This window comes from Mya arenaria, chromosome 12, assembly GCF_026914265.1.
Source record: "Mya arenaria isolate MELC-2E11 chromosome 12, ASM2691426v1".
In the NCBI taxonomy this organism is placed as follows: domain Eukaryota; kingdom Metazoa; phylum Mollusca; class Bivalvia; order Myida; family Myidae; genus Mya; species Mya arenaria.
Window position 1 is genome coordinate 470,355 of NC_069133.1, and position 72,089 is coordinate 542,443.

Consider the following 72,089-nt stretch of genomic DNA (forward strand, 5'->3'; position numbering starts at 1 on the left):
TAGTTATGCACCCCATTTCTTCGGTCACCCATAAATTGAAACAGTCGTCTGTGGACTTATCTGAAAAATGTATTAGTTAATTCCTACAATTTACTAAAAGTGATATAGCCTTATGTGTTTATATATATAAGCCCTAACATTTAGGAGTGAACCCCTCCCCCCATAACCTATATGCCCCATTGGTATATTCATCATATACGGGGAAACTAAACATTCCCGAACACTAAGCGTGTACGGGAAACACAACTTGTTCGTGTTTCCATTTTGTACGGGTAGTGTTACTTGTATATTTCCAAACATCCATAATATACGGGATTTGTACACGCCACTATATTCATCATGTACGTGAAACTAAACATTCCCGGGCCCTAGCCGTGAATTTATCCGACCGGCATTGTCAAATTCAATTATTTTGTATCATATAGATGTCACTGTAATCTCTTTAACGGCTGTTTAAACACAGAAAAGCGTTAATATTTCTACAAAACGCGACTCCTGTTACTTTGCGAAACACAGAAAAACGTTATATGTAATTAATGTTGATCGTATCATATATGCTGTCAAATGAACACCATTAGCATTGTCAAATCGTATTCTTCTGTATCATGAAGATGTCGCTTTAATTTTATCAAAGGCTTTTAAAACCCAAAAAGCATTTATAATTTCTACAAAACGTGACTCTTACTTACATATTCCTGTTTCTCTGCAAGTCAATGGTATAAATATTGTTTGTATCATATATGCTGTCAAATGAAAGAACAATTAACCTTACTTGATTACAAAATTCAAAACTATTTAAAATCATAGGTGTACGGGAAAGAGTAAATTTCCGTATATCCATAGTGTACGGGAATTTTTACTTTTCCTTACACTCTGACAGCGAGTAAGGGAACTTGTATATTTCCGTACATCCATAATAAACGGGAAATGTATAAGCCCGTATATTCATCGTGTACGGGAATGGTATAATCCCGTACTCTCAAAGTGTACGGAAGAGCATAAATTCCCGTACACTCAATATTTTTCGGAGACCATACATGTCCGTCCGCTCAAGATTTACGGAGATGTACAGTGCCGTACATTCATCAAAATATTTTTAGTACTAGCCGTTAATCAACCCTACCAGCATTGCCGAATCATATTTTTTTATCATAAACATTTAATCATGTCGCTTGAATTTCACCAAAAGCTATTAAAACCCGAAAAGCCTTACATTTCCTACACAACGTGACCCTTACTAACACATTGCTGTTTCTCTACTTAACACCACGGATAAATGTAAACAAGTCAATGGTTTAAATGTTGTTCATATCATATATGCTGTCAAAAAAACCACCAAATTACCGTACTTGATTACAAAATTCAAAACTATTAAATAGCATGGGTGTACGGGAAAGAGTAAATTTCCGTATTTTCATAGTGTAAGGGAATTGTTACTTTTCCGTACACTCAGCGTGTACGGAAACTGATATATTTCCGTACATCCATAATATACGGGAATTTGACACGCCCGTATATTCATCGTTTACGGGAATGGTATAATCTCGTACACGATGAATATACGGAAGAACATAATTTCCCGTATTTTCAACATGTACGGAGACCGTACATGCCCGTACACTCAATATGTACATCCATCGAAATAGTTTAAGTGCTAGTCGTTAGTTAATCAACTCAGTATTGTCCATTTTAATTATTTGTTATCATTCAGACCTTTTTTAATTTCATCAAAAGCTGTCGAAACCAATTAAAGCAATCAATTTTCTACAAAGGTGATTTTTACTGACACCATCCTGTTTTTCTACGTAACCGTGATTTTTAAATCCATGGTATAAATGTCGTTCATATCATGTATGCTATCAAATAAAACACCCAAAGACCTAAATTGATTAGAGAATTCATTTTTTTTATTAAAACACGGATGTACGGGTTAGTACACGCCCGTACATTGAATCCCGTATACTCAAGATGTGCGAGTTTTATGAATATACGGGTCCGAACACACCCGTATATTCAACATCCCGTACACGTTGAATGTACGGGTCTCGGTACATTCCCGTATATTCAACCATTTTCCGCAATGTCTGGTTTTGAGCTTGCCTTTCATTTTTCTACCTTTTTACGTCTTTTAAGTTCCTTTTAAGAGTCCTTATTGTTATCCGACATGTATGTGCATTATAAATAATCACTCTAATAATATGCTGGTGCTTTAGAATAAAATGACAATAAAAATCATTGCCCTTGCTTAAAAAATATCATATAAGACATAGAACATTGATAAAATCGTGGACATGATAGGTAAACGCTAAATAAAGCATCAACATATTTTTGTTGGATACAAAGAAATTTTCATCATGAATATTTTACAAATAAACTTTCAAAACATTTACTGAAAAAGTGTTTTATTTGATTGTGTTAGCGCCACCTTTCTTATGTTTACAAATGGCAAAGACCGTCTGCTTCAAATCAACAATGTTTAAAACGGCGAGTCTCGTCTGTACAATACAATACAAGACAGAACGTCTGTTGTTAGTTTAACAATTATTTTAAAAGATTTAATTGTGCTTGAAAACATTTCCTATCGCACTTTCATCATTGAATGAACGAGTTCTCAATGTATATTCTGATTGGCTGACACTCAATAGCTCCGCCTCCTGCCGATGTTCCCTATTTGGCTCTTCCTAATTATTGGATTAGAAGATGGCCGATAATGAATACGCAGGTCGCCTGCTCACAACCCAAAAACACAATGAGCTGTCATATTATTTGGACAAGGCACATGGGAAGATGAATGATCAGTACGGCATATTTTAAGCAATCAATTGGGGCATGGTGACACCTAGCGGGAACATATTATCAAAAGTATTACGTAATTTGTCTCAATTGTGACAGCGGATTAAGGGCAGCCGATATTTCATAATAATAATGCTAATCAATTAATCGCTATAGGTAACAAAATCCTTGATATTAAATATGAGCCTTCATAGAAATAAATAAAGGTCAAGTTATTGACATGTTAGTATCCACAACAAAGTATCATAACATCGACAATACTCCAAATTTTAGATGCGTTGTTTATCTCTAGGTTCGCCGATCCCGATTTGTGTTACTATAACCATAACCATCGATGAATCTTATCAAGCAATCCGACACTGCAATTTTCGTATTGTTGCTGTCATTTTTGCTTTTGAAGCGGATCGCTATTCCTGGAGGTATTAATAGAAACGTTCTGTCCAAAAGTCCCCATGTGCATATTTTTTATGTCAACGTCGCTCAAAAATATATATAAAATATCCACTGATAGACTTTATTGGTTATCCGAGTATAGATTTTTTGTCTTTTGATGAGCCGTTTTGTATTTTTTCATGTATACGATTTCAAAATACTTTTTTAAAACACAAATATATATATAAAGAGTGGTTTCCATCAATGGATATATATTGCCTGTATGAAGCTCATATAATCTCAAGTTGCATCCTACTCGAAAGGTCGGTGTTAATTTAGCTATGCTAGTACACACTCACGTGGCTTTGCTATTTTTTTAAAGAAAGATATAGATGCGAACGTAAACATTATTTTCTGGATGGTTGTTGCATTTATAATATCAGCTTAGGCAGTACCTCTTTTGTTATCTTTATAATTGTTTTGTCATCTATTTCATACCTTGAAAGTAATGCGGGATTTCCTAGTAGGGACGTTAAAAGGTTGATTTGCTGTTTTACATTCAGTTTTCCTGCTTTATTGCTTGCAAGTACTGTTAATTGGTTCCTAAATTGTTCACCATACTTAATAAACGTACACTTTTATCATTTAAATTGATCTTTTCATTAATATTTAAATTTTCCCTTTCTAAAGCTAACACATTGGCAGCATTTGCTGATGATGATATATTGTCTTTAAGTAGAATCAGTTCATCTATAGCGTTCTCTTGGAGATTTTTTTTGTTCGTCTTCATAACTAATTAAATATCTCATGTCTTCTATTTTAGAATCATTATCATTTACATTTATGTTTGTAGCTCATCTGTATCAATTAGTTCGTCCGTCTTTTGCTGAAAATATTCTCTTAAATTTTCCATCCCAGTGTGTGTTTTTTTCTGTAATTCTTTAAGTAACTTTTCAGAAGCTTTGTCAGATTTTTCAACATTCGTGTGTATTTGAGTTAGACCATCTATTTTTTAGTTTATACTCTCCTGTGTTTTCTGCATAATCAAAATGTTAGGCTGTATGTTTGTTTCAAGTTACTTTATTCTTGTTTAAATCTTGTCCACTTAATTCATTTATTATTTGCTGATATTTTGACTGCTCCAAATTCTTTGCATAAAATTAAATCTTATCAAAATAAATCAATTGTGTTTATAGCATATGAAGAAGCGTATTAGATTTCCCAGAACCACTATATTAAGTTCGTCATTAAAAAATGGGATTAAACACTTAATAATGCTTTTTATTTGAAAAATATAAAAGCAGTCAACCTGCTTTAAGTGTGGCCCAAATAGGCAAATGTAAAAGGGTTAGCTCCGTCAATAAGCAACTGTTAAAGGGTTTGAATAGTAAATAAACCGTAGTAATATGTAATATGTTCGTCGTTTGGGGAGTTGACTAATTTGGAATCAACTTGTGTTCAGCGGTTGCGAAATAGTAGATTTACAAAGTAGTATATATTTAAGTACCAAAATAATTGATCTAGTCAATGCATAGTACATTCATTCAAAACCTACTATCTCGCAACGCTAAATTCTAGTAAGGTCTTCTATTTTGTCATTTGAATTTCTTAAATTTGCATAACTTATTTCTTCCTGTTTTCTTTTCTTCTAGTATCATCAAGTCTTTATGTTTATATATCATTGATGACTCTCATCTTACCAGTGTCCGCAATCTTCAGGCCTTTAACAGTTGTACTTGGTTATTGATCATCGTGTTTCGAGATTCGTCTGAGAGGGGTTTTCCTTTTCATTCCCTATATCTGTTCTGTGATCAGTTCTTTGCTCTATACGTAGGTCAAGTGCATAGTCTCCATCTATATGTTCCTCTGGGATTGTAAGCGTCCCCCAATCGGTATGTCATGTCTACATACATATATCCCACCTAACTTTTACTATCACTTTCTTCATTAACGACTACGCTTTCATTCTTATATATATCTTTTACTTTACCCTTAGCATCGTCTACTTCAGTTCTACTGTCTGTATAGGTCTGTTTTCCATGTAATTCTACTACTTTTTATCTTGATTATCTTGTTCCACTTCATTATCGCAGTCATTCTCGCAATTGACCGTGTGTAAATTATTTCTGTGTGATTTCCCTGACCTTCTAATCTTGACCTTGAACACTGGTATTTCACTTCTCGCTTGATTAACTACTTCATACACATCCTCTTCAAATTTATCATCTATTATGTGTTTTCCGTCAAACGCCAGTTTCTTAACCAAGATTCTGTATCCTACTTCAATCTTTACAGCCTTGACCTCCTTGTCATATCCCGCTTTCTGCTTTGCTTTTGACTTCCTTGTCTGTTCTCCTTCTATCCATAATGTCGTCTCCATCTTTTCCTGTAATCTCAAGTGGCTGGATTCTTGATATTTTCTCTTGGCTGAATATAAAACACTCTATTGGAAGATTTTGTTTCCGTCTAAACATGAGCTAATAAAGTGGTTTCTTCTTCGTTTCATGAGAAGTTAAGTTATTACCAAACACCAATGGTGCTACGTATCGTTTCCAATACAGTGTCAAACTTATATATTGCCGTGTATCTGATCTCCCGCCTAAATGCGCTTTATAATACATGTATAGGTCTGTATCATAGGCTTTAAACATTCTAACTCCTCCACTGCCTTTGTTAATAAAAACTCAACCCTTCTTGAATAATTGTGATATTATTTTGCTCTTGATTCAATGAATGAAACTGCCTCAAACATCTTCTCTTGACTCAACACAGCCAAAAGAACATTTAAGAGTGTTCCAAATCTGTTGTTGCTTCCGGTCTGTCTTTTTGGAATATTGTTATATTTCCCCGTTTCTATTTGTAGTGTGTAAGAACAAGTTCTAAATTTTGTTAATGCTATTCTGCAGTTTTAAATTGAGCTGTTTATTCTTGAGTACCATGACTGTATACAGATATCTGTTATTCTTTCAATAACCATTTAAGTGTCAATTTGAGGTCTTGCTTGGTTCACCCATATGTCATCAATTCCGCATTTTTGTAGAACTCTTTTTATATGAAATGCCCAGTTGGCTTTATTTATCGTCAACTGTAATTTTAGCATTCTATATGATTTGAATAATAAAGAGTTTTGGTTATTTTTAAGTAATCTAGACCAGTATTTAATCAGAATTATTTTCCTTTGTATATCCATTGGAAGAATCCCAAGTTCTCCATTTAATGCGTCTATATTTGCTGATTTTTTACACTTAAAAGTTTCTGCAGTATTTGTTATGAATTAGTTTGATGTCTTTGCATTCGTGATATTCAATTATTTCAGCGCCATAGTTTAGTATTTAGTATTTCTGTAGTTTTTCACATAAGAATTGCTGCAACAAATGTGTTGAACATTATTTTTTGCTGAAATTGGTAAATCCGTTTGATAAAAAGATTGTGCAAAGAGTGCGATTGGTGTTGTGCTATTCGTTTCTGTGTTATGAACAAATTTTTATTTTTGAAAATGTGAAGTAAAAGGACTGTTTGACTGCTATGGGTTGGTTGTTTATGCCAAAATCATGTGTTGTCCTTTTTCGAAAATCATTACTTTAGTTTTACTTGTATTCAGTTTAAATCCCCACAAATCACAGTAATCATAAATAATTGTGTAACTATGTTCAATAACGATTGATGAGAGTAGGCGAATACCATTGCATCGTCTGCGAAAAGTAACATAAATAATTTTGTTTGATCTAATGTAATTATGTTTTCATTTTCCACATTTGTGCTATCTATTTTATTATTGAGAAAAAATAATCACAAAATGCTATTTGCAGGAAACTTGCCTTATCATACCCCTATATTTCAAATTATATACCTTGTATGTTTGTTTTAGTTTATTTTGATGCTCGATTTGATGGATGAATACATTGATTTTAGTGCCTTTATTAGTTTAGAACTAACGTTTTCCTTTTGTAATTTTTGCCAATATACATGTGGGTTCTATAAATGTTGTCGAAGATTTTCTCCCAGTCTAAAAAAGCCTCATATAATTTCTTTTTTTTCCAAGCGTTTGAGTAATTAATATGTGTAGAATAAAGATATTGTCGATTGTTGACTTGCCTTTTTGAAATCAAAATTGATTGTCGATGAACATGCCTATCCCCCAAGTTTCAGAATATTCTCATTCGCTCAATAGTTTATTATATAAATCTAACAGAACTGATGATAGTATATCAAACGTATCTTTAAACATTTCTGCAGTAATTTGGTCTCGCCCTTGACATTTTGAATTATTTTGTGAAAATGTTGCGTTTACATGTTATGTGATTGAAAATGGACTATCGAGTGTATCATTTTGTATATTTCTTCCTGTTGTATTTTCATTTCGTTGGTTGTTTCTATTTGGTTCGTCTCCGTAAAAGGAATTGAAATAGTCGAACAATTCATTTGTTGGCGGTGGCTTTTCTGTTGCTTTTTTATCATATACTGTTTTTGATGTATTTCCAAAATTGTTTTGGGTCTTGTTATGAACGGTTAATCATTTTATTTCTACCCTCGTATTTTTCAATATATGGCCATTTTTTTTATTTATTATGACCGTTTTTGTACCGTGTATAAGCTATTTTCTTGTGATTTGATTCAAATAAAGTATATAGTAGACAAATATTCAAAATTTACGCCCACGTATACGTTTTGATTCTCGAAGGTAAGTTTCATTGGTTTTTAAATAAGAAACTCCATGGTCCTGTGACGTGTCAGGTGATTATTTGGTAGTAGAGTAGAGTTCTTTGTTAAGATAAACCCAGGTCAATGCAAAATAGAGGTAAAGGTATTTACCATGAACAGGTTATCATTTACATGTACTTTGAGTAGTAATTTGAATAACAAAACATGTACTTGTACAAGAAAGATGGGAAAACATGTTTAAAGCTACTTTTATGATTTCTTGACTTTTTTCAGTTTATTCATTCCATTTATTAGTATTTGTTGAACACACAATTAATTTAATGCATGCATTGAATTGATTATACTTCGATTTTTTTTTTAAATGAGCTGAAAATTGTAATATTTCAACATTCTGTGATCTAAGTTGAAAAATGGGATTATTCATTATCTGATTTGTTCACATGCTAAACGAATGCTCAATTATTCAATACAACAATTTCTGCAGCTAACTGTCATTAGTTATTCTCTGAATGAAGTTGATGCAATTGATAATTGTTAATATGAGAAATAATCATACAGCTGAGTATTGATTTTTAATTTTATGAAATAATGGTGACTAATGTTCAGCATGGCATGATCTAGCGTTGTACAAAGTCTATATACACTCGAGGTTGTTATTGATTGGTTACCGCCCTTGGAATAACAGGTAAAAATTATGGACGAAAATAACTTTTCGATTATAACTGAAAATGTCACTGTAACTGAGAATAGCTAAATAGTGATAGATGCCTCCTAATACTTATTTGCAAATAGAAAGGGGAAACACGATAGAAAAGCGAACTCTCCACTGGAATGCCTTGTCGACAATACTAACCAAACTGAAAAAGTGGGTGGGGTGAGTAGGACAAAATTGAAACAATAGATGTATTGACAATATTGCAAAAACATTAACTGTGAGTACGAACGTTGATATGAATAGCAGTACTACAAATAAAAATATGAGATATGTTGCCCAGCCGGCCGCCCAGCTCGTGTACGGCATGCAGACCCCTCAGAACCACAAGCATTATTCAGCGGGCTACCTATCTTCGCCCAAGTCACAATACAGTATACCGTAGAACACCTCGCCACAAACCAGTATACCACCATGGGCCTCCGATTTATTTTGAAAAAAAATCAAATTACTAAAGTCTGCCCTTTCAAGTATAAATAAAATAGAACAGACACTTTCTTTAATGAATGCAAAAATGTCAGATTTACAAGGAAACGTTTAAAAACAATACACATTGGAGTCACAGAAGTTGAAAATTCTTGCAAATTTATTAGTCAAAGCTTTGATAAACACTCAAGGGAACTGAAAACGGCCAGTGAAACGGTAAAGAAAGTTGACAAACATTGTATTTCCATTGATTCCACAGTGAAAAACTTTGAGGAAGAAAATGAGACACTAAAAAGCAAAGTGCTTGACTTCGAAAACCGTTAAATGAGAAAAAAATGATATTTTGGGTCATCCCTGAGCAACCAAACCATGGAAGCCAGGAGAACTGTGACAATTTAGTAAAAAAATATATCCGATGAGCTTGAAGACCATGCAACAGCAATGACATTTGAACGGGCCCATATAATCCCGACGACAATAGGTCCAAACACCAAAACCTTCAGGCCAATGGTTGTATACTTCCACTATTTTTCAGGAAAGTGAAAAGGTCATGGTAGAGTTTTTCGGCAAAGCGTCCACAACCTGATTTCTTATGTTACATTAAAAGCTATGATATTATAATTTGAGTGAAACCAGGTTATCTTAAAACACCACTTTTAGGTTATGATTGAAAACATTTAGATAGAAACAAATCAAGAAATACACGTAAAGAACGTACGATTGGTGGAGTGACAATTTATTATAAACAAGAACTCAAAACAAAAATATTGATTGAAGAACTGAGTCAAAGTGGTATTATTTCGTTTCAAAATTAGCAAATCTTTGCTTGAAATTGAAAAAGATGTATTAAGTTGTTCTTAATGTATTTCGCCGAAAAATGTCTCGAATTATTAATCAAAATGAGATTGATTTGTTCGATTTGTATACTTGTTCGACTGGTTTAGAAAAAAAAACATAATTAAGGTATATTCCTTTTAACAGAAGAAGAACATCAAACTGTAAAGATTTCAACGCATTTCATAGATACGTAGATGTTGATAATATTATTTCTTGGAAACAACAGAAATCCCAAAAGTAATATAGACATAATTTTTTATGAATTTGGAAAAATGTTAATAGCATTATGTAAGTCAACAAACTTATAGATTGGAAACGGTAACGCCCTGATAACGACGCAAACGTCGGCAATTATACTGTTGATGGTTTAAACAATAATTGTTTGCTTAAAAGGAACAATTTTGAGTTCATACATGACTTTCAGATTCAAATAAATTTTCAGATAATTTTCAGATAATTTTCACATTAAAAAGCAACAAAAAATATTAACATTGATCCCGTACCAGAAACATACATAAAGTACGATGTTAATCACACAGAACATTTTAAAAACGAAATCAACTAAAACATTAACGCAATTACACAACTAAGATTAAACTATGATATATATATATATATATATATATATATATATATATATATATATATATATATATATATATATAAATATATTCAGGACCATTATTTAATGACTGTATGTGAAATGGCCAAAGGTAGGGTGGTTGCGAAGTATACTTCGAATTTGAAGTTGAATTTGAATACAGCCATTAAATATGGTCCTGGACAACTTCCCCTTCTGTATCAACGACAGGAAGGTGCTAAATTAATGATAGCCTTAGATTTTGCAATTCATTGACGTTGTCATATGTAGACGACTCAGGGTGAAAACGAATGTCATAACATTTTAAATACATATGATATATGATATCCTAAGCTGACTCAAATAACACAACACTAGAGCAGAAACTGTTAACGATAATGTCGTTGTGTCGGAAATATATAAACTTTATAGCCTTGCTATCTACCATAGGTTTGTAAGTTTAAAGTATCTGTTTAAACTTTAGACTACTGGACTTGTTTCTGTACATTGTATTCATTTGATGATTTTTGTTGCTTTTCTATGTTTTTGGCGTTGGCCCTGTGTAATTGAATGGGGTTTTGGCAAAAGCTTCTGGCTATTGGACTTGTTTCTGCTGTAGTTCATGTAGATATTAACTTGGCTTATTTTCTAATTTACTGGATCAATTTACTCAACATTGAAATATTTGCCGTGAATAGAACTTATGTATTTAGATAGGATTAATTTAACACGTTGTACCGAAACATTGTATTCAATGGAGGTACTACTATTGTTTATCAGTGTTTCGTACTAATGTATAAGGTCGGTCCCGATAAAATAGCTCGCTAAATTATTTTTATAATTACTACGAAAGGAGCATAAACACTTTAACGGGTAGGTTCTTGCACGAAAACTGATTTTAGCCTCCAGTAATTTTACTGATCGTTCCAAGGCGGTACCTATTTTTTATATAATATAATATTATAAAATTATGCACTGTGCTGTCGAGTATTGTGCTATTGTTCCATGTTTTTTTTGCTTTTGTGTTCTATGTTTTTTGAGGTTACCCTAAGCCATTAAACGTGGTTTATGTTTAAACTTTTGGCTACTTGTTTAGTAGGACAAGACTTATTAACAACTTTGTCGAAGAGCAGTAGGATAATAACGAGTGTAATCATTCATAACCGAAGAAAACCGATACTTGCAGATTGATTTGACAGCTGCACACATATGTCCGTATATATCAATTGCTTTTAAAGTAAAATAACAAAATAAACGTATTCAACGTGTTACAACATTTTTGGTGCTTTTCAATACAAATGACACGAATGACAAAATTACTAGGCAGTTTGTTATTAAATTTTAAAATATTTCTAAATATGTGTTTTTCTTTTATTTTATAGGACTACTTTACATCTTGTACAAAGCCTATGCACGATTAGATGCCGCAAATTCAATTCGCTCGTTTCCAAATGCAGCTAATGGATATACACGTTCAGGTAAACATTTTGTTCGGATAGTATTGGTATTTGGTTGACTAATAATATTAATATATCACTACGAGTGATTTGGTCCCTTGTTTAATTAACTTATCATTGAAAACAAGCCCAACACAAAACCATTAAATCAGTGTGTAAACGAGCAAAATCGGGCTTGTGTTATTCAGTAAATCCATGTGCAATTAACGACTCCACATTATCTTATTATTATTATTATGTTCGCATGTCTGGGCGATATCTTTGGAAATACTGAAGCGGTTCCTTCACATCCTTGTCTGGAGAACAATATAAAGCTACTAATAACATTTCGGGCTGTAAACGGGCCTCTACATAAGCAAACGACTAAATTGTGTATTTACCCCATATTTCATTGTGAAATTGAGAGTTTAAACCAGTTTAAACCGCCATGATTGCACACTATATTCACAAATTGACCGAAGATATTAGTCAAACTTGTAATAATACTATTTTGATAATTTTGTTATGAGTTTGATATCGTGTGAAGTTATATGCATTACGTTTAGTATGTTTGACATTGACACTAGTATCCTAAAACGGGATATTAGATTCATTGTGTCCTACATGTCTTGTTCCGGTTCAATAGTATTGATTTTGGTTGTGCATAAGCTGCATTAGACTACTGAAAATGAAATTGAATTTTTATTGACAATTTCTATAAACCAAAGAGTCGCAAACATTTACAATGCTAAATGATGCCAATGTAAACAGCTGAAATGAGCAAGATAAAAGTTAGGTTCACCTTCGATAAGCTAATGAATACATGAAGGTATACTCATAGAAAATATTAATTAAAGTCAATTTGACTGTTTACGCCAGAGAGGAAGACAACAAAATCAAAAGGGGAAACCTAAGCGCTTACACAAAGAAGCAAAAGTGCCTAATACAATAATATTTCCACGCATAAGCATTGTAACAAGAACAATAAAATGTAAATTATAATACAATGAAAACAAGAGAAATAAGCCAAGTAGTTGAAAACTTAAAAAAAATAAACTTTAAGAGGCACAAGGCAATGGCTCAAACGACAATGCACTAAAGAAAAAAACATATAAACATCACATACACAAAAACAAACAGACCACACACCCCACACCCATTAAAATAGATTCACCGATAATTGATGGGATTACCGCCTTCATCCGAAGGTATTTATGTATAATTGAGGTGTTACTTTTCCGACACTTCATACATCAATGAAACGCAGAAAAATAATTTGTAATACTTTAAAAAAATAAAAGATCTTTTTTTGTGCTATTATCCAAGAACTGCCATTTATCACTCGATAATTCTAAGCAGCATATAGCCTTCCCACGCGTATGAATACATCGTCGACTTGCAGACACTTCGAGCTAAATTTAGTAACAATGAGACCAGTAATGACGGCCGACTCCTAATATTTTTACCATTTCGAAAAGGATTAACAGCACTTTTCAGGTAAGATATTTACATAAAGTCGACTTGTTTAGACTCTAAAACGTATATTCCATTATTCCTTGCCTAGGACAATAAATTTACCATTAAACCTACTGCCCTGCTGTGTATATTCATGAATGGTTGGCATGTCATTACTTTCATAAAGCTGTTGACCTAGATCTAAACTTTCAGCTTTACGTTCATTTTTATTTGCAACTTAAGGCAAATCATCAAAAGAAATGTTCATCAGTTCTTCAACCTCTGGAGGAATCTCAGCAGCATCCTTAGCATCAGCACCAGTTTCCTCACTCAATTCTGGCTCAAACAACTCAAAACTACCCAAAAACATTTTTAAACAAGTCGAATTCTATGATCACCCGCCATGTTAACTCTGTGCTGCAGACGGACTTTCAGCTTCCAGTTCTCCGCAATCAAATTATTTTCATTAATGATAAAACATAAACCAGAAAAATATTTTTTAAAACGTTTGTTGTTTAATTGTTGCTTTATTTAAACCCCAAAATATTTTGAAGAAGGAACATACATATATAAAATGGGCTTACTATTGTCAATAATTTTATACTATGACGTGACGTCATAGGTTATAAAAGAAAGTAAATGTAGTCTGGTTATGAATATTAATAAGCTGATAAGCATTTACTCGCACTTGCTCAAATTTGTAATTATATGATAATGAAATTTTAATGTGATGTCTTTGTTATGGTTTTGGAAATGAACGAAATGCTCATGATGACTGACATATGCATCCAAACCTTTAGAACAGGCTACATCAGTATGCAACTGGATGTAGTTTAAAATTATCCTGTCAGAAGTGTACAACCATTGTTTGAAATAAAGTGTGCCAAAAGCGTACATCTTCGCTTGAGACTTGTTTTGACTAAATGATGTGCAAGAGGTTGTGATTAATTCAGACAAATTTTGATTTTCCTTCTTGTTTTGAACCATAAAGGATAATACTGCATAACATATGTCGTCTAGCAAAAGTTCTTTGAACAAATCATATATGTGAAGTATATGTATAGTTCATGATTAAATAGATGGTACAGTGTACTAACCTGACTTTGTTTACAGGTAATTATATATAGGCACATACATCAAATAAAAATATTGATTGGTATTCAAACCAGGACAAATACTTTTGCACACACTCCCAAAACTATTTAATGCTTTACCAATCAAAACAAACCCGGATTGCAGTTCAGTACTCTGAATGTCATTGCAGAAGTTCAAAGTGTTGGAAATGTTTGTTAACTCATTTTTCTTAATATGGTGATATGTTGGAAAAGACTCATGTGTCACATTCTGTCATATTCCAATTCAGACGGATTTGCTCGTTCTCAGATTTTGGATTCTGAAACTTCCTTCACCATTTACTCATTCCTTTTCTAGCTGCATTTGCATCTTTTTCTGCCAACATTATTTGCCTTATTTTCTTTGTGGTTTCTCTCCTAACATTTGTTTTCCTTTATGTTTTTCTTCTTTTACTTCATTTGCATCTTATTCTCACATATTCTGTTTTTCTAAATGTATTTGCATATTTCTCTCTTGCAATTTTCTCTCTTTTAACTTAAGTTTATACCGAAGTTCAAGTACTGATTTGATACAAAAACGTGAGATAGTAAACTCTAGTCAAAAACCCGGAGTACAGTTCAGTGCTCTGAATGTCATTGCAGAAGTTCAAAGTGTAGGAAATAATTGTTAACTCATTTTTCTTAATATGGTGATATGTTGGAAAAGCCTCATGTGTCACATTCTGTCATATTCCAGTTCAGACGGATTTGCTCGTTCTCCGATTTTGGATTCGGAAACTTCCTTCACCATTTACTCATTCCTTTTCTAGCTGCATTTGCATCTTTTTCTGCCAACATTCTTTTCCTTATTCTCTTTGCGTTTTCTCTCCTAACATTTGTTTTTCTTTATGTTTTTCTTCTTTTACTTCATTTGCATCTTATTTTCACACATTCTTTTTTCTAAATGCATTTGCATATTTCTCTCTTGCAATTATCTCTCTTTTAACTTAAGTTTATACCGAAGTTCAAGTACTGATTTGATACAAAAACATGAGAGAGTAAACTCTATTAAAAAATATCCTCGTCCCTGACAAAACGGACCAAAGCGTTCTTAATTTCTAGTTGACACATTTTTGGTCCACCAAATGCAATAAAGAAAGGGAAGCCAGCAACAAACGCATAGCAACTTAATTTATTTACTAACAGTTTTACAAAAAGAACTAAATAAGTATTACAACAATTTATATATCCAATTAATTGCATCTACACTTTCTCTAAATATGTATGTTTTGATAAAACAACAGAGATAGGAGTTATAAGACTTCGATTTTATTCAATGTATCCAACTGTTACATTATACATTATAGAACAAATGCAGTAGCACAAAAATGCAGAAACACGATTAACTAAATTGTATTGAAATTACCCTCGAAAACCTCCTAAACCTATTTCTGACAAAATAGGAATCAAATTAAATTCCTATGGACCTACTATGCAAAAAAATACTCAACATCAAGTATAAACACACACACATATATCTATTTCTGTTATATTTACAACTGAACACAAGCACGCTACATTTTAAAGGCATAGATTGACGTCATATAACTTTGATTGACGGCCCGACCAATTAAAGGCAATTAAATACTTATGCGAAAAACTATTAATAGATATCAATATTCTCAGGAAAAGAATAATTTCCAAATCCGAATCAAAGTCACATGAAATAAAGAGCACAATATGAGCACTATTTATTCAAAAAACACTCCCACAATAATACCCCCAAAAATGTTGAAATGTTATCTCATAGAATAATTGAATAAAATCCAAGATTTAAGAATTGTTCTTGCACTTTTTCCAATCTTAATCGACCGTACATTTTTCTGACAATCATACCGAAACACAGGGAGGATTTCTTATTTATCACATGCTTACTCTTGTTTTCCGTGTAATATACCCATTACGAATATTTTTATCTTACACATGTGTAAGATAACATATCAGACATTTCTATTGGCTAGACTAATCACACGCGACCTAGATATCCCTCCGCATTGTTTGTAAACAAAATGGTTTAAACGCCAACAAATACTTACCTCAATAATGAAGCGGTAGGACTTCCGGGAGACAAATGCCTAACGAATCATAGTGCCAGAAAGCATCTTGTTCGAAAACTTTCTGATAACAATGTTCCACCAACCGGATAATGCAGATTACTAGTCACAAAAATATCCAGTCAGTCAACAAATACAGCCACATTAGTGACAAACAACACGAGAACAATTCAAACATCTCCATCTTAACAGGCAATATGCGACCAATGCCATAAAAATTGCTTGCCAGTTTAATCAGCTCTCGGTTACCAAAACACAAATACGAATTCCGCAGCACAGGCTTCTCATCACACGTACGTCCCAAGACGGTTAGAACAGCTTGTTCTCTGGAAACATTCTTGATGGAACTTTTTCAACATCAACATCAACATCCATGCAGTGCAGAGTAAGGCTTCGTCGTAATCATTTGCATTTTGTGAAAATCCATGTACACTAAGAAAACGCTTCAAAGTCATCGTAGAAAGCGACAGCGAATAACTTTTAAATCCGTGCACACAGTAAAACATGACAGACCGATGTAGGTCAAATAAACCGCGTAAACCATGTACTCTCAGTGTGGCGTCATCAAATTGTGTACTTATTGCGTTTTAATGGTTAAAATTGTTCGTTATTCATGTTGTTGAATATTTTACTACACATTTTTATACTTGTGACTTGTTCAGCGCTTTATCAGAATTAAAACTTGATAACTGCTAGCTGTTTTTGCCATTTTCATTTGGAACTATTTATATGGCGCATCGTTGACATTCCATTCAGTGTACTTTGGCTGTCAAACAATGGGTTCAGAAAGTGGAACGTGGAACTAAATTGGTAATAAAAACACCGTTAAGCATGTGATAAAAAAGATCTGACACTCGTTCTCATTTAATACAAGATTTTTATTAAACTTGTCCATGAAAGTTGTTAGTAAGCTCGCCATATGCTCGCTTACTAACAAATATCATGAACTCGTTTAATAAAATATTGTATTAAATGAAAAATCGTGTCAGATCCTATATATTTAACATGAATCCGTTTATTATTCAAATTATATCTTGTCCTTGGGCTTCATGTGCCCTTGAACTTGAATGCATGGTTAAATACAAGCATTAGTTGGGGAATGGTTTACATCAACGGAGCAGTCAGTTAAGGTTTGATCTCTTCTTAGATTTATTCGATACTGCATACGAAATGAGGTAACATGTCTTTGCTTTCTTGATTTCTCTACTAAAATACAAAAACAAAAGAGTAAATAGAGAATCAAATCCAGATACTATGCAAAAAAGTCATGTTTGACATTTTGCGTTATTATAAACAAGAAAGAATATTTTTATATTTATGAAAACGTGTTTATTTTGTTCATATTGACCTGTTTCAACATAAAGCAATGAATTGTATGTTGCTGCATAATATTTGTTTAGATCCTATATACATATGCTGAATGATGAACAACCAGCATTTTAAATAGCATGTTTTTAGTTATCAAATATCACTTTTGGAGTAAACCAGTTTAACACCGTTCAACATTACACTTGCCCAACATTTATCTATACGTGTAAAATAAAACAAATAACCATCATGTGGTCGAACTCAAACTTTAAAGCAAATTAATCAAGTCCTCTTTTTGATTCAAAAACTCAATTTTAACTATTCAACGACAAGATTCAACCACCATCAGCCAATTAATCAATCAAATCAAATCCCCATCCAAACATAAAAGATGTATTTATTGGTACTGAATAAATACCTTGTATAAAGCAGGAAATAAAATGAAACGAAATAAAGTAAGTAGTACTTCGATAAACCTTGACCTCGTTCGCTATATATCAGAACCATTGAACAAATATAATCACGTAAGTTACCGAAGCGCAGCTTGTAAACCATTGTTTTTAAATAAGCATAAGAAAGCTGAACTTTGCAAGAAGAATCGTATTGATAAAAAGATTTCCTTCTTTACACTTGTACCTTCTTATTTACGGTGAACGTCCATGTCACATTATGTATATTGTATCAGTTTACAGGTGCATGCAATAAATATCTATATTTTATTTTCAAATAAGTTATTCTTGGGCGAATTGAAGAAAATGAAATTATAAGTACTGGTTGCATTTTCAAACGATAAAGTGATATGTTTTTACAATAAGCTTATTGTACTAGGTTATGAACTTTTGTGTTCATATTTAATTTTGCATCGATTTTTTTTTTTTTGTTATTCAGGATATAAAGTCAGTGTCGTCGTAAACTATACTTTGCCTCGACGGCTATCAGCTATCACGAATGATACGCACTGTCCGGACGGATTTTGGAAAGATGATGAGCTAACCTGGGAAAATTCAACGGCCATTCCAACACAAATCGCAGAGTATGAACAGTTTGTCAAAGGTACAATGTATTACTGTATCTGTCTCTTTACTCTACATAATAATGTTAGAATATATGACATTGCACCTGTATTTAATTAATAAAGGTATATCCAAGTTAACATTTGTGACAAAGAAACAAGCTTAATATTGAGTTCATGTTAAGTTGATAAACAAGAAAACAAAACAATGCATTAAATCAATCAGGTTACATATTTCCTAAGTATTGTAAATAATAACTTGTAAGGATTAAGAAATGTTTTTATAAACAGTATATGTGATCTCGAAATTGAGGCACATTTCAGAATTTCTTAGAACGAAAACAACAGGTATTTAAACCACCTTTCAAGAACATTTCCTGTGAGTCGGCTGAAAATCAATTTATTTTTCGTTCTATTATTATCACTTTATTATAATTGTATTTCAACTGTTTAAAAATGCACTTTTACTCCCAAATAAGAATTACCACAATTAAAACTATTGTTTAAATATTCCGTTAGTGCATTATTTAGTTAGTAGTTTAAGGTTAATCAGTCAAAATTTAAGTTTGTTATACATGTGTATGTATTGACTTTGAATAAGATTGTCACTTTAATGTTGTGTTTTAAAAGGGTTTTGCTTTAAGGATATCTAAAGGTAAAATAAATTACAAAAAGTAATCATTGACAGAGTATTTGCAGTCTCGTGATAGAAACAGTGATGTAAAGTTTACAAAACTGAACTTGGGATTTTCAAGAAATGAGAAAAACAACGTTATTGAAAGTAAATAAAATGATTATCAGGGAAACAGCCCTTTGTTTGGGAAAGTTTAATTTCAATTAGAGAACGTACCTTGTATAATTGAGTTAAAAATGAGTTTTAAACGATGAAACAGTAGTCGTAGTCGTAGGATTAAACATAACTCCCGTTCAAGGGCACAAGTTAAACGCTAAAAACATAGCACAAAAAACAAACAATCACAAACCAGAAACATGAATCAACAGCACAAAACCTGTGCCCAACTAGCTGCTTGAAACATTTTAATTTTACGAATTTTCTTTACAAACTCACCATAAAAATCGGGATGAGCAATACTGTTAGCAATCTGCGATTTAAGACTGCTATTGTACTTTGATATGATGTCATAATGACCATTAACAAATTTTGAGAAAGATTACCTTTATCATGATATCTGAAAATATTTATGCGAAAAACTACAGAAACAAGCTCAGTAGCAAAAAGTTTAAACTTAAACCCGGTTTAATGGCACTGGGTAAACGCCAAAGATATAGAACATAAAAAAGCACAAACAAGAAACAGGGAAGAACAGCACAAGGCTCAGTTTCAGAAGTTTTCCCGTCATGAGTTTACTGCGAGAGCTGAAATTAGTGATTTATGGGAGTATTTTAGCGAGTCCTATCAACTGTGCATTAAAAACACCATATGATGGCGAACTAGGAACATCTTCATCTAAAGAAGGGTAATTAATTATTTTGAAATTAAATATTAAATTAAATCATCACGCTTATAATAAAGATTGATATTCAGTTTATCTTCGAGATGCAGATCTTAATAGGATGCTTTTTTGATTGTAATAGATTTATTAAGTTGCAATTGTGAAGGGTACATCGAGTTAATATCATCTGTGAATACCGAATTATCCAAACTTAGAATATCGTCAATATGTCTAAAAGTATTGAAACTTATGATAAAAATATAAAATAACAAGCATGCAAGTCGTTTGGATCAGGAGTATGTTTGCAAAACACAATGTTTTGCTATCGATCTTTTTATTATTTATAGTTAAGCATGCTTTACATGTTATTACTGAGTATAATGAAATTTTAAAGTGACGAAGTCATGTTAGTATTATTTAGTTATAGAGCCTGCATTAAGTATCAGAGGTTTTGAAATAATACAGAACATGGCCGGAACTAAAGTTTGTATAATCTGAATGGAGATTGGTTTAAACATATTTATTTCATGAAAATAAAGATTTTTAATGTAGTTACCGTTCGTACCATATTGTCAATACTCGATTGTAACCACAACTCAAAGGCAAAAGACGAAGGCCAAACAGACATATACAAATATCGTGTTTAAGATTATTTCCCTTGTGTTCGTCTAAACCTTAACTCAAGTATGGGAACAATCATAAGAAGGCGGATCTCAACCGCTCAAGCATTAAAATAAACTACAACGCTAGTCATTAGTTGTTAAATTCGTTATTGACATAATGGTGCAAAACAGTTACGTGACAGAATACTTAGCGCTAAGACGTCTAGTTGGTGCAATTACTATTGATTAAACGAGAAACACATAATATAAATGAAAACGCTTAAACGGTTGAAAGGCTGTAGGCGCCACAAGCTTTACTTTCTGATCACAGTCAAAAACATTGAATCCAAAATATAATTTGAGTGACCTTAAACTGTAACCGATAAACCTATATGTACTAGGATATTTGTACATTGCTTTCATCTCGCGAGTATTTTTGCTAGTGTAAAATTAATTTAATACTACCCGATATTGGCCGAGGACGTTTTGATTATTTGTTGCAGGTAACGTATTGCAGGGTCTTTTTGTCAACCGTTTCCTTTTTCTGCATAATACTCCATTCCCTTCGGTTTCTCACCAAGATAAATTTAAGATTCTTCGACACGCTTTCAAATTCTAACCCTAATCCATTAATTTTGCAATCTTATGAACGCATTTAAATAGAGTGATCCTTTGATTCGCCACCTTTTTTAAACGCCAAAAAAAACAACATACGTTTTATAACCCAAGCGCATTTATTCTTTTAACATGTAATTTCAAAAAGTATATCCGACAAAATCTGATTTTGATTTGCGGTTTTTTAGTATGTAGTGCTGCGCCCGACAGCCTAACACACTAGACTAGCATTCCACAAATGCATTTAGCTAACATTTTTTACGATGCAATAAGAAGTGTGTTAAATTTAAACAGCGTGGTTATTATCCGCAAGCTTCTCGTTGATTGTAAATAATGCTCTTTTATGTAATTAAACACTCATACAATTCATGATTTCATAACTGGGGTCTTTAATCGATTTATTCAATTACATATAAGACTTCAATGTTACTTTTTTAATTTGTTCATGGATGTACCGATATGTTATGGGCAATGCAAAATGTTTAATACTTCAATAGAAACGCCATCGGCCATTATACTGGGCCTCTCTTTGCTAGATAACGGTGATATCTGATGGTTAGCGTCGCGTGGAATAGGTCTCAATGTTGTAGATATTTGTTGATGTATGTTGATGGAGGATCAAGAGATCAAAATGGACCAGCCAAATAATGATTGTAAAATAAACTGATAAATTTTGTTTGATAAAAACACTTAACAAACAAACAATTGTATAAACTGAATAAAGAAAAAGGAAACATCAAGATACGAAACGTACGTTTAATGGGTATTAAATAACTCACCCCCAAAATCGTAATCAGTTTTTTAAGAAAAATTGTAAATGCGAAAAGTCAGGAACAATTCATTACATACAACAGTACCAATGATAAAATGTAGGAACTGTACGTAACCCAACAATTATTTAGGCTCACACGATAACTCGTCGTCAAATCAAATCGCAAAAAATTAAGTTAAAGGCCTAGTTTTATCCTTCTATAAGTGACCTCCCCCCCCCCCAAAAAAAAGACCGTGTATTGTACACAACCTCTGTGTAATGATCGAAACCTAATTGCCTAATTGTCTTATGAGATCTCCGTTCTGAGTATCCTGCTGTGCTGTTTTGGAGGTTTTATTATAGAAATGGACCCTAAATGGCCCTGAGCCAATAAACAAATAAACAGGGAATTGGCCCCTTATCTGTGACAACTAGCAGGAGATACACAGCAGGGTATTGTCATGCAAAACATTCCTTAAACTAGGCCTTTAAGATAATTCCGGTGGTGGTGCTAAAACCCGATACCTTGTATGGATACTGGGAAAAGCCGGTAACACAGTTTATGATACCGGATTATGTTGATACCGGGTTTTTCGTCACAGTCGCTACCGGGTAATATAATATTCTCTTAAGGAATCTCGGTATCGACAGGCCCGGTATCACTGTCCACAATAATCTACAATGACTTTAAATATGTTAAACAACATAATAAGCATGTATCAATAGGTAAAATTACACTTTTTTAACATACTGTAAATCTTGATAATAGTAGATTTCCATTCAATAATTATTGTTTTTTATGTGTTTCTTTTTTAATGTTTTAATTGTGGAATAGATTTGAAAAAAATATATAATTACACTCAATGTGTTAACTAAAACAATGCACATGTGTTTTGATCTTAAAAAACCCGATAAATTAATGTAGTCATGTAAATCTTGAGTATGGTAGCTTTAAATTCAATAATAAATATGATATTTGGGGAATAGATTAAAAAAAAAATATATTATAACACTCAATGTTTTAATTACTACAATGAACATGTGTTTTGATCTTTAAAAAGACGATAAATTAATGTAGTTATTTCGTACCCTAGCCATTTCTACCCTCCAGTTTTTGAAATTGTGATTATATGGCCCATGGCTATTTAAAAATGACAGTGATTGTATTATAATCTTATTGTAATACAACAACTGCAAAACAGAGATCTTTATCCGATAATCATTCCTTCAATAGGCAATAGATAGCGGGTCATTTGATACCGAGATATGTCATCTGATATCCCTGGAGTGATACCGGGTATTGGATTTTAGGGTTAGGGTTAGGGTTGGGGTTAGGGTTAGTCAACCTAACCCTAACCCTTACTCTAACCCGGATTTTAGCACAACCCTATTTTTGGTTTGAGTTTACCTTTCAGGTCAGTGTGCCAAAGGTCAAGGTCGTTGTGACCGTATTCTTTAAATAACTTAAGGATGCTAGTATCCAGGTACCTCAAACTTTGTATACTAGTAAATTGCATCTGCTTCCTTGTAGTCATGTTTCAACAACATTCGCGTTTAATAATAACCAATTCTGCTGCTGTTGGCAATTCATTTTTTATATACACAATCATCTTTAATAATATTGTATACATTACATATAATGCATTACTATAGATATTATATCGAAGTTTGGAGTTGTTTTGGAATTTAACTTAAATAAAGATACTATGCATTTGAGATCAGGTACAAAAAAGGCATTTGAAGAATATGTTACAAACAGAAAATAAATAAAAATGATCACATAACAATAATGTTGCACTGAAGTATATTACAATCAGAGGTAATTCTATTTTTACTAGAATTGAATGAGCAAAAATCCATAAAAATATGATGGTAAAACATGGCAAAACATTTATTCAATTACTAAAAAATAATGAAACAAAACTCAAGCCAAGCAACTCTGACAGCTCATCTGCAAAACATATCAGTGAGAAAACAGAATATATTCTTATTTGTTTGTTACAAAAATCAGTATCCCCCCAAAAATGCTGCGAAATGTTAAATATGAAAAATTGTGTTGTTAGGATAGTAAGGGCAAATACAAATGCTGCTTTCATTACAGAATTATCTAAACAATGCTTTCTATAAACTTTTAAAATAATTCGTGTTTGAAATAACAAATGAATTTGACAAACATCATGTTTAATGATCAACATTAACTTAATTTCAATAATTCATATTTTAACAGCTTTGCTAAAATCAGGTATATACTAAAAGAGATCTGTTTTAGACATTAGACAGTTAAATATACATGTACACATGTATTCTTTACAAATTTAGATCACCCACAGTGACCTTTTTGTCTTGCCTTTTGATAAAAAGGTGTGTTTTACGTCTGGTGGGAGATAAAATTGTATTAATAAATTCATGTTAAAATTTTCTAGACTATTAAAGGCCCAATATGTTTTAGTAATGTAAACTCATTATATTATAAAGTGTTTGTATATCTAAATGACCTTTCTAAACATTTTTGACATCAAGTATATTCTGAATTAAGCATGGAAAATGTCAAAACCAATTTTCAATATAATGGGACTATCTTAAAGACCCAGTATGTTAGAGAAATTTAAATTTATCAAGGCCTAATTACATACAAAAGACTTCTCTTAACCCTCACATAATGTTTCAACTCACAGGAAGATGAAATAAATGATAAATTGCAATTACAATCAACATTGAACAGAGCTTAAAGTTTATTCTCAATTTAGCGCCTATATAGCATATCAAGTCAGTGATATTGTTGGACATTTCCATACATTTCTTTTTTAAAAAAGCACTGAGTGGACATTTTGGTTTATCCAACATTATCTGAGACTGTTTTATACGCATTTTTTAAACCCTAAAACATTCACGGCCATTAAAGTATGAGCATGATTTCCTATCAAATACGAACCCAGTGAATATCACAACTGTCAGCTGAGCTTACTTAGTACTATTTCATACATAATTCTTGAGTGTACATGCAAATAGAGCAAGCCCCAATTTATATTCCAAAACCATTTATATATGAAAACAATTGAAACAATTAAAATGATTAGATTATATTATTTACACAGAATGTCATAATGAGGCTAATTATGCACATATGTTAATATGCACAAATTTAGGCTACGGTTATTTTTACTATTACTTTATATAGATTAATCTGAAAATATACTTGCAATACAGTGTCTAATTATGTTTATATTATTCAGTGTGCTAAAATGCGCAAGCAATGTTTTCTGTTGTGACAGCTGGATCATAAATATTTAACATATCAGTTGAACAATATACAAATATTTCCATTCACACTTCATTCCTTAACGATGGTTGTTGTGTATCAATTGCACTTTATTTCTGTATAAAGTGCAATGGCATTTCCCATGGATATCGCGTGCGTTTGTTTGATACTTCTGTCCTGTCATTGGGCGCAATAATACAAATGGGCGGAGCTTATTAACTACGGAACTATTTTTTTCAATGAAATCGTAGTAAAATTATTGGCAACCTGTCAAAATAATGCAGACGACGAAAACTTCAGTAAACAAGAGAAAACAAAATGAGCAACGATAATTTAATTGATTTTAATCTAGATTTTGATTTCATGATGGATGGAACATTTGAAGAACTATTAAATGACAATGATGATGACTTATTTCGGGATTTGGAATTAACATTTAGTGATTGTAAAGCATCTGACAATTCAACAAAACCTGCAATCAAGGAATTGAAACAAGAACAGAAGGAAGAAGGAGAACTGAAGGAAGAACAAGAAGATTGTAACAGGTTTAGAAGGGTAGGCGAGGAAGACATAAAGGTTTTTGAAGAGTCTCACCAGTCAAAGAGAACAAGAGAAAACACAAAATGGGCAGTAAAGGTATTTCAAGGTATGAAAGTGTTTTTTTCTTCATCTTTTGTGAAAAATGAGTGTAAATTATTTCATTTTGATTCTCCAATTGTTGAAAAGATAAATCAACTTAATTTAACAAATAAAAATGTACGAAAACAGTGTTTAAAGTTTTAATATTCACAATAAAAAGATATTTTAACAATATTATAAAAAATATTTTTAACAATATAGTGAAAATATATACAAAACTCATTTAACAGGAAAACATAATTATAAACAACAATTATAAAACATTTTTAACACTAATTCAATACTTAAATGCACAAATGCTTTTTCTAACTCCAGATTGGCATAGATCTAGGTATGCTGAGCCTCTAAACACGTCTACTGTCTCAGAAGAGTTACTTGGCCAGATTTTGCGCAAGTTCTACTGCGAAGTCGCCCCGCAGCCATCAGAAAGGCGCTCAAATGCTTTCGGAGCTGGGTCTAAGGTGTACCACAAGAATAGTATGAAGAACATACGATCTGGTCTGAACAGACATCTGACCGACCTTGGCCGCAACATGGACATTGTTAATGGCACATCATTTAAGGATGCAAATCGCACACTTGATGGCTTCATGAAGGAACAAACTTAGGCCTGACTTTCCCGACCCACACATCACAAGCCTATCATCGAGCAAAGCGACTTTGAAACCATTTCCAGGTTCTTCGCCAATGCTCCATGCTCTCCAATTATTCTTCGACAGTGTGTATGGTTCCAACTTGCTCTCCACTTCGTGTCACGCGGCCTTGAATTTCATCACCAGCTTCAAATCGACTCCTTTGAGTTTACTGAAGACCATGATGGAATTGAGTATGTCACCCTGAAGCACGAGACGCAGCAAAACAAAATTCCAGGGTGGGCTTACCAAGGATGAGGCTCCATCAGACCGCAGAATGTAAACGACAGGTGGCCCATGTTGTCCTGTAGCAAAGTTAAAGTTACTCATCAATAAAACCGACAAATCGGCGCCTATGCTGTTTAATGCCTGCATCAAGGATGCCATCGCAAGACCTGAGGCAAATGACATTTGGTTCACCAATGCGCCTCTGTCAAAGCGGTCATACAGCAGTTTCATGGGTGACATTTGCAAAGCAAGCAAAACAACAGGTTGGTACACCGCGCACAGTGTCAGGGCCACAACTATCCAAGCAATGAACGACAGTGGCTTTGAAGCTCGTCATATTATGTTCATGTCCGGGCACATGAATGAGGCATCATTAAAGTCGTATTGCAGGGCACCCAACAAGTCCAGAAGAAAGAGCTCAGTTCAACACTGAGTCTTCTCGCGTCCTCTGGCTCTACTTCCGCAAAAGCTCCCATTGATAAACACGTTACCCCACCCACCGCCACAGTCGTTTCATCCGATGTTAAAGTCCAAAGAAATGAAAATACACTTGCAGATTTGTCTAACATCATATTTCAACATGGTTCCTTCGCCAACTGCTCCTTTAACATAACGCTAAACAAGTAAATTTACTGGAATTTATCTTAAATTTGACAACTCGTGTTTAACAAACACTTTAAGTCGCGTTTATCGCGAGATATGATGAGAACTTTGCATGTGACGATATTTTTTGTTGTTTTATTGTTATTGTAAATGTTCCTAACTCCAGTTGTATTTTCCTAGTTGTTAAACAGTTATAATGTGTATTTATAATATACTTGTCCTTGAAAATATAGAAACTGAACCTATTAATAAGGAACTATTTTATCTGCGCATTCATTGTGTTATGACATTCGGTTATTCTAATATACCCACCGTTGAGAACAACAAGAGAAAGAAAAGAGTAAATGCTCTTGAATAATCAATTTATTTTAGCAGAAATGTAGATTTAAATGAATGTAAATATAAGTATTAAAATTCGACATGTTGCATTTTATCGGGGTATGGTATGGCGCAGTTCAAAATGTTGGTGGAGTCCTTCGGACTATATGCTGCTCAGTTATTGTACATTTGCTGTAAATGTCACACTTTAAATTATTTACACATAAATAAGTTTGACAGAGGTGACTAACATCTTCATTCTCTTGAACTATGGGATTCTGTGCTGCATTCACTCCAAGTTCAGATTGTTTGACCACTTCAGGCTGCTGGCACATCAGAAACTGCAAGTAACATAAAAGCAATGTTTTAACCAAATAAAACTACTATCTACAACTGTGAAGGTATGCGAAATGCCAGTTAAGAATTATTTGAGGCATACACAATTCTATATGTAGTCATATATTGTCATAAAGTCACATAGTGTAATTTCATGCATTCAAAGTTCAAGACAGAATTGATTAACTATATTAAGTTATGGATGTTTTGCAATGAGTATATACAATTGTGTGCAAGGGGGTGGATGGCTTTGGTTGAAACAGGCACTATATTTTTGGAGAGGTACATCACACTCAGGGAGTTTGACCCACTTTCTGTGCTCACTCTGAGTATATAGTTTTCTTGCATACCGGACGTGTGTTTTTCCACAAATTTGAATTTTAAGATATGCAAGAAAAAAATCATGTTTTGTCGGTTGGAATAAAAAAATCCGACCCTTGGGCACGATGCGTTGCAAGCCTCATAACCGGCGTATGCGCGTGCCCTCGGGTCGGATTTTTCTATCCGTACCATGATTTATACTTATAGTCCGATATAATGACCCAACTGCATAACTCCGCGTCTGAGGAGATAAGCAAGAAATAATAATTTTCTTTGCAGAGGTTAATCGTTATTATCCCTTATGACCCTATGTGCATTGTAAGTCAAATACAGTTCTTACCAGTGTTTATTTGTACAGTAAGACTGCGATTGCTCGCGGACCTCATTGACCGAGCTAAAACCATGAGTGATCTGATGTTTTGAATGACCCAAAGTTCCATTTTAGTCTGTTATGAAATGTCTTAGAATGTATTTTAAAAAATTGAAAAAAATGTTGGTTTAGTTCGGCACCGATTATGGTTTCCGTAAATCCGGGAAAACAAGTACCTCGATTAGAACGCGAAGATAAAAGTTTTCAAAGTGTGTAATTCAATAAAAATTAATAACATGTATCTCAGATAAACTCTCCTTTACATTTAATTAGACTTATTTCCTCTGCTTCTAAACTGTGAGAAGGATTTGTTATGACTCCAGTTCCATATAAACAAAATGGCGTCCAATGCTCGCTTGAAATCTTCGTCAAGTTCAATGTAGCGTGAAATGCGGACTAATATATTCAAGTTCGATTTCATACGCATTTAGTTTCAGTGAATTTGGCGGATGTTATAACTGCTTCAATGACAACAAACTGTTTGCTACACGCTGTATTGCACAGAAGTGAAACAGACTTTCCTATTAAATGCAGTACTATTTTAACGCATATCCATATATGGAAGTTTCGATCTAAAAAGTACATGTACCTGGGGTGTTTCAGTATTGATTTTCCAATGGTTAACGGAGGTCAAACCCTGCAAAACAACATTTACAATTTGCTTGCCGGCATGCACGCGCTTTATATGAACAATGTATGAAAAGCTTTTCTGGTTCTCATTTTCATGGTTCACTGGTGCCCAATTTATTTCATACCTATCTCTCCGACAAAAAAGGAAGTAGTCCCTTGCATACACGTACACACCCGTTCAAGCCCGTGTAAATAACTGTCAATATAAAATGGTATCCAAACAAATTGAATTTAAAATGTTGAATGCAGATAGCAATATAAGAATTTTACACAGTGAACGCCTAGAAGCACAAAGAACATTTTAGCTAGGGCAGAGACAACAAAAGCATATGGAAATAGCTTTTTAACTTGTTACTTTCAGCGAAGGAATGGACTTCAGGAAAATCAGATGACCTACCCGTGTTTATAACCGGTGCATCTTCAAATCATTTTCAAGAGATGATTAAAATGTTGCACAACTTTAACGACCTACGACAACGCTTGAATAGAAACTGGATGCTTTATTTCTTTAATTTAGGTCTATCTGTCAAGGAAGTAGAAAAAGTAAGTGTTTATGTTTGCACAGCGAACCCCGGCTTAAATTACCTTTTGAGATAGTATAGTACGGTACATCTAACATTCATAATATTAATATTTGTCTTCGCTTTAATCAAAATTTAATTTACGACAACCTGTCTTTTACAATTTCGGGATATAATGTCGCTCGATCTTGCTTAAATGAGTCCTTGTTTTATATTCAATCGTAAACAAATCAGGTTTTATTATTTGTGTTACACAATATCTCGTTGTATTTACAAGAAAGCAATATCGCCGATTCTAAAAATATAGCTTGGTATAAGCTTGAATGTCTAAAACGTATCTTTAGACACGAATCCCAGCTGTCGAATTAAAATGGCTTGCATTATTGTCAACTTCACATTTGCTAATACATAGTTCGATGTATAAGCGTATGATATGGCTGTTATTGTATTTGTATGTTGTATGTTTGTCTTCTTTTTCTGTTTGGCTTGTCCATGTAATTTCATACTTTTTTGAGTACAAAATTTCAGTATTAAGAACGCAGATTGATACACCCACATCTTCAATCACACAAATGTTTACAGAATTTGTGTTGATAAATTTCTTCTTTCGACATTAATTATCAAATGCCCAAAACCGAAACATATTTTACCTTTTTTAAAATTGCCAAGAGGATTAAAGGCAAAGTAAAACAATTATCCTACACATTAAACTGTTGTTTATCAATAAATGCTGCGAATAATGCATATAAATACACATTATTTGTCTACGTCTGTATGCTTATTGTTTCTTATTATTGCAGTTGGAATATCTAAATTTACTTTTTGATATTTTTGTGGTGTTGTATATCGAACGTTACTTTACGTCTACTAACCTTAGCTAGTCAACATTTAAACAATGTTTTAAATGTTAATACATTTAATTACTTATACTTATTAAATAGGAAGCCGAGGAACCAATATGAATTTAGTAAACTTTATTTCGCATTAATCTTTGAATATCATTATCTAAGTAGTTTGCAACATATAGAAAGAAAACTATTGTCCATGCTGTCCTTTTCTTATGCTTATCAATGGAAATACTTTCAGACTCATAATTAAAGTAAAAAATTAAAATCATTACGACGGGCTGTATATACTGGAATATTCATATATGAAAGATGTTTTTACTATATTTAGTAACATGCATCTTTACTTAGCTAAACATTAAACTTACTTAGCATCTTTAGGCTTTATGTGCGCTTTCTCGTTTATCCTATTAACCAACTTCGACAGCGTTTTACAATCTTATAAAGAAGAAGAACAATTTCATATGTGTTTCACATTCAAAATGTTAAAAATATAATCATTTTATTTAAGGTGCCGCCTACTGGGTATAATAATTAGAACATTCCGCTTTTCAACCATTCCAATATTTTCGGCATTTGAAGCTGTTACATTTACAATTAAATACAATAACAAATTAAACACTTTCAATGTTAAGTTACAATTAATGCTAAGCGGCGTTTGTTAAATAAGTACACGTTTTAAGCAACTTTGCTACGGTTTACTATCTGAGAAAACGTTTAATATGTTTAGGCTTATATCATGCTATACTTGCAATATGACCTTCGTCGTGTATTAAACTATATATTAACAAGGTTTACGTGGTGGTACTTCTTATCCTTAAAATTTCAAAGGATATGATAACAATGTGATATTCATCGTTTATGTACATTTTTGTATGTGACCAACTACAGAAACAAGCTCACTAGTGAAATCGTTTTAAAATAAACCCCGTTTAATGGCACGGGGTAAACGCCAAAGACATAGAACACAAAAAAGTGAATCACAAACAAGTAACATGGAACAACAGCACAAAACTCCACAAACAACATAGTGCATGTAAACATTATAACATTCTAGGTATGTTTATCAAGAATGGTTAGGTACCGCCTTGAAACGGTCTGTAAAATAAAATAAAAACACACCATAACAAAATGTATCAGAAATTTCTTTCTTTCTTGCTTTTGCCCGGAAAAAAAGATTGGCCATTGAATATTTCGAGAAATATTAAAACTTTTAAGAAAGTAATAACACAAAGATAGTAAGCATCATAATTTTGACGAAAACAATAAAATGTATTTTTATTCTAGGAACGAATTTTCGAGCCAAACACTATCAGTAAAACACATCGAAATGGCAAATATCCCCTTATTTTTTAATTATTCATATATGATTTCATTGTAATTTTCTATTAAATTCAAATTTATTTTCTTGTCAAAGATAAGTTCATTACATTCCGTAGAAAAATCAATCATTGTGGTATTACTGTTAGCAATGCATTAAATTCTAGACTATTTCACGAAGTGATGTCTGAAAGTTCCAAAAAATATATTTCTTACAATCTTCTAGAAATTGTTGTTCAAGAACAAGATTAATTGCACTGTTCTTGAACAAAATCTTAAATAGCTAATAAAGGGCTTTGACACGAGTATAGAAAGCGAACAAATATATAATTATCTAATACAAATAGCAATATTCAAATAGGTAATGTTTATAAATTACTTTTACAATGATGATAAATTCATAGACAAACTAAAAACCACATATTCAATATAAACTCTCATTTGAGGCACAATTTAATGAGCTTCACGACATTGAACCAGAAGCTCCAAACATTACCTTACTAAACATCCTCCAAAAATAACTTTATCATTTAATGTGGGGCTCCTGCTGGGAACGGTCAGTGAAACACAAGTTCACTGAAACAAATGTTATAACTTCCTAAAGCAGTTTCATGACAAACGTTGATTTTTTTTTATCATTAGATCTGCGTTAAAATATTGCAAATCTATTTCCTTCATATTCATGTGTATGCATTCAGCAATAACTAAACCAAAGCTGCTCTGCTAGTTGCTGTATCTAGTCGCTTTAAGAAAAAAAGAGTATAAACGAGTATGTAACTAATAATATATTTATGGATTCAGTCATTTGTTGGTTATTCTATTTTGTGTCGACAATTGTTTTTCTAAGATTGGTCAATCAGAGCGTCTGCTTTGGAACTATCTTTTTTCAGGTGCAAAAGATATGCAACTGTACAGTAAAAAGGTTCGACTTCAATCGATATCCCGTTCACGTTAAGCATTTACACGGATATGCCTTCAAGCCGTTAGCTATTGAGGTAACTTTAAAATGCCTCATTCTCACTCAATAAAGACATAAGACATACATTGTTCTCTAAAAAAACATTAACACCATTTCACTTATCGCAAACATTAATTTCATGCATTTTATGAGATTATTAAATTAATTCGAAAAAAAATCATTTCAGATAATCGCTAGGATGCACAACTTTGTTGTTTGGATGGATGCTTCTGTCAGATTCAAACAATCCGATTTCAACATACTTCTTGACCAAGGGAGAAAGGCAGGCGTGTTCCTCACTCAAGGAGGCGGTTCTGTTGCTCGACGAACGTTACCATCGACATTTCACTACTTTAACACGTATCCATGTCGGTTTCGAAGTTTGCCAGAATTACAGGGTGGATTTCTTATATTTTACATGAATCCATTTATTATCCATCGCATTTTTTGGCCTTGGGTACGATGTGCCCTCGAATTTGGCTGCATGGTGCCGGATATGAATCCAGAAAAGTATTTAGCATGTAACAGATATGGAAATGTGTTTGGTGAGTGCCATCGATTCGACCAATCAGCAATTAGCATCTTGCTGTATACCGTTTATGGCAAACACATAAGTGAACATACAATGCACTACAGTAAAAACATGTATATGTCTTTTCATTAATGTTTAGTGTAATTCATATCAGTTCTCATTTCAATCATCCAAAAGTTTTAGCTTGACGTTGTAAAGCAACATCACCTAATACAAAAACAAAGATGGTTAGAATAAGGGGTGATATTTTTAACAGCAATATCACGAACAAAAGGAAAATCAGTATTAAGGGTTAGGTCTGTTGCGACAAACGATTTACTGTTCTATTTATTTCTGTTCTCTTAGAGGAATATGTTGTTAAATACATTTTTGACAAACAGACTTTATCAAAGATTGATTTTTTTCTTTTATTATATCCCAGTGTTTAAGACAATATAATGTCTTTTACACTGTTTATCCGCTACTAGCAAGCTAAACATCAATATAATAACATCGCTAAAAATCAAATCTGTACTAAAAGGTTACAAATAGAATGCATAAACCTATCTGTTTTATAATGAAATAAAATAGCCTTACAAAAAATTTTCTTTTTCAATCAACTTCGGATGTTTATTTATAACGTTGTCGAATGAAACCTAAAACATATAATAAAACGTATAAAAGTATATGCTAAAGGACTGCCGCGTGTGGGCGGGTCAGGAGGACTGAAACGACCTCGACGCTGAAGAATGATATAGACAGCGGAGGAACTTGACTCTTCCGAACTGGTGTCGCCATCATACTCCTTGTCAGTAGGGGCTATTCTGGTCCTTGGTCTGGCTTTGGGGACAGGTTGAGGTGCAGGTAACTCGACTGAAAAGGGAGAAGCATGTTCCGGTGTAATTTTCTAACAGGCCCGTTGCCGGACTCCAGGCGAACCTTGTACACCGGCTGACCATCATACGGAACGTCTACGATAACGTAGGGGCTACGTTCCCATCTGATGGCGAGCTTCCTCCTTTCCTGAACAGACCGATATCGCCAACAACCAGCTTGTTCTCGTGAACACGACGGTCATAGTTGGTCTTGTTCTGGCCAGTTCGCTTATGTGCAGCCTCTCTGGCAGCCTTGTAGGCGTACTGCATGCGCTTCCGTAGTCTTACAGCGTAAATGGAATGATTGGAGTCTGCAAGATTACCCGGACTTGTGCCCAGGAAAGCGTCAACATACAAACGGGGAGGCCAGTCGAACATAAGGAAGTAAAAAGAGAAACCAGTAGTAGAGCTCTTGGTCGCGTTGAACGCTTGCACAATGGCTTGAAGGTAATCTTTCCAGTTGGAATTGTGATTGTCGTTCAACGTGCCAGGCATCCACAAAAGAGTGCGGCTAAAACGCTAATGGATTAATAGGACTTAAATAGTTTTGTGAAGCTGAGTGAGTAAACAGAATGTTTCTTCATGAATTACCTTAACCTCTCGTGCATTACAACATAGTGTAACTATATATTGAACTCATCTATATAGGGGACAAGTGCTGCTCATAAATCTGTATACTGAACAAAAAAGATAACGAACGTTACACAGCTTAAAATGGGTGGAAAATGCCAAACAAAAGAGGGGCAAATATAAGCGAAGTCGAGCAAAGGAAAAGAACACGAGATGAATGCAGCAGTGTTAGTGAGCATGAACAAAGTATATCTAGTCAGAACAAAACAGGAAAAGAAAACAAACCCAAAAAGAAGAAAAGTAAGAAAACACAAGAAAAGACGGAAATTCTTGAAGAAACGCTGGATTCTACTGACAACACAGACACAATCAAAACAATCATGAAACAGTTAGATTCAATAAATAAAAAACTTTCAAATGTATAAACAAAAGATGATAAGCATATCCAGGATATAGTAGAAAAAGCAGTTGTAAAGAAACTTAGCACACAGAAAGTCAAAGCAAAAGACGATGGCGTTATTCAAGAAATAGTCGATAAACTAGTTGAGAAGAAGCTAACTGAAAGCTAGCTTCGAAAAGAGAATTGATATCTTAGACGGGCAGCTATTTGATAAATCTCAAGAAAATTAGAAACTGAAAGAAGAGATTAGTGCCTTAAATAAAACAATTGAAGAGAAACAAAAAAGGTCATCTGAGACTAAACGAATATCAATTCACGAAGTAATCCAGACTAAGAAACGATTTAACGAACTCAAACATTATACACGAAGTAACACCATTCGTGTTTGGCCTTCAAGATAACATTGAACACGAGACACCATCACAGACATTAGGCAACTTCTTAAATGAGTTAGAGAAACTGTCTATCAACGTCGATGAAACGGATATTGACACTGGACATCGCCTAGGAAGATATCAAACAAACAAACAAACCAAGACCGGTGATTATAAAGTTCATATCACGAATGATGGAAGATGATGTGATGCGAAATAAAACAAAACTTAGGCAGAGCAAGATATTCGTCAATGTGGACCTTACTCGTCTGAACCAACAGGTGTTTACTGCGATACGCCTGAAAGTTCAAGATGAAGTTAAGTCAGTCTGTACAAGGAATGGCCGAATTATACTCAGACGGTACGATGATAACATAGCGTATGCCGAGTATAAGGATTATAAAGCTAGGCTCGAACTACCTTGGCCTCAAAAACATCGCGAATAGTAAAAGGCGCAAACTTTTTATGGAGCAGTATAGCATATTAGTATTGACCCATTATATAAACTTCTATCAAGATTGACAAGATCATTATCAAACCATCACCAGTATATGCTTGTTTTGACATGCTGTAGTCAAGGGACCCTTTAACTGTTGTACTATGTATAACAATTTATTATGACAATCAGTGTGCTTACTTATCTATAATTTGTAAGATGTTCTATTACGCTTGATTGACGAATTATTGTTCTGGACCTCATAAGATAATTTAACCATGTACGGTTATATACTTGCAAAATATAGAATTCAATAGATTATCTTTGGATACTTAGTGACTGGTAAATTGGGCTAGAGCAGATATGTTGAAATTTTGGATTGTTATTATATGTTAGTAGTTTTGGAAGTGGTTTATCCTTTTAACTCAGCTATATCGGATATATATAATATGATTTTTTTTAAACTGATTTTGACACCGTTTGAATTGTTATTGTTGAACATAACAAATAAGGTTCCTTTTCCACTTTGTAGCTCAATCCAAATATGTTAAGATAATCAATATCTAGGTCACTTTTAGATGCTCTGAATGATTCATTTTATTTTAGTCAAAGTTGTCAGCGAAAATTGTAAATGGTGTTATGACTTTAGATAAAAATAAATTATTTAAACTATTTTTTTTTAAAACCCGTGGTCATGCTGGAGATTTCGACTTAAATATATTCATTTTTTAATACAATTACTTTGCATTTCCTAACCTTTTTGGTTTTTATGTCGTTTTTTTCGGAAAACCATTTAGAAATTGGATATATAACTATAAATTAAGTATCCCTTGTAAAAGAATTTGTTTTTTTCAAGTTCTTTTTCTGTCATCTACTGATAGTTATTTGATATAATAGATTTACTAAAGGGATATACGATTAGAATGCATACTGAGTCAGATATATATTAGTGAATTACAGCCATATATACACAATGCTTCGTATGATGGATTGTGTAATATGATGTACGATAAATATGATCAGTCGAATAAGCCATTATTGTAATGAGTACGATATCATTATAGTTACTTATTAAACAAGTCGACGATATGCGGTTATGTACTAGAAAAAAAATATAGTGTCAATAGATTATCTTAGGATACTTAGTGACTGGTAAATTTTGCTAGGATATATGTTAACACTTTAAAGGATTCTTATATTTTGTTAGTTTTGGAAGTGGATTAAACTATATGTTAATATTTATAATAAGAAAATGATATATTTTTAATGTTTTGACGCTTTTTGTTCAATTACATGAGAAAATGAAAATAATATTCCAATAGAATTACATGATGATTCAATTAATCTTACACTTGTTTGAAATCAATAGTTATTGTGAATTATATTAGTGTTCATTTGACGACTGCTGTTTGTATTCATTGTGTTTATCTTTTTGAACTTTTGAAAAATAATATGTCTTTACAATCGCGCTAAAACATATCATTAATGATGCCATGTTATTATACTGAATGTTGGTTAAATGATATTGCAATGATGATAATGCATAATTTCAAAAACATAAAACACCTCACTTTGAAAATTATCTATTTGTCACGAAAATTATCATTTACTCATAAGCTTGACAAAGCTATTTATTTCATTTGTTTTCTTCACTGGCAAATATAGATCAAATGCCACATATATTTTTCAACCCTATGTTTTTGAGAGACAACTGGTCAATTCCTAAGAAAGTATTACATATTTTTTCAATCCTCAAATAATGAGTATCACGTTCTGTACCTTAAACACTTAAGGACTCGGCAATAAGCAAATACGCCTACAAGTATTTAAATATCTAGAGTCGAAAAATTATGATATGATCTTTTTACAAGAAACCCATTCAACAAGTCAATCTTGGAAAAGAGTACGGGTTTATCATTTTTAGTGGAAATAAATCTAATAAGGAAGGCGTTGCCTTCCTTGTAAATAAAGAGTCCAATGTTAAATGCTTAAATTCTTATGAGTTAGTAGCTGGTCGGCTAATTACCTTTAACATACAAGTTAATAATAAAGATATTACTTAAGTAAATGTTTATGGGTCAAATGATGACAAAAAAAACGCTATTCGACAGATTAGAAATGTTTGTCGCTGACAATAATGAACAAACTATAATAATAGGAGGTGACTTCAACACTGTGCTTAACCCTTCCATTGACAAAAAGAATGGTAGGACAGACACAAATAAAAAATGTCAAGCAACACTTTACAAAATAATATCTTATTATAATTTGATTGATATTTGGCGCGAAAACAATCCAAATTTACACCAATATACTTGGCATTCTAATACAAAACCAGTCATATTCTCTCGTCTGGATTATTTTTTTCATTTTTGATTACTCATGCAATACAATACCAAAAGGTAGTTTTAAACCAGGATTTAAAACAGACCATTCAACAGTAATACTAAATCTTAAAACACATGAGCAAATTAGAGGACCAGGCTACTTTAAAATCAACAACAGCATTATTAATGACACTGAATGTCAACATCAGATAAAAAACGCAATAGGGGAAATTATAGAAATAAACAGTCACTGTAACCCAAATACACTATGGGGACTATAAGAAACATTTCAATCAAGTATTCAACTAATGTTAACAAAGAAAAAGTAAAAAAAAGAAAACGATTTAATCGAAAGAATCAATAAACTACAAGAAAACACACAATTTAGTAATAATGACAATAAGATAGAAGAAATATGTCCTTTTAAACAAGAATTGGACATAATAACTACAGCAAATGTCAATGGAATGATATTACGGTCAAAAGCACAACATGTAGAATATAATGAAAAAAAGTAAATATTTTGCAAGTCTTGAAAAACGCCACTATGACCAAAAACAATTACTAAGCTAAAATCGAACCAAACCATATTTACAAACATAAAAGATATCTTAAATGAACAACGAAATTTTTATGAAAGTTTATACAAAAAACAAATACAAACTAACAGTGATATTAACTTTTTTGATTATTAAGCAATGAAGAGAAAATAAAATGTGAAGGTTTACTAACTGAATCCAAGTGTACAGATTCTCTTAAAGAAATGAAACTTAATAAAAGCCCTTGTTCAGATGGGTTAACAGTTGAATTTTATAATATATTTTGGGATATCTTAAAGGAACATTTCGTTAATTCAATCAATTTCTCATTCCAAAACCAATCTCATACTGAATTACAAAAACAAGGTCTAATTTCCCTTATACCTAAGCTAGGTAAGGACCTCGAAATACTTTCAAATTGGCGTCCAATTAGTCTACATATCATAGATTATAAAATTGCAACTAAGGCAATTGCAAACAGAATTAAGAAAATAATAACTACATTAATATCACCAAATTAAACTGGATTTATTAAGGGAAAATATATTGGTGAAAATAAAAGGTTAATACAAGAAGTCATTGAACATCTGAATAACTCTAAGAAGGCAGGGTTCCTCATTTCGTCTATTTTGAAAAAGCTTTTGATAGCACAATTTCATTATTAAATGTTTAAATCATTTTAATTTTGGAGATGAACTTATTAATTGGATAAAGCTGTTTTATACTGATATTAAAGGAATCCTTCTAAATAATGGTCACCTTTCTTACAGTTTTGCAATAGAACGAGGTGTACGGCAAGAATGTCCGTTGTCTTCCTTCATTTTTCTTTTATGTATCGAAATGCTTTCAAATTATATTGATTCATGTCCTGAAATTGAGGGAATTAAAGTAAAAAACACTCATATTAAACAAACACTATTTGCAGACGATGCTATATATTTTATTAATGGAAGTGAATTATCATATAAAAAACAAATATATTCAATCCAGGAGTATGGTGCAACATCAGGCTTAAAAACCAATTACTCGAAAACGTTTGTTCTCCAAGTAGGCAGCTTAAAAGAAAAAAAATCAGTGAAAGGAGTCTATTCACATGGACATCCAGATCAGCGAAAACATTAGGAATTACATTTTTAAATGATAATTCATCTTTTTCAACCAATAATATCAAACCTAAAATACAGGAGTTCAAAAAACGTCTCAAACAGTGGCAACACAGAAAATTAACCTTGTTAGGAAAGGTCTTTGTAATTAAAACGTTCGCACTTCCAAAATTAGTGTTTCCATTTACTGGGCTACCAAATCCTCCAGATCAACTAATAGAAGAAATAATAAAATGTATTTTTGCCTTCTTATGGGATAACAAACCGGATAAAATAAAGCGAGAACAATTATATCATACCCGAAAAAATAGTGGATTGAACCTTCCAAATTTAAAAATATTTCTACATGCCATAAAAGCAAGCTGGATAAAACGATTTATCGATGAAAATAATCATGGAAAATGGAAAATATTATTTTCTTATATATTAGATAAAAATGGAGGGAACATTATATTTGAATGTAGTCTGTATGAACACGATATATAGGGTATATGTGGTCATAACGAATTTTTTTATGACATCCTTAAATCTTGGAACATACTTAAACAAAAAAAAAGAACAAGTTGTTATCAGAAAATTCGTCATAAGGAACAACTCAGAAATTAAATGCAATAATAAGACTATATATTATAAAGAATGGCATAAGAAGGGAATATTGTACCTAGAATACATATTTGACTTCAGGGAAAAGAAATGCTACTCATTTGATAATATGCAATCTTTATACCAAATTTCTAATGGTGATTATTTAATTTATCAGCAACTAATCCACAGTATACCACACTATATGAAATCAAATCTTCAGTGTTCAGATATCACGATTCCAGCTGCATATACGATCCTTGAAAAAAATAAAATCCAGAAAGAAAATATCTAAATTCCTCTATAATACACATACCAAAAATAACTTATTAGAACTTAAGCACAAACAGAAGTGGGAAAGCTCTGTAAATAAGGTTTTAGTCTTGAAAGAAATTTACACAATGCCATACATTGCAACAATTGATATATGTATACAAGCTTTTCAATTTAAGCTAATAAACAGAATCATACCTACAAACGAATATTTACTCAAATGTCAATTATCTAACACTAGCTTATGCGAGATGTGTTCTAGCAATAAAGAAACTATTGATCACTTATTCTGGGAGTGCCATATCATACAAGACCTATGGAATAACTTAAAGACCTATCTCCATACAATAGGTATATTTATTGAACTCAACCTGGTTAACGTTCTATTTGGAATAAATGTAAGTAGAAAATATAGCAGTATTACCTTCATTATTCTACTCATGAAATATTACATATTTTGTTCAAAATACCGACAAGTGATTCCAAACTTTCCTCATTTTGAAAAATAACGTGAAATAGCTATCATGAAAAACAAACTTAATGTCCATATACATAAATGGGCATTTTTATCGTAAAACATCAAATTTGGAATACCAGTACGTCTTTAAAAAACGTCTTTTTTCAATTTGTCTTAGTATTTTTCTTTTTATATATATATATATATATATTTTTTTTTTCGCACACCCTCTTTCTCTAAAAAAGCATTACAATACAATATCGAACATAATTTTGCTGTTGATTGTTACATTATAAACTCTACAACATGTTTTTTTTTGAAAATATCTAGTATATGATTACAATAGTTAGTTCTGTATTTATATTGTTTTGTTGATAAGTGAATAAAAAAAAACGCTCTGTAGAAGGGTTGCCCATCGGGTGAAAAGGGGTAATGCGAGTTTTGCGGGAATTCGCAATCTTACACAATTCCTTTATTACCTTGGACTCAAAGTTACGACCATGATCCCGAGTGTAACTGCTTGGGAAAACTGTAGTGAACTATAAAGTTCTCATAAAGGGCCTTGGTTGTGGTAGTCGCCTTTCGGTTGAGACACGGAAAGGCCATAACATAGCGGATGAAGTGGTCCGTTATGACAAGAACATCCTCGTTCCAAACCTTGGACGTCTCGAGCTTCAAGAAGTCTATTCAGACAAGCTGCATCGGTCGCGTGGTGTTGATGGGTACAACTCTGCGCGCGGTACCACAGACACAAGAAAGACAGGAGGAAACATGATCCTTACTAAAGGATTCCATACCCGGCCAAAAGAAACGTTGGTGGGTGATCCATAGAGTCTTGTCGCTGCCAGGATGGCCTACATCATGGTGGATACCACGAAAGGCAACAGACCTGTAAGCAGCAGGAACAACTAAATGACGGACCTGCTCACCATCCACGGTAGCGGTTCTATAAAGGATACCAATATCAAGAGAAAGAGTTGAAAGATCACGGAGTAGACAACGCATTTCTCGAGACAACTCCTCCCCCTCGGCCGAGAACCGGACCGTAGGATGGAAATAATCCTGGAAACATCAGCATCCTTGGCCTGCTCCTGCACCAAATCGACAGGATTAACTGGGACAGTATCTGCAAAAATATCATCCCCAAGGACTGCATCGCTATCACAACAAAGACTCTCAACAGCAGCAAAAGAAGTAGAAGCTGCCAAACAAACAGCTTTGACAGTGTCAGTTAACATCTGTGCCTTACGACTCAAACCGTCTCAGTCGTTTTTAGATTTGCCAGACTTGTAAACAATGTCGAAGTTGTACGCTGACAAAGCCGCCACCCAGCGGTGACCTGTCGCCTCAAGCTTCGCAGACGACAAAACATAGGTCGTGGAACTTGTCGGTGACAGCCCATTTGAGCGCGAGGTATTCGAGCTTACGAGCGGGGTAATACCGCTCAACTGCCCGAAGACCTCGGCTCGCATAAGCGATCACCTTCTCCTCACAATCCTGCTCCTGTAAGAAAACTGCGCCTAACCCGGTCCCAAACGCGTCTGTATGGACGATGAAGGGTTAACTGAAGTCAGCAAAAGCTAGGACGGGATAAGAAGTAAGTTTCGTCATCAAAAGATCAAAATAATGTTGCTGGCCGTCGGACCAAGACCAAGGGGCTAATCTGCCGTAGAAGCCTGCACTCCCTAGAAAACTACGCAACTCTTGTACATTCTTAGGGACGGGCCAATCGAAAATTGCAGATGTCTTGCCCGGGTCAGTGAAAATACTATCGGCCGAGATAACATGGCCAAGGTAGGTAACTGGCGACTTAAAGAACTCGCATTTTGAGCATTTAAGTTTCAGACCGTAACAATTGAGACGTTGAAAAGTGGCATTTTGATAGATAATGTATTGAGGCAATCTGATATCAAAATAGATAAACCAAGTTCTTTCCAAAACCAATTGACAGTTGTTCAGAGAAAATAACAATTTAAAAAATAATAATTAAAAGCCAATTAGACAATTAACTGACACTTTTACGAAATATAGATCTACTAATTATCATAAACCATGCATTCTTTCAGGATAATTCTTCGTCTTAGTCTTATAGATTACCATGTAGAAAATAATATCTCTTACTAGACCTATAAACATATGGCAATAAAGACCAGGATGGATGCTAAAAAATTACTTCTGTTAAGTTATTATTCAGCACCTTTTTTGTATCAGGCATTTTGTGAAGGTGACACATGATTCTGTCCTTTTGTGCTGACAGGTTTATGTCCTGGTTTTGATTATTATGTTGATGGTTGTGAATGTTTCAGGAGGTGGCACCACTTGTGATGGTAACCGACCGGGTTCTACTGCTATCCAGGAGAGGACCCTCACCTGTGTTCTGCTGGCCGAATGAGAAATGAGACGGGGGCGGGCGACTCAGATGAATGCCCCCTGTGTCGACCGGGCTTCTACTGTCCAAATGACACCATCAACCTCCATGGCATACCCTGTGACCCAGGCACCTACTTTCCAGAAGGATCAGCCTTCCAGAGTCAGAGAAGATAAGAATATCGTCAAAGAAAACAAGACATTCTTTGAGGTTTTATCGCCCATATATTTCTCCATAAGACGCTGAAATGTAGCGCCACTGTTCGTTAGACCTAAAGGCATTCGGTTGCACTCAAAGAAGCCAAGATTGCCAACAGAAAATGCGGTCTTGTGATTGTCTTCTTCTTTCATTTCGACTTGCCAGTAACCTGAGCGTAAGTCTGGTTTGGAGATGAACCTTGAACCTACCAAGGTGTCGACGTGTCCTGGAATTCAACATACGGAAATCCATACAAAAACACAATCAGCCGACTATCTGTCGCTACATAAGAGAGGTAAGGGCTATCATTTTCGCGAATCGCACCGCAGCCAATAATATCTTTAAGATGCTGACGTACCTCCTCAAACATTCCTGGTGGAATCTTGCGGTATGTTTGCTTAAGGGCGTGTCATTGGTAAGAACTATCTTATGTTTGACGATATTGGAACAACCAAGATCAGTAGGGCCTGTAGAAAAGATATGACGCCAATTACTAAGTACTTGGCGAACCCGAAGAATCTGATCTGGTGACAAGTTATCGATGTCGATTTTGAAACCAAGATCGTCAACTAATTCAAGACTAGAAGAAGAGTAAGAAGGAAGTGAAGAAGCAAGATTGTCAACGACCTTGACCATGTCTACAACACATATATACGACTTAGGGCGGATGAGGACAGGTTTGGCAGTCATGCTGCACAATCCTATAGGGACCTTGACGTAATTATCATGTGAGGGGTCTAACAAGATAAGGGCTATCGGAAGAAATGTTCTCAGTAAAAATCTTCTGAACATCATGTTTAAGACTTCTGGCAATTCCGTTAAGGGTAACAGACTTATAAGGACCAAGTGCTACAGTATGCTTATTAGTAGGCTTTACTGTAATAAGTTCACATACTAGGACATCAAAAGCCGATTGCCAAGAATCAGGCAATAGACTGGCGGGTGCAGCGGACGCCGATTTACAACGTCTAATAATATTGGTGCCTACAATCACCTGATGACTGCGCAACACCTCTGTGCGCAAACCAGATTATAGTCTTTCGCAAAGCAACTCGTTACGATTTGTCAACGGGATGTGGCCGATGTCAAAAGCTTGAGTCAAAGCCGACTCGAGCCGACAACCAAACGAAGTGACCGACTCATCTGGTCTCTGAGCCAAATTGAAAAACTCGGCATTAGACGAGCTGTACCCCGTAATGAAGACCGAATAGCTTGCAGCACTTAGGAAGTACACAAAGAAGAGTCTTCCTCAGACACCGCACCTCATGGCGCCACTCATAAACATTTATCTCTAACGTAGGCGTAGGATCGTCACCAGAGAACAGCGGGATCAATGGCGCCTTAATCGCCAAAGAAGATGAAGGTGAAAAAGCAAAATGAGATGGGGGCGTGGAAGGTTGTATCAAAAGGGACATCAATGGTTGGGGCTTTGGCTTAACATCAAAACCTGAAAGGGGTTTTGGCTTAACATCAAGAGACAGTGGGACAAGCTAAGGTGAAATGTTACACTTGCTGGACAGCAACTGTAACATATCAGATTCAGATGGGTATGACACACCACCACCAACTGCACCAAGCTTCTCAGTCATGGGGGCTTGTTCATCACTCATGGTGACAGACAGCAACAACAACAGAATATATAACAAACCCAGAATGAAGAAATAATGTACAGAAAATACAGATGTAAACAAAGGCATAACATATTAAAAGGCAAATAAAACAATAATAAATGAATAAAAACAGAAAGGGGCTGTGATCCACTACATTGTATGTGACTATGAGAGTATGACTGTATCACAATGTGCTATGCTCACCAGTGAAATATTAACAAATGCAAAATGTATATCTTCAATTAAAAATCTATCAATGGATGTGTAAACTATATGTTACTGTATGTGTCATTAAATTGAAATGTGTTTAAATAAAGTAATTATGATGACTAAATTTTAAAAGTTGATTTACTGAAATTAATAAATTGAATTTATCCTATTGATGTATGTGAATGTTAAGCTTTAATTCAAGTAACAAATAAAATAATTTCAATTAAATTTTGAAATTTTAAATGTAAAGGTCAAAGACAAAGCAAAGGACAGGCCAAATTTTTTTATACAAGTGATAAGTTGAATGGCCGGGGATTAAGCTAAGTGTACACAAGTTCAAGGTCAAACAGGGTAAACAGGGTCAAAATTTGCTCCCTAAATATTTTAGTACCAAGCATATTTTCATCACTATTTCTTCTAAATCTTTGATACAACTATCAATACACCTGGTTTAGCTATATTCACAGAGTAACTATGAACAATAAATAATAAAATAATAAATTGTGTATGAAGCAAAACTAATTCATTTTTTTTTTAGAATATCTAGTAAGAATTTAAGCGGTCAACCTGAAATATACAGACAAATCAAAATAAAATGCACCAAAAATATAGGCTGAAAATTAATATATTTAGTGTCACACTCTGAGATGTAAATAATCACACAGAAAACTTGAAATAAAATGGAAAAAATATATGAATAAGGGCAAATATGTATAACTTAGTCTGGAGGTCAAAATATGTAACATATAATGTACAAAGAACACAGAAACACACATAAAACAAATACACAAATTACTATGAAAATGAATACAGTGACTTGTCAAACTTATGTGCTAAACTATGTATTAAGCATGTATAACTCAATAAAAAAGCGTGCAGAAATAGGCAAATCAATGTATGCAGTTTACACAAAACAAAACATTTAAAGCACAGTCAATAGATAAGCAATTCAAAAGGAGCCGTGTATACACATAATTAAACCTATAAATTTAGATGTCAAAATAAACTGTCATTAAAATACCGGGTCGCGAAAATATGTCACAAATGAAAATGACTGACAAAGTACAACATGACTCTTACGAATAAAAGCAAAATGGACAAAATCAATTCCAAATGAAATAAAATAAACCAAAATATATATGTACTCTTACCGTAAATAAATATATCTATCCAACAATAATCCAAAAATCCAGGTCATGCTATTTTCACTTTATAGATGTCAACTAGCCGGTTTACTCACAAGAAAAAAAAGATCCAGCCAAAATATCAAAAACCTACAAGTAATATATACAATAAGGGTATTCACGGTTCCACAACTAAAAGCACACAAAATACAATCCACAATTACAAATATCACATATATCACAGACAAAACACACAGAAATCCTAACACGCTGCTCCTATTCTGTCACGTGACACGCGATCAGCTAATAAATGTCAAATTTGACAGAAATAATGTAAATAAAATAGGATTAGAGTCTCTCGCGAAATATTATACACGAACAGGGAGGATGGGTGGGGGAAAAGGACAGGGGGGTATACTGCACGATCAAGGAGGATGGGTGGGGGAAAGGCACGAGGGGGTATACCAATACGGAGGTGCCGGTGGATCTGCTTGGCTTCTCAAACTCTATCTGGGCTTTAAAACGCAGACAAAATCCCCTCAACTTTGGTCTGGAGGACACCCCATCGATCGGGGAGCCATTTTTAGCGGGTTTGAAACAACAACGAAACCACTCAACTGCGGAGTTCGAATATTTATTTATAACGTTGTCGAATGAAACCTTAAACATATAATAAAACATATAAAAGTATATGCTAATCTTATTACAATTAACACAAAATACAATGACAATGGACAGTGATCGGTAAATATATCAAGGGAGACTTCGCGGTTTAATACATAAAACATTCTAAGAAATATTAGTGACTTACCCGGCGCGTCTAAATAATAATTTTATATGAACGAACTTGAATATTTCAGCTCAAAGATAAGAGCGAATATTAAATAAATGAGTAACAACTGTTACAATTGCAGTCTTGACTCGTGTCGATGACGATTCAGAATGAAATGATTTATGTGTTTATGTAAATATGGGCGTGTGCAATGAAGCGGGAAAAGAGAAAAAGTCATTATGAACTAATCAATCACTCTCATAAATATAGACAAACTCGCATAACCAGTATTTACGCTCTGACGCATTCGGACATCAACGAACGTTGACGGACATTAACGGACACAAACGCAGAGGACAATAACCATGTAGCACGACACTCAACACGACCAAAAAAAAATGCACAAACAATACAAGACAATATACGATATAGAACCATACCAAACACACAAACGGATAAAATACTTAAATATGCACCTTAATACAATTATGATTTGGTACACAGACAAAATGGACGGTGAAGGTGAAACATATGACGTTTTGGCAAACGATTTCCGAAATTAAGACGAAAAGACATGCTTCCTTACAATGTACAGTGTTTATTCAAGTATATGCAATGTCACTGTAATGATGCATGTCAAAATCAGCAAGTCAAGTCTAGAAAAGAAGACACCATGAATGGATAAGGGATAAATACGGCTTCAATGTGAACTAAAGGTAAGTTTTAAGAATGTTTTTAACCAAAATGGTAATAGTTAATTAATAAAATACGTATTAATTCGGTGATTTCATATTGGGCCAGGTATTTGTCCTCGGTCAGCTGTATTTGCCAAATACAGCTAACCTCGGACAAAAAACTAGGCCAATATGAAATCACCAAATAAATAACATTATAATACAACACAGGACAATGAGGTCACTCCCGAAGCACTGAACTCTTTTTAAGAAGAAGACGGGGACTTCAACTTAAGCAACATATTTCATGAGAAGGTAACCTAGCTGAAACTATAAAACCTTTAAAATGTTCAATCACACAAATCGTAAACTGTCAGAAGAAGAAAGAACTGTATTGTTGATGGGTCTCAAAAAATTTTCACAAGAACTTGACAAAGATGTGAGTGACTTTTTCGAAAAATAACATTACTTGAATATTTTAACGACAAAGACCAAACAAACAACTCTTTAGTAAAAAGATATCCAACTTTACTCCACAAAGCGGTCGTAATGAATCACTTGATACATTTCCACTACAAAACATTGTGTTCAAATGCGTCTCGAGAAAGTAAGGAAATGCAACATAATATATCTTTAGTTCTTTCAATAACTAACGCATGCGAATTCTACAATATTAATAAAAAAGCAGAAAAAGGTGGTATCATTGTTATAAGGAATCAGAATTTCTATACAATCAAAGTTTGGGGATGTGCTAAAAGATAAACAATATTACTGAACAATTCATACAAAAGATATTTGATAAAAAATGGAAACTCATTCTGACAAACAATAATCAAACGAAAGAAGAAACTGATTACTTGGTTAGTTTTTAAGGCAGAACAAGTACGTTTGGTCTCCCTAAAATACATAAAAGCAAACTAATTCAAAATGTTTGCAATGAGAACTATCATGAATATACTATTTTATTGGATCCTGTATATTTAAAACTACGGCCAAAAGGTGCAGGTCCCGAATGTGAAACGAGTCGTTTAAGTTGTCTTCAGGATATGTTACGTATACCTTTTCTTTAAATTGTACATAGTTATGTACGTGATGATTTAGACTTTCTTAAATTCATTCCTGAAACTGTGGTAGATCATATCAAAATGATATCCTTCGGCTTGGTAAGTTTATATACAAAACTTTCACATGACTTAGGCAAAGAAGCCATATCATTCTGGCTTAATAAACACCCTGAGTTAATATTATAATGATTTAATAAGAAATCATCATTGATAGATTAAAATAGTTTTAGAAGGCAATAACATTTCATTTAATTATCAAATCTTCAACCACTTTTAAGATACCGCCGTGGGTACGAAAGTCGCTCCTACTTATGTTACACTGGTTCTGGGTTACTTATAGGAAATTTTGTTTCATAAAGTTAAAGAAGAATAAATACTATTTTATGATATGTTCGTTGTTTAAGATGTACATACGCATAGTATCATGATTCCTGTTCCAGTTATTAGTTGCGGACTGTAAAAGGTTGATGCAATAACTTATGTTCGCCTCTTTTATAGGGGTTTACGGTATTAGCCATGTAATACAACTCGGGTAACATCGACATATATCGCCACTCGCCGTAACAGATCGCGGCGAACCTCGTACGTATTCGGCCTGTACCGGATGTTGCTATTCTTAGAAACAGAAGGTATTTCCCCGCTATTCATTGGTCAATAATGGAATTTCTACATCGTACTATTTGCAAACTCGGCGATGTTTTTTCTCATGAATATACGTTTAAAATAAATAAACACTAAAAGCGCACGCTGACAGTTGATTACGAAACATCTAACAACTTGAGTCATTACAATGAAACATGGATTATAAGTGAATAATACGCGTAAGAGAAGATTTTCTGTCGAAAAACAAAACAAAATGTCAACAAACATCATGGAACTGTAATATTCAGATATTCGTGTCAAAGGCTTATGAATGTAAATAGTACTTGAGCAGTTTTGTACGTGTATGTGTTCAACACGTTTGTGTTTTAATTTATCTTTGGAATTCTTCAATCATTTTTATTAGCTATATGTTCAGACAGTTGTTCATATTTTTACATGTACTTATGTACATGTTACAAATTTTAAATGTATTTAAGTACATATTACATAGTTTTACATGTACTTATGTGCATTATTTATGTATATGGGTATGAAATCTTTAATTTGATTACTTTATCTTAGAAAAATATTAGACTTAACATTTTGTATTTTAAGTGTTTTGGTACGTGACCAATTTCTAACATACCATATTACAGGTATATACCCGTTATTTGTTTACAAATATATATTTACAAAGTTAACCTGTCAGCAAAAGTTTTGCATGGTTTTGGGCTCGAACCCACGACTGCTTAGCAGTAGCGTTACTCATTTGCTTGGTGTAGGTCTCATCAAAACCCCAGACTGTCGTGACTGTCATTATCAACCATAGGCACAATAACTGCATATTTGTGCCTACAACCCCTTGGCCTAGGCTAAGACGGATATTAGTGCAGAATGTATAATACTTGTGCTTTTGGATTTTACGTTGGTAGTTTCTGCTGGTTAATAATCAAAAGTCTAATTTCTTTAGGCAGAAAAATGACTGAATATTACAAAGTCAACAACACTGGGTTATGAAGAATTCCAGCCTGCATTTAATACTATGTTGGATCCTTAAGAGTGGATTTAACAGCCGTTTCTATTCACAATGCAGTCGCTTCTGATAGAGATTATGTGAGTATTTTATTAAAAAAAAAATTTGACTTGGTTTTTGTTTTTATAAACACACTGTATTCAATAATCAAGTGGTGGTGGTGATGGTGGTGGTTGTGGTGTATGTAGTAGCGGTGGTGGTGGTGGTGGTTGTGATGATGATAATTTTCATTATAATTTGTATAATTATGCCAGTTCAATTAAGCGTACTAATTAGTTAGAAAAAGTACAACTTTTTCCTTAACAACCAAAACTTTCTTGATGGGTAAAGTACCTGAGGATCCATGAAAACCAAATCAGCATTGACCCAGCATTGATAAGTTATCATCTGTGCACACCATGGAAACAGACCAAACTTCAAATGTTGAAGAGTGAAGAATTATTGTGAAAAAATCTAAATGTTAGAATACCAATGGCAATATAAAACAGATGGGCAAACATATAGACATCAAATTACCCACAGAGATTGTTAACACGTTATAATATTAAGCTTAGAACTTTCACTTTAACACTTTTGGAGTGGCATTCGGTCCGCCAGTTCAGTGTTCTTGTTTCTTGATATATTTTGTGTTTAAAAGTACACTCATTTAACTCTGTTAATAGTTAATATCATAACTAAAATGCATTTATTTGAAAGAATACATTTTATGAATAAGTCAACTTAAGCTTTATAATTTTTTACAAGAAAAAGGTTGACTTTTAAAGCATTCTATTAGCTATAAATATGTATGGTTACATGACATTATGTAAATTTTCTTCGAAACTTTATAATAAACTATCATAAATTGTCTTTTAATTTGTTCAATAGACATCATAGAAAATATCTAAAATGATTTCACTAGCTTGCCTTATATTTAACTATTTTCTTATGAATTTCATAAAACTGCAATATATTTTCAAACATCGTAAAACTGCTCCGTTCCGAAGAGTCACAAGATCAATCAAAGTGATTTTTTTCCATTTGCATCAATATTGTGTTCGTTTAAACTTAAGTTTTCTGTTAACTGAAGTTTATTTTACTAGAAACTGTTGTATTTATTTCATAATTTCTGACAATGCGAAAGCAAAATCAAATATAGACAAAATATGTACTTGTCGCTCTTGTAGCCCTTGAAGTTTGAGGGCGGGTGTAATGAAACATAAATAATTTCTTTAATTCACGTTAAAAGATCTTCAAAATTTGCATAAAAGTTCTATTGTGTACCATGATTATAACTAAGTTGATGGTTAAAGCTTCTAGAAAAGAATATATTACATGGGTAAGACAATTTGGCAAATTGACAATTTGGTGACGCGATCAATTGAAAGAGACAAAGCATCTGATTATTGAATAAACTTGTTAACTTAAATCGATATGTGTTGTTGCAAGATGATGTTTTGCGCAGGCCTAAAATTGTTTGAGGTTTCATACTAACCCCAAAACGTTAGGAAGTCAGTAAATAATAATTTTTCTTTAACTTCAAACATACCAAAATCAACATGTGTTAGAAAAGCTAAATCCGATTGGTTTCACCCAAAAATGTTATATAGAGTTAGGGCAAAAACCTAGGGTTGGTCGGGAAACTGGAAACTAACATTTTTTTATTACGCCTTATCTGTTTATATACTTTTGGATTCAATTTTAGTTCATTGTTTCTGTGTAACAAATACTTTATGTTTGTTTTGCCCAAAAATTTACATAAGAAATATGATAATTATAAAATATTTGAAGAGTTGTTAAAGGAAAGAGTGAGAGATGAAAACAAGAGAAGCAAGGGCAGCGCTAAGCAGTTTCGTCCCTAATATTTGTGACGTAAAATGAACAAAACTGTTTTAAAAGAATTATCATCGTATGTCTAATCCTCAGTTTCAGTTCACAGATATCACGATCAGGGCCACGATTTTTAATCGAGTAAAACTATTTGGCACGGCATGAGGATCGAAAAAATTGAAAATTGCATTCTTAAGCCATTGTACAGCAGGTCGACTGTAAAGGGTATTAAAATGGTATGGGTTGATACCGTTAATTCATCCTGTATATGGTACAAAATGGTTTCCAGCACCCTTACCGTTAAGGGTACTAAACACATAATAATAAAATATAATTAATTAATTAATTAATTAATATATAATAATACTGTAATCAAAATGTTTCGGGCTCATGACGTGATTATTCCATTTTAACGGTATAAATCCAGTGGTTTTTAGTAGTTTTTACCGTAAAGTCGCACTGCATGCCGTAATAAAAATATTACGGTTTATACCGTACCTTACGGTATAAATCCTGGACACCAGCTGCAAGAATTAATACCGTAAATTGTACGGTATTTTATAGAGCGTGGGGATACTCGTGTTTACAAATTATTCAATTATACAGTACTTTTGAAAATAATATTATTTCCATTGAGACTTTATAAAATTTCCCCGGCAATTGATCAATGCCTGGGCATTCGATATTATTTTGAGACGAAACCAACTGTTTTAATTCCGTAACATTTTTTTTCTCCATCGAGTAAATCAACGATAATTTCTTCATATTTTTTTGATTTGCGTTAGTTACTCCGGCATGGTCATAAATTTGGTACGAATCATCAATTGTTAGACAATCAGTAAAGGCCGTGTTTTTACGAGATGTTAGTTGTATTAACATCCGATTTTGTCGAGGCTTTGTATAGGTTATTTATTCTAATTTCGTCTTGTCTACGGTATTTAATATAAGCCTTTTTTTGTTTTGTGGCCCGAATAAAATCATTTCTGTTTTTGATGGTTTCAACCTTATTGTTTTATTACGCAAACGTTTGAATTCTTGTTTGTATTCGTTGCCGTCCTTATCAAACTGTTTTTCCAAATATGGGTTCAGCTGTAGTAAGTAAGTTGTCCGGTTATCGCAGTGGTAAGCGCAACTGATTCTCATCAAGGCGACCCGGGTTCGATTCCCGGCCTGGTTGCATGTGAGTTTGGTTTGTGTTCACCAAGTCGGACAAGTGGTTTTCCTCCGGGTACTCCGGTTTCCCCCACAATACAAGACCACACTCAAGCGTAACATCGTGTCAGCGAGAGTGATTAGTTTTAATGTTGTAATAAGTTTAAACTAAAGCTGTGGTAAATAAAAGGTTGGTAAATTATTGCACAGTCATGTTTATCGGCTCTTCGGTCAGTGATGCAGAAATAAAGGGACTTTGTACTGTCAAACAGGATTGTTGCGCACAAATATTTGATTGCGTTTACACATAGTAAAAATGATATACAGGCATGACCAGAAACCTCATTAAATTAATAAACTGTAAAGGTAAAAATGGAATTGAAAGTTTATTGATTAAGGAGAAAGTAATCTACAAAACTGACACCCCAGCTAGAACAGAAGGTTGACTCACCTATATTGTCATCATTGTCTAATCTGTCATTAGCTATAGGAAAGCCCGTAGCCTGACATAAGTTAAGCAAATTTCGCCCTCTAAAGTCAATATCTTTATCCTTGCTAGTACCACGTAAAACTGATTCATTATTAATAATGATAAACGGTTGATTTTTGTTTAAATATTTATCATTAAAGATGAATTCAAAGTCATCCGAGGTGCAACAATTAAGATCTCCCGAACAAAAAGTATACATAGGCTTGTCATATATAACAGTATAAGATGCGATCGTTTCAAAGAAATCATTGTCATTTGTATTTCTGGTGAAAAATAGTTTGTGCCACTAGGGGGTCGATATGCATGACATAGGTATAAATCATTGTTGTATAAGAATATAGAACTGTATGACTTTACCAAAGTAATTTCATTAATTTTACTTTAAACAACTCTAATGTCATCAAGAAAACAATTACAGTACATAAAATTACCACCACTGCATCGTCCACAACGTTTTGAGGTTTTCAGTCCGTAAATATGGTCATTTATATAATCTATACATTCCGTTTATTATTTAAATGATCCAAGTTTCACCAATACGAAATGATATCAAACTTTTTTTATTAAATCTAAAAATCTAAATATGTTCCTTTCAGTCAATGCAAAACCCTGAACCTTCCAAGATGCTATGTTAATTAAACTTTCTCCTGACATCCCTACTGTGAATAATTATTAGGGTTAAAGTTAAGGTTTGGATAAATATTTATAAAAGTTTAAACAAAATACTTATGTAAAAAAGTACAGAAACAAGCTCAGTAGCCAAAAGTTTAAAGCTAAACCCAGTTTAATGCCACAAGGTAAACGCCAAAGACATAGAACACAAAAACGAAAAAATCATTAACAAGAAACATGGAACAACAGCACAAAACTCATTAAACAACACAGTACATATATACTATATAAGAAAATGGACTGTAAAATACCGCCTTGGAACGGTCAGTAAAATGTAAATTTACATTGGGGTTAAACCAGTTTATGTGCACAAACCTCACTCTTATCCCAACAATCCCGAATAAAGAAAAACGTAAAAGGTTTATGTTATAAAAGTATGCATTTACTTGAGGAAACTTAATAATAAAACAAATAAAAATCAACCTTATAGGTAAACCACAAGAACTTCAATGATTATATCCCAACTCTATCTAAAGCCGGAATAATACAATTCAGAATACCTAATGCAAAATCTTTTCAAAGATACGATGCAAACCATTAACAAATTTTGAGAAAGTTTTCCTTAATTTAAAATTTTGGAAACCCTGTTTTAGAAGTTTTTGCGTCATAAGTTTACTGCGAGTATGGAAGGGTATTGACGCAAAAATTACATCTTGCTTTTTTACGTTACATCGTGCTTTCTAACTTGTACATCTTCCATTCTGACTTGTACATCCTGCATTCTGACTTTTACATGTTGCTTTCTTACATGCACATTATGCTTTCTGCTGTGTGCGTCTTGCTTAATTGTATATTGATATCGTTATTTAACGATCAATTATTATTTATTTGTTGATCTGGTAAATTAATTCAATAACTTAACCTGCAACTGTTTGTATTTGGGTCTATTTACTCAGCTTGAATGACGAATGTCATAAGGTAGAATGACGCATAGCCGAAAGCCAAATGCAGCAAGCATAATACGACGCGACATCTGGTGTAATAATATGTGACACCCAAATTATGCTAACAGGTTGCGCTACAGTTATATTCTCGGTAAAGTCCTAATTGCGGTTCGGATTCAGTTTACCAAGTTACGTCCCTTTGTTTTAAAATTTCCATTTCCACTATGGAGGAAATAAGGTAAATATATATACAAAACGATTTAACCATTTTTTGTATTTATTACTGAAACTCTGTGGGTCAAATTATATTTCCAGCTGACAATGACAAGTTGCACATTTCCAAATCAATGATTTTAGAATTATTTTTTTTTATCAACAAAATAATTATAAAATAGAACAATTGTTCAAAGTGCTTGGGCCATAAAAAAACTTCTTAGTAAAATATTTCATCCTCTTGAAAAGTTCCTAATTTTTGACATGGCTTATTGCCAATACCTGTGACCATCCACAACATTTTTAATGTGTTTTTATTAATTAGGACATTTTCTTGCCTATTTTCAAACTAAATTTGTACACACATTGTTAGATTTTTTTAAATTTAACTTGTCAAAAAATGTCATTTTTCACTAAGTTGAAATTATTCACTTAGATGCTTTATGAATACGGCCCCAGGTTCTTGTTCACAGTGTCAGCTTAAAACTGAATAGAAGGAACTGCTGCCAAAATCAGCTGATTCTGAGAAAAAAAAAATGTCAAAACTGTCAATCTGTGAGAGTGCAGCTTTAAGACGAATGATTTCATAATATTAATTGATGAGTACATAAAAACAAAATGTACAAAAATGGTCCCAAGAAATGGTTATAAAATGAATATTACACTTTTAAGTAGTTTTCTTTAGTTATAGCCTTCATGATATTGGAAATGTATAGCAGATCTTATTCATTTAAAACAAAAAAGTATTATACCTTAAGGCAATAGTATTTACAATACAAACACCACTGAGAATGTAGAAAAAATGTTTATTAATATCTTCTATGACAAACAATTCATTTGATTAACTTTATATTTTGTCATTGGTTTTTGTTTCTGATGTAGGGAAAACCATGAGCAGATGGAACTTTCGCATATAAAATCTGCTATTAGAGACAGAATCATCCAGGTCGCTAATAATGTTGGCAATTTCCGGACTGAAAACATAGAATATGAAATAGACTCAGTAAGGACATTACTAACTCAGTTGTCCTATCATGTAGATGTAAATATGAGTTTTGATAAAGTTAATGAAGCCTTTGATATCCTTATGAGTGCTAAAGAGTCTGTCTGTCAGAAGAAACCAAATTTATTGTATACTTCTGCAAAAGGCCGACTTTCTTATAACATTTCTGAGGAGACACTTTTATATTTTATTGAAAAAGGATTTACATTAAAGCAAATGTCAGATATTGTCACGTAACGTAGTTACGTATAAACACTTTAAAGTGTCACGTAACATAAAAGTAACGTATGAAACACTTTAAAGTAATAACAAAATCAATAGTAGAATTCAAAGTTTATTTGTAACAAAAAGCAAATATTTCATCATGATTATCAAATGTAGATTTACTTAGCTGTTGACAGATCGTGATAGCCGCTGGCTACTAGTCAAATTAGCTTGACAGTTCATGACTGTAGAATACGTTCTTTTGGTATATAACAAGAAATTAAATATGCACACCTGTCAAAAGCTAGACGAAAAAAGTAGTATATATGAACGCATGTTGTAAGGTTAGTTAGAGTAGGTTTTGGGCATGGAATAGATTTATAGACTATATGATATTTAAGAAAGAACATAATATGAATAAAGACTTTAAACACGGGAACTGTTGTTGGTTGTGAACTTAAAGAACTATCACGAAAGTTAAGTGAACGGTGGCATTACGTGACAATATGCTGTCAGTCAGTACAAGAACAGTCAGCAACAGAATGGAAGACTATGTGCTTTCAATAAGGCAGTCATACTCTTCCATAAGTGATGAAGAACTGGTGGCAGTAGTTCAGCAGAAAGTGACCCAATCAGTTAAAGGACATTTGATGTCAGTAGGCATTTGAATAACAGAATCACGCATTCGCAGAATAATGAGAGAAGTTGATCCTCTTGGCGTTATGCTTCGCAATGTTCTCTGCAGGACATACACGATCAGGAGACGGTCATACTCTGTGCGAGCACCAATGGCACTATGGCATGTGGACTCTAACCATAAATTGATAAGGTTACTATAAATAGTTTACTTAGTTATTTTGTATGAACTGTAATCCATACATTTCAATTCTTATCAAACAAAGTATTTTAGATAAGTATACAGTAGTGTAGTAGTTACGAAGTGCCAATAACTATCCAGGTCATTTATCTTTTTCACTGTATATTTCATATTACACTTAACCTCATGACAACTATTAATCAAACTGAGTTACTGAGTCATACATGCATATATTTTTACTCATAACATTAGTTTTTTTTAACATGCCTGTCTGATATAAGTACCATTGTATGAAATTTAAGTTAAAATGAATTAATATTGTCATTGCATGTGATTTGTTTTTATTTCAGATGGAGATTCATCTTTCATGGTGGCATTGATGGCTATTCAAGACTTCCTGTCTACCTACAAGTAGCTGCTGACAGCACTGCTGCTACAGCTTTCAAATAGGTGTTCAGCAGTATGGTATACCAGAACGTGTCAGGACAGATAAAGGCATGGACAACATCAGAATAGCTGAATTTATGCTTCACAATCATGGTGTTGAGAAAAGAAGCCATATTACTGGCAGAAGTGTACATAATCAACGGTTTGTAAGAATATTCCTCTTTTAATTAGTTTGAGTTTTAGAAGTAATGTTCACCATTTAATACTTTTTACATTGTAGTTGTAATATCATACAATCTTTTGAGCCAATTTACTATACAAATGGTCCGAAGACTCAAATGAGTCACTATGTAGACATTTTTCATTAGGCGAAAAAAATGTATGTTTGTTTCTGGTTTCGTGCCCAAAAAGAAAAGGGTAGGTGTGTAGTAAATTTTTTAATCTTTTTCTTTTTATTAGGCAAATTGATTTTTGAGAGTTTTCTGTTACCCAAAACTACAACTTATATGCTTATGAACATCTATACAATCAGCATGAGCAACACTGGAATTGTTTAGACCAAAAACACTTCTTTCTTAATTTTTAAAAGAAAAAAATCAACCAAATGATAAAAAAATATTTCTCAAGGCAATAAAAGGTTTAGGGTCCAGGCAAAAAAAATAAGGTAGGTCGGGAAACTGGAAAGAAACATATATTTTTTACGCCTTATGATTATTATGAATTTGACCATACCATGATGTTTCATCCATATATTTACTTTTGGCATTTGATTATGTTTAAAATGTAATTTATGAAGACATTTAAAATTTAAGGTCAGTCTCTCCCAATTCCATTTCATGGGAAACACAGTACTAGCATATATTAAGAAAGGACATAAGAAAGTACTCTTTTAAGGGAATAAACCCATGTTTTTGTGGTTAGCAATATAACACATGCACGCTACATTTTATAATGGAAGTTTAAGACTGTACTTGCCAAAATCGTGTATAGTAGGACATTTATATAGTGATTTATGATATGTCCCAAATTTTATTTGAAAGAAAAAGATTAAATTAATCAATGTCAGCCATTGTTTATTATCAAGTTCTTGTTGAAGGTTAACTACATATGTTTTGATTTCAGAATTGAGCGGTTCTGGCAGAAACTGTGGCAGGGATGCACCTGCACCTACTATGAGCTATTCCGTACAATGGAACAGGATGGAATTCTTGATGTAGACAACGAGGTCAACCTCCTTTCTCTTCACCTTGTCTTTCTGAAGAGGATTCAAAGTTCAGTGGACCGTTTTGTACATGCTGTTTCCAATCGACCACTACGGACAGAACACAATAAAACACCCATGCAAATGTGGATTATGTGACAATTCTTGGACACAAAGATTCAGCTTACTGCTGAGGTAACTATAGCTAGGTACTAATTTATTAAATTTTAGCTCATCTATTCGAAGAATAAGGAGAGCTATACTGGCGTTGGTGTCTGCATCATACCTTGGTTAAGGTTTTGCATGCAAGTACAAATTACACTATTGTGTACCAAGTACTTGATGTATTGCATTTAAACTTTATTCAAGGCTTCCCAACTATCACACCAACTAAAAAAGCAAGTAAGATAACTCTTTGATGCATTTAAAGCCTGTCAAGCTCAAGCTTCTTCATTCCTATTAAAACACAGATTAGTGAATCACTTCTTATAATGTGCATTTGATTACATAATCGCCAATATGCTACATGATCACAAGTGCTGTAATGTGGTTTTACAGTTTCTGTGCTAAACCAAAAATGAGTAATGCAAATTATGGCCCTTTATTTTTTTTAACTTAGAAACTGGTTAAAATTTTGAGTGACACTTCTTTAAAGTCCATATCCTAGTAACCAATTGATTTATTACATTTAAACATTATGCAATGTGTCTCAACCATTACACTAACTAAAATAATCAAGTAAGATAATTCTATCTTGCATTTAATGCAAATTATGGCCCTTTACTTTTTGACTTAAAATTCTGGTTCAAGTTTAGAGTGCAACTATATTAAAGTCCATATCTCAGTAACCACTTGATTTATTACATTGAAATGTTTATGCATTTAATGCAAATTATGGCCCTTTATTTTTTTTATAAAAAAAAATACAGGCACACATTGCATCATGCATTCATTTCTAAGACAAAGCGTTACTTTTTTTAATACAGACAGAGCTTGAAAATGTTATTGTTTCTTCAATGTCAAGAAATCAATGCATTTTTCAAGTGGTGAGCATTATTGGTGTCTTGATCCTGTGACAGTTCTTTTTCTTGATAAACCATTAGTGTTTGAGCTTATTATCATTTTAAAAGTTTGCATGTATACTCGTTTTGTCATATACGAGTCGTACTGTCTCCAATATTGGAAGTTTTTAACACCCCTTATACACTGTCAATGCAGTATCATAGATGTTCATATCAATGATCACTCTAGTTCCACCTCTAATACACCGATGGTGGTTGTATATTTTTCAGGAATCAGAGGTTTATGGCATGGACTTTGGTGTTCCTGAATCTGTTTGCAATGATGATGAAGAAAGTATAGTTGTACCACAACTGTTACAAGTGCAGGAAGTTAACTATCCTGAGGCTGAGATAAATGCAATACTTGAATAGCCTGTTGACACACCATTCGAAGTACAAATGTACATGGATGTATGTTCTCTCTTTGAATCCATTTGATTGGTTTTCATAAAAATAACAGATAGCTCACACAAGTTTTGCAAAAACAAAGGGACATTTGTATTAACAACGAAAACAAGTACTCTTAAGTTGGAGGTTTGAAGTCTTGCATTCTTGGTATACATAAGTGAATAAGATATCACTACAGTACAAATTCATGTGGACAGTATAGTGATGATTGATTGTATGATATTGCGATATTGCATGCAATATGGGTTGTCCAGCTTTTGTTTTATTTTTACTGTTTAATAGGCCAGTGGTCTTCATATTTCATATACGATATTTTTCTATGGTAACATTGATTACTTTTAGTCAATATAAACAATAAGAGCTGTAAATTGGACCGATTGTTTGGCATGTTGTGCAATGAATGGAAATAATTAACCATATTTGAATTGTGTTTTGAATGCAAGTCTCACTAACCTCTCATTGTCATTTGTGTTTAATTTAAATTTCAAACAAAGCAGAAAGAACTTGCGATTGGATTGTCACATCATATGTTTTCCTCACATTTAAAATTGACCAAGTTAAATTACCTTTGTCAGACTTTATCCAACTTATCTAGGCACTTTCCGCTTTAGACTTGGGTAAGGCCAGGATGTCAGCTGAATAGCTAAGCATAATAGCCATGTCCTAGCTTTTTATGTTAACCATTTTGCACAACAACATCACAGCTGTGACAATTAAATCGGAATAGCCTTTTTTATATAAAAGTACAGCATAACACAAAGAAACACTTTACATGGTTTAAGATTTATTACAAACATGATGAGTTTTTTAAATATCATATACGTTAAGTTGTGCCTTGTCAAAAGCCACGTATATCAGATCAAGCAGTATCATCTTGGTGATTACAAACAACAAGATATGCTTAAATACAGTCACATCTGTGGCGAAAGTGAGACTGTTTCATTAGATAATGGATACAAATGTTTATCACCTGAATTATGTGCCTTGTCAGTGAAGGAGGACTATATGCAATGTTTTGTATGTTGTTATAAAAACAGTAAGTACATGTATGTGTTGTTGTTTTTATATTAAAAGTAAATTGTGTAGTGCACTTGCTGACAATGATGTTTCATGAACAAGAGCACGGCTGAGAGAAACCTAATCCATATCCATAATGTCTCGGATAAGATTTGTTTTCTGCATTATGTATAAAATGTATATTGTGCATAAAAGTTCTGTATTACATGACCCATGATATCATTCAGTTGCATCATTGTTCAAGAAAACATAGATTGTAATAACAAATAAATACAGGATAAGGATGTATTTATACAAATATTATTTTTATGAAATACAAGATTTAATATATCATAGAACAATGCAATCTGAAAGACACTGTTTCATATTGCTCCATGAGAGCAGAAAAATACTCTGTTAGCCTTATTCATTCTAGAATAATTCTTAAAATATGTTTACAAAGGGATTAGGCAAAAAAGAAAACCTCAATTTTATTGTATTGACCTTACTTAAAGGTCATAGGTGAAGTCCAAAAACGATGTCTTTATTAGTGAAAATTCATGGCTGTCACACAAATTACAGTCCATATGGTAAAATATTGAAATCTCAGTGGTATTTTGAAAAATCAGTTTTTGTTCTAAATGTATAATTTATAAAATGGCAGTTCTACATGTGCCATATTGATGATGGATTTTTTTTTTTTAAATATGCCATGAAAGGTCTTTGATTACAACTTGGTATAGATAAAAGAGAAAACATCATCTTAACAACAACTGTCTCTAGAAAACTGGGGCACTCACAACAAACAATTTGCAACATATTCAAAATAATGCTATAGATAGATCATTGCAATCTATTTCTTGATTATTTCTCAGCTAGGTAAAGCGTCTTCGAATGTATAAAATATGTGGTCCAGTCTACATGGAAATAATTTCTACAGTTTACATATAATAAACAAGAGTATCGCTAAAAGCGATGGATGCCTCCAAAACAGAAATGTTCTATGATACGGCACACATTGTAATACAATGCACGGGGTATCAGATGAACTGTTGTAGCAGCATTATACACAAGTTGAAAAAAAATAATAACATGCAAAAATATTGGCAGGTTTGAGAATTTAATTTTAAAGTATATTTCAAGCAATGAAATAAAAGATCAGCAATTGTTAAAGGGATAAATAAATATGTATGCTGGGTAAAATTAATATTCCTGTCATTGCCATCTATACCAAGTTTCATTTGAATCCCTTTAGTACATATCAAGATATGACCTCAACAAGCACCAACTTTATAAATTTGCATGATTCTTGTGCAGTGCACTTACTCATATTGTCATCTACCTATATATCAAGATTCATTTTAATCCCATACCTAGGTTAGAAGTTATTTACTCGAAAAGGGTGTGACAGACGGGCAGACAGACATGCAAAGGTACAAAGCGGCGACTATATGCTGCCCTCCTTTAAAAAGCATAAAAATGGGGCCATCCCAATGAAGACTGTTGTTTTTTAACCCATATCATTTGAGCAATCATGGGGTGGTAATCTAAGGAACATTTTTACAAAATCTGTTCAAATCTAGCCATCTTTGGCAAAATGACATAGTATGGTAAAAACATGGCTAGCAAATGAACTTTGTTCTATTCTTTAAAGATCTCTTTACTTTAGTCATACAACATTACGCAATTCCAAAACCAACAGCATCAACAATAAGGCTCAAAAAGTGCTTTTCAAAAGTCTCGTACTCCTGATTACGAGCAGTCTGTGAGAACATAATTGAAGGTGCACATGTGTTGACAGTTGTTAAATTATATGATGTGTGGCTAAATTCAACCAATCCACATTCTATATTTAGTGGAAGTGTTTCACATCCTTTGAGAGCCTGAAGAACATGTCCAGTGTTAATCACCACCTGTGTCTCAACTCCATCGTAAATATCAATCCATGGTGTGGACAGTGTTCCGCCTGAAAAACGAGGGCTTGAACAGAATAATAATTTCTACCTGAATAGAGTATATTGCCCATATTGTTAAAAAATAGATGGTAGGTAAGGTTAGATAATCATATCCTTACTATTTTCCCAACATACATACAATGACCAGTTCACCAGTAATATATAGGTTTTATCAAGAAAAAAGTAACAATGACAGACTATAATGCTAGTTCAAAGATTAGCTTGTCCTATTGTTGTCTCATCAATACTCAAAAGATCAATTTTTATGTTAGGCGATTGCTAAATAAACATTTTTTACGCAATACATTAACGCGCGTGCAGAGAAATACTTCAAAAAAGTAGTGAGAAGTGAACCAGGGACATTTCAAGATAGTTCATGTTCAGAGAAGAAGACATGGTTTAACGCAGAATGTCGCGATAAATTGACACAATATAAAGACGCACTTTCGCGCTTTAATTGTAACCGATCACCGGTAAACTTTGAATCTATGAAACGTTGCAAAAAGTATTACAAATATACAATTCGGAGAACAAAGCGTAGTTATGAAATAGCTAAAGGGAAACAAATGCATGACTTAAGACGAGAAAAGCCACGGGACTTTTGGAAACGTTTTAAAAAGTCGAAAGAGCAAAGTGACCCTACCATTACCTTAAATGACTTTTACGAATATTTCAAAGATTTAGCGGATGATTCTGAAAATCTACCAGATGTTGAGATTGAGACATTCTTAACCAAGTTTGACAACTTGCAAGATAGGAATGTTATGTTTGATGAACTTGATAACAGAATAACAGAAAGTGAAATCACACGCGCAATTAAAAAGCTAAAACGAAATAAGTCTTGTGGATAAGACAATATTATTAATGAATATTTTATCGAAGCGGCAGACTTATTATTAGAGGCATTGTGTATATTATTTAACAGCATTATTGACACGGGTGTGTTCCCACAGTGTTGGTCGCAAGGTATTATTGTACCTGTACTTAAAAAGGAACCCAGAGACGAAGTAAACAACTACAGGGGAATTACTCTTATTAGCTGTTTCAGGAAGCTTTTTACTAACGTTATTAACGAAAGACTGAAAACGTGGTCGGCAAAATATGACAAAATCAAAGATGCTCAATTCGGGTTTAAAGGAGGTCATTGCACAATGGACGCCATATTTATACTTCAAAATATCGTAGAGATGTACCTTAACGAACGGAAAAACGTGTTAGCTGCGTACGTCGACTACTCCAAGTGTTTCGATCGGATATATAGGGATGGACTCTGGTTTAAGTTGATTAAGGAGGGAATAGACGGTAAAATATTAAAGATTGTCCGGTCTATGTACAGCACGGTCAAATCGTGCATAAAACACACAAATAACCTCTCGGAATTCTTTGACAGTGGAGTAGGCCTTTTCCAGGGGGAGATAACCTCGCCGATAATGTTTTGCCTATTCGTAAATGACATCGAGATACAGATGCAACAGAATATTAACGCAGGACTTACGCTAGATGAACTGACAATTTTTCTCATTATGTTTGCAGACGATTGTGTCTTATTAAGTGAAACTGCAGAAGGATTACAATGCCATTTAGACTGCTTAAGGGATTACTGCGATAAATGGAGGCTTAAAGTAAATGTTGACAAAACAAAGATCATGATCTTTAAACGAGGTGGTCGAGGTCGAAATAATACTGACTTTGTGTATAACGGTGAACTGATTGAGATTGTTGACACTTTTTGCTACCTAGGATTTAATATTAGCTCAAACGGTAAATTTCGAAAAGGAATAGACGCTATAGCTAATAAAGCGATAAAATCGGTAATGTCACTTAAAAGCATTACGGCTGGAGGTTATATACCAGTCAATATACATTTTGATTTATTTGATGCATATGTATTGCCTGTACTTAAATACTGCTCGGAATTGTGGGGGTTTGCCACGGCTGACAATCTTGAACGTATTCACAGGAAATATTTAAAGCAGATACTTAATGTTAAAATTACAACCAATAATCTTTCATTGTATGGAGAAACTGGTCGTTTCCCTTTGATGATACATAGGAAATTGAGAATTGTTAAATATTGGTTTAAACTGATGAATAGTTACAACACTAATTGTAAATTATATGCAACATATTGTAAATTAATGAATGATTGTGTTAAAGGGCGAACGAACTGGTTGGGTAATGTGAGACTGCTGTTACAATCAACGGGTTTCAATGAGATATGGCTATATAGAGATTCTGTTGTTAATATACCATGTTTTATAAACCAATTCAAATTGAGACTAAACGATATTTATGTTTCGCAGTGGTTAGAAGGTTTAAATAATTCATCAAGTCTTGTGTTATTTAGTGCTATGAAAACAACATTTGCAATGTCTCCATATTTATGTTTAGTTGACAATGTAAAACACAGACATGCTTTAAGCAAACTAAGACTTTCATCACACAGACTCAGGATCGAGGACGGACGTTACCGAAATATACCAAGAAATGAGAGGAAATGTGAACTCTGTACCTCTAATGACATTGAGGACGAATACCACTTTGTGTTAATATGTGACAAATATGTACACTTACGGGAACAATATATACCGCGCTTTTATTTTAATAGACCAAGTGTGTATAAACTTGTGCAACTATTGAACACTACCAAGAAGACTTTGCTACACAGATTAGCGATATTTATTCTTAAAGCAAATGAACATAGAGATGCTTATTTAAACGTTCCGGGATAAGAAATTTACCCTCATGATAATTATGTTAAAATATGTACTCTAACTTTGCTAATATTTGCTCAATTGCTTTTTGTTTACTCCATTTATGTTATCATATGTATTGTATGTGCATGCATTACTAAATATTCCTAATGTTTATGATCATAAGCTGTATATGCTTGTATCTTAATAAATATTCTGTTCTGTTCTGTTCTGTTAAAAAAAATGCAGTGGCCCAACTCAATTTTTGTTATGCAGTTGGAAGGAAATAAGGTTGTTTTTTTTCTTCTATTTATTTTAGAATCAGCGAAGAGAAGTATATCCCCACAGGTGCAGAAAAAAATAACAGTTCGGAACATTTTTGCAGACTTAAATTAATAAATAATTGGTTGAGCCACAACAAAATTAAATTAGCCGAAACCTTCATGGGGTCGGGCTGTCCTTTTACATTTAGGGAATGGGGCCGGGGCACTGAGAAAGGGGAATTTAACATTATTTGGCTAAACAAAAGAATTTAGCAAATTGACAGAAACAAAACAAAAATAACATTTTATTTAATGCTTTCCGGTGGTTTATTGAACTATAACGGTGGATTATATCTTGATAAACTTACCATTTGAAACAATGAGTTATCGAAATATAATTTCACTGTTTTCTCAGATTCTACCTGTTTCATTGTAAAAATGCTAACATGAGCGCAAGCAAAGCCAGCAAAGAATGCAATGCAATTTTGTTTCTGATATGACGTCATTTGATTGAAATTGTGCGCTGTTTCCCTATTAAATACTAATTAAATGTTGTTTTTGTTAAATTATTAGCATGAAATAGTAAAGCCACTTGGGAAATATTACTTTTGGTGCTCACTTGGTGAAATATATCGAACATCTTTAACTGAAACAAACAAATTTACTCTATTTAATGCAATTGATGTAAATTAAGTTCATGAATCCAAAAACATTACACAACGAAGTGTCAATAATCAATGATTTTTTTTTGGCCATTTGACTTGTAATCATTTTTTCAAAGGTTAAACATTTTGGGATAATGGAGGGGAATTTTCAAAAGGTAGGTACATTCCTTGGCTAGGTGAATGGGACCTTATACTGGCCCTAAAAATTAGGGACAGCCCTGGGGGTTCTGTTAAATTTGAAGTGCATATAAAGATGCTCACATGCAGACATGAATAACATATTAATTTTTTTTAAGTACATACGTTCCGCTTTTTTAAGAATTTCCCAAAGTTATACATGATTATTTCTTCCCTCGGCTTCAATTCGCCATCTGGTGTGTAAGTCGGTTTGAAGAAACTTTGTACATCCGACGCACTAACTGGAGATGTGGTAAAGAACTTTATACTCTCCTCAGCATGTCCCTGGATGGCAGTTTGAACACCAAGAAGTTTCAAACCTGCAAAAAATGATTTAGGAACATATATACTTTTCAATGTCTTTAGACCTTACCTGAAATTAAAATGTATACCAATTTGCTTCCATCTGCTTGATTTGAAGTAAAAGAGAAAAAAGATCACATTCGGTTATGGTGAATACATATCAACATCCAGTGAAATGTATGCTTTAGAAGTTTTAAAAAAGGTTTAATTTTGACAAATCTTATTTCATATTAATCTTTAAATAAAACGGGTGCACATCTCAATAATGTTTTATATGAGAGTGATGTTCCTTGCTATATATGTGCAAAATGACACTGGCAATGTATGCATACTATGTGTCTCACTATATACTTGACCTGCATGTTTGAAACTTTAAACATACTAATAACAAATTGTTTCCTTACTGAAATCATTTGAAATCATATTCATGTATTTACAACACAATACATAGTTTGTTTTTTTCCAAAATTACTCGGTATCAATACTAAATACAATCATCCATACCATTGAGTCTTGTGACACATATACACTAGTCCATTCAAATATTGGACGTTCTTTAGTTATGTCCAACCTTTTGCATGACAATTGACAAGAAATGATCACAATGGCTTGATTCTTTTCTTTAACCCCCCCCCCCCAAAAAAAAAAAAACAAACAAAAAAACAAACAAACACAACATTGATTTTCAAGGCCACTGTTTTTCAAACATTAAGTAAACCCATGCCTTGTCTGAATTGAAGAAGTGGTCCAATCACAAGATAAAACGTGAATTGCCGTTTCAGAGCATGTACAGCTTCACTGGTAGTTGATGATGACAAAACTTTTCTAAAGCCCGCCTGCTCCAACAGATCACCATGTCTTTGAACAAGGTCTCCAGATCCAGTACTGTCTGTTGAGATCTGCAAAATAATTACCGATCATAAATGGGAATTATGACCTTTTGAGAGGGAGTCATATTTTAATTTGTTTTAGACTATATACAAAGTTGTTAAATACACTAACCAAACGGTATAAGAAGATTGAGCAAAGGGAGATGATCAACATACATATGTTTGATTCAAATATATCATAAAGTTTCTTACAATTTGTACATGTTTACACTGGAGACTAATTGATAGCACTGGTCACAGTGTTATGGTTTTTATATAATTCCACTGTCATTATCATAATGATGAATGAAACTTCATCCAAAACATTTTATTCAGTATGACATGCTTTAGCATTATCTTTCAAATCAAGGGAGGCTATTTCGTGACAACAGGTAACCATAAATCATACAATGTGTATGAAGTTTGAAGTTGGTATCTGAAATGGTTTTAAAAGTTGTAAGGAAAAAAACTTTAAAAAATGCATATATTTTTTTCAAATATAACAATGGGCTGTATCTTTTATGTTGTATTTACAGAGAAAAATTACTTTGAAAGGAGGTAAAGTAAACTGCAATTCTTTAACGAAAGTCTAAACATACCTCTTGTATGGCTGCTAACACATTAGGCCTTCCAACATATTCATGTGGTATATCTGCTAGATCTGGTTCTTCACCAGTACAAATGAACCTGGCAAGCAATGGATTAAAACATTTTGGGCCTGGGTGTCCTGCGAGGATGGCACGTGCAGTAGCTCTTCCCATTGTTTTATAGGTCTTCTTTTCAAGCAGGCCTGAATCTAATCTGAATGATCCATTTTCAAAAAGGTCATTGTTCCTAAACAACAAGCTGCAAAACTCCCTGGTTAAGCCACCTGCATCTAAGCCTTCTTCTCCTATGAAGTGAATTTTCATAGGTTTTTCCCAGTCAATTGTCAAAGCATCCGATAGTTCTTCAAATGTTGTTTTAAAGAAATTTCTCCTCACAACATTGATTAGCCAGTTTTCATTACTGTCTCCAACCTTTGCTGCTATGGCATCTAATTCTGCATCAAGAGTCCTTAAAAACAAATATTTCTTATAAATACTCAAGACAGGGAACAAATTGTAGATGTAAAACAAAGCTATACAAGGTCCTAAACTGGATGACAGCATTTTTGGTAGTATAAAGTAAACTCCTAAAATAATAACTCCGGTTATAATACAACTTCGGATACAACAAACAAATAATTTTGGCCGGATTTTCGCTTCCTTATTCCATGTAATAATATACAGATATAACATAATCTGGATATGTTAAACAATTTTATAATGCATGGTCAAGATACACCCCAGTTTAGACAGAAGCACACATGCACATACACGGAGCCGACATTGTCAAAGCTATGTCGAGCTTACCACAAGCAGGTTCGACAAAAACAGTTATTGTCACCTTATTAAATCTACAGACGGTAACGTTATGCTTATGGACTTGACCACCGCTTTATACATGTATGGTTTCTGCGTTTTATCAATGTATTATATTATGCTGACTGTATATAATTTGTCATAGGTTTAATTATGTATTTTGAATAAATTGTTACAATTTCATTTTAACAAGCAACCATGAATACCAAATCATCCAGCCAATGAACTAAAATTGAGTGATAACATTATTTGGGCTACCAAAAACACTTACCTAGCAAGGGTGGGATTAGACAGCTGGTTCTCACAACAACTTGCAGCATGCTCTTCTATGGTGCTGACAGGGTACTCATCATGGCATATAGGACACAGCTCTGTACTGCTACATATAAAGAATATTAGTGAATTGTCATTCAATACTGAAATCATTTAACCTAGGTATGTTGTTTTTTTGGTTTAGTAGATTTTAATGATTTCATATTACATTACAATGAATTTAATGGTATGTACATGTAGCAAAGTTTTTTTGAAATAAAAACTTTGTCAGTAATTATTTATTTTGATATATTAAATGACGAAAAACATCATAAACTTCTGACCTATTAAGTAGTTATTGTTTGGAAATTCCACAGAACAAGTAGACTGACCAAACCACAAACTCATTGCTGTACACCAATATACCGCTTTATGTCATAAATCGTTTTATGAGTGTATAAAAATGACATTGTGCAGATTTTAACCAGAACTTGATTTTAAGTGGAAATGACATCCACATGAAATATTTGAAAAAAACTGCAAAACCTATATGTTTGAAAATGTTCTTCATTACTTTACCCTGGTACTATTTGGTGCAACAGAAAAACATGCAACAGCTGAATAAACAGGAAGTCTGGGGGAAGGGGTGCAAGATATGTAGACAATATATCCTTCAATATATTCTTAAAAAGCCACAAACAGTAACTGATAAATTGTGTGTTCTGTCAACATTTCAAGACACTGAAATATTTTTTCAAAGACTCAAACATGATATAATTCATATTCATTAATAAAATGAAACGTGTCACAGGCACAGATGCCCTTGCTATTTGATGTTCAAGATGTTTGACAAAAATTAAACTTTAATATTTTTCAGTATCACTGTAAATAAACATAGAGTGGAATTTGACAGAGTTCAATGAAGCTTTTTGACCTTTAACCTGGCAACAAGGTTGATTACGTCTTTAT

The 72,089-nt window shown here is 33.3% G+C and overlaps 2 protein-coding genes across 2 annotated transcripts; both read left to right on the plus strand.

Annotated features, from left to right (window-relative positions):
• The first annotated feature begins 10,739 nt into the window (after positions 1 to 10,739).
• LOC128210242 (uncharacterized) lies at positions 10,740 to 37,534 on the plus strand. The gene is made up of 6 exons (XM_052914459.1): positions 10,740 to 10,832; positions 11,765 to 11,860; positions 18,636 to 18,800; positions 29,879 to 30,060; positions 33,094 to 33,198; positions 33,349 to 37,534. The coding sequence occupies exons 1-6, from the start codon at positions 10,781 to 10,783 to the stop codon at positions 33,823 to 33,825; spliced, it is 1,077 nt and encodes a 358-aa protein (XP_052770419.1). The 5' UTR covers positions 10,740 to 10,780; the 3' UTR covers positions 33,826 to 37,534.
• LOC128210243 (uncharacterized) lies at positions 25,545 to 27,048 on the plus strand. The gene is made up of 2 exons (XM_052914460.1): positions 25,545 to 26,086; positions 26,395 to 27,048. Exons 1-2 carry the CDS (start codon positions 25,759 to 25,761, stop codon positions 26,685 to 26,687), a joined length of 621 nt encoding a protein of 206 aa, XP_052770420.1. The 5' UTR covers positions 25,545 to 25,758; the 3' UTR covers positions 26,688 to 27,048.
• Positions 37,535 to 72,089: the final 34,555 nt, after the last annotated feature.

Excerpts from the sequence above, each read along its gene's own strand:
- LOC128210242 (XM_052914459.1), top strand. The coding sequence starts at position 10,781 with ATGTCGTTGTGTCGGAAATATATAAACTTTATAGCCTTGCTATCTACC. Across the intron at positions 11,861-18,635 it reads TAATGGATATACACGTTCAG|GATATAAAGTCAGTGTCGTC; the intron begins GTAAACATTTTG and ends TTTGTTATTCAG. Across the intron at positions 30,061-33,093 it reads CTGTCAAGGAAGTAGAAAAA|GTGCAAAAGATATGCAACTG; the intron begins GTAAGTGTTTAT and ends ATCTTTTTTCAG.
- LOC128210243 (XM_052914460.1), top strand. The coding sequence starts at position 25,759 with ATGAGCAACGATAATTTAATTGATTTTAATCTAGATTTTGATTTCATG. Across the intron at positions 26,087-26,394 it reads GGCAGTAAAGGTATTTCAAG|ATTGGCATAGATCTAGGTAT; the intron begins GTATGAAAGTGT and ends TTCTAACTCCAG.